The sequence below is a fragment of the Pan troglodytes genome, chromosome 3 (genome assembly GCF_028858775.2).
Source record: "Pan troglodytes isolate AG18354 chromosome 3, NHGRI_mPanTro3-v2.0_pri, whole genome shotgun sequence".
NCBI classification, from domain to species: domain Eukaryota; kingdom Metazoa; phylum Chordata; class Mammalia; order Primates; family Hominidae; genus Pan; species Pan troglodytes.
In genome coordinates, this window is record NC_072401.2 from 65,032,004 (window position 1) to 65,104,092 (window position 72,089).

A 72,089-nucleotide genomic window follows, 5' to 3' on the forward strand; every position below is an offset into this window, starting at 1 on the left:
TAGCTGTATTCATTTGTCAAAACTTATATTAAATGGTGCAATTAATATTGATGCATTTCATTGTATGTAAATTTTACCCTAAAATAATTTTAGACAAATTGTAAAACCTAGTTAAAGACATATATGCTGATATTTTCAGGGTTACCTCTCTTGATGTCTGCAACTTACTTTGAAATGCTTCAAAAGGAAAATAGGATAATGGATGGAAATAGGGAGAGAGAAATGGATTGATGTGTAAATAAAACAAATCTATCTAAATGTTAAAGCTTAATTGTAGATGATGAATATAGGAGTGTTGAATGTTAAATTCTTTCAACTTTTATGTTGAAAAATCATCACAAAAATATTTGAAAAATGTATACATTGAAATATTACAGCAAGTATACTATTTTTACTGTGATTTTGGAACTGAAGTTACTATTAGTAATAGTATACTGAAGTATACTATTTTTACTGTGATTTTGAAACTCAAGATAATTTCCTGAAGAAAGTTTTTTGACAATTTTACTTTTGAAAATTCCCATTGATCTGTTAGTTATCTTCAAAACATCTGGAGAAAAGTCAGGATACATATATAACAGCAAATGGGCAATTTCTACTGTTTTCATTACTTTGGTTTTAGAATTGCCACTACTGCTTGCTTAATATTTAAAATTTGCTGGTCTTAAAGCAACAGTCTATTTTCCAATCTTGGGGAAGATTATGGTCGTATAATATACCAGATGGATGCATTAGTACTGTTAAAAAAAAAAGACTAGTTGCCTATATGATTGCAAACTTAATAAAGAAAATGAACTAGGAAGAATGAAATAAAAAGTTCTATTAGGTTTATTATAGTCTACAATGTTCTCACTGTCCAGAAATAGTCTACTGGAATTTGGAGATATTTCATGATTATGCCCTTATATTGTCCCTATTCCTTCTGTTTAAATTTTTATAATAGCTCTTTAAAATACGTTAGTTGTTACCACCTTTTAATCTATCTCTATTTCATGCAAGCAATAAGATAAATGACTAAATGAGCTCAATTTGACAACATTGTAGGCATATTCTCACACTTTATCTTATAGATCATCTTAACACACTCATTGCACTTCACTGAAATACCATGCCTAGTTCTTAATATCATTTCTAAACTTAATAAGGAACAAGTCAAAACCGTAACAGAATAAAATAGTCTTCAATAAATCTTTTCAATGTTTTTGCTAACTTTATAAATAACTGTCTAAAGTATGAACTTTTATTATTTTTTTCACGTAATATTATAATTTTACAAGTGCAACTGAGACCCTCCCATATTCCTTCCTATATTCAATTCCTTTCTTCTTTCTCCATTTGATAGCATTCATCCTGCATGTAACATCCTTGTTGCTACAACATTTAAAAAATAACCAATGTAAAGTTTTCAAAACAGAATTATTTGTACTCCTCTATTTTATTAGTTTATACCTATTTGTATAATATAATAATAGAAGGACTTTGTGATTGCAGGTGGTTGGCATCACTCTAACTTTATGCAATGCGTTTCACTAATGTGTTGGCTGTGAATAACACCACCCTTATCTCCCAGGATGGGCCCTAATTTGCATAATGCATTCAGAACCATCTAAATACTCCGGTGACTGTAATTGCTGTGATGGTAACATCTTAATGCTTGAAGAGACATTTCAGGTCACAGTATGAGGTGTAGTGATAATCAGGTTAAATTTGGTGTTTTTCTGAATGTAGGGCTTGAAGGTGAGGAAGCAAGGAGGCCATATTTTTCAGCGTGCACAGGACAGTGTAGAAAAGAGCAGGCAAATTGCAGCTCAAGACATTTTTAATTCAAGGCATGGGAGAAAAAAAATTTCTAGGGCATCTGAAGTCTCATGTCTACATGCCAAACTTTCAACAGTTTGGAGTGTAGATGTGAGACTTCAGCTGCCCTAGAAATTTTGCTACCAAAAAGCAAGCTATCCTTAGGATTGAGTGAAGATACAACAGAAGGGAGAGGTACACAAATCACAAGAAATATAAACAAAAATATGATCAAACCATGCTTTCAAAGTAAACTTTTTCAAGATATGTTTAATGATATAAAGCAATACATTCCAGTATGGTTAAAATTAATTTGAGTTGAGTTTTAAGTCTTTTATAGCTAATATTATCCTAACTGAAGCATGTACTTATAACATTGCATGGTTACTTCTTGTATGACTTTCTCTCTACTCAATCAAGAGCTCCTGAGAGGGAAAGCCATTCCTTCATCCCATATCTGTAAAATTTAGCATAGAGTCTGACTCATATAATAAATCAGTAAATAGTTACTTAAAAATGAGTGGTAGTCATGGTCATATACATTTTTAAAAATTAAACATCCATTTTTTTTGGTCAAATCAAGATGCACATATGCTTGATTCTCATTATTTGTGGATTCCATGTGTGTGAATTCACCTACTCACTGTTATTCTTAACCCCCAAGTCCATGCTCACTGAGCTTTTGCAGTCATTCTCTCAGTTAACGGAAACAGGTGAGTGGCCAGATGTGCTGCTTCCATAAGGGTGGATGCTCTGCCTTCTTGTTTTAACTCTCACACAGTGATGATAAGAGGATGGTAGGGGGCAGTGCATCCTAATCCAAGAAGCTTCACTCTGGAGTCAGTTGAAAGGCCAGATAGAAATTTGTCATCTGGTAGTTGGGTAGTCTCAGGTAAGTCATCTAACACTTCTGAATTTACTTTTCTCTTCTGTAAGATAAATAAAATAGAAGCTATTAGGATGACCTGGTTTTTGGGATTTAAGATTATAATCTATGTGACATATATGTGTACACATACACATTTCTCCTAGAAACAGTGTTTCAGTGTCTGCTAATTCAGGATTTGCGGATGAATTTGTAAAACATTAGTGTAATGAATAATTAACTGTATCTGCAAAATCATACTTAAATAAGTGCATGAATATATTTGTTTGGGTAAGGCTATAATAAGATATATTAGAATAAGTCATCTTGACAGAGTTCTTGCAACTTGTGGCAATGTCTGCAATAGCTGAACTTTAAGGTCCCTGTAATAAGGGAAGAGTAAACAGAGAAGGCATACTGGACATTAACTACATTTAAAGTTATGTGAATCACTTTGCTTCAAACTTTATTGATTATACTCATAATGGCCAAACCTAGTAGAAGAAGGAACTAGGGAATTTAGAAGAGCACACTGATATTTGTTAAACCTACACATTTGCAGCCACAATGTATATACTATTTGATTGTATAAATTACATTTTCCAAAATAAACTATGCAAGTTCTTACATAAAAATTCTCAGGAAATGTTCTAAAATTTAAATGTGTAGTCAGATAATAATAATGTTATGCTCCTATTGGAGTCTGTAAATATTTTAAAAATAAAACTAGAGAATTGGATAGCTCCCACAGTCAATGGTAACAGTAGAGTCAGTTTTCTATCAATAACTTCAATAGCATTGTTTATAAATATCACTATGAGTTTCAAAATATTAGTACACATGGTATCTGAAAAGCAAATAAAATAGGAAAAATTTATTTTAAAACATTATATTATCTACATTTTATAATAATATACCTAATATGCCTTTCTTTAATCTCCAGATACATTTTCAGTAAAAGCACTTCTAAGTATAAAGCAACAGTTTCAGTTATTAATGTAAACAACACTTTTAGTAGATGCAGAAACTCAGAATATTGTGCACTTACTGTTTTTGTTTAAGATTAGCAATTTCTTTTTTTGTAATTTAAAAGTACCTCACCTGAAAAAGTGTCTTGAAGTCAAAGTAAAACATTTGAAAAAAATATAGCTGAAGGGGAATTAGAATAGAGATCAAACAAAAATGATTAAGAATCTGAAAAGACATATCTTTTTTTTAGAATATTAAATTTATTCCTTTCAAAAAAGAAAGTACCAGGCCCAAATGGTTTCACTTGTGAATTCTTCCAAGGATATAATTATGGATGAAATGATGCAAATTCTTCAAATTTTTTTAAGAAACTAGAAAGAGTAACAGAAAGAAAACTTCCTAACTTATTCTGTGATTCCAGAATTATCCTAATACCAAAAACAGATCAATACATCACAAGAAAGAAAAGCTACAGAGAAATATCTTTCATAAGCATAGAGGTAAAAATCTGCAACAAAATATTAGCAAATTAAATCCAACAATGCACACACAAAAATTAAACACTGTGACCATGTGGAATTTATTCCAGGAATGAAGGGATGGTTCATTATCTGAAAATCTATCAGGATAATCCACCACATTAGCAGGCTACAGAAGAAAAATTATGTGAGTATAACAAGTAATACAGGAAGAAAAAGCATTAAAAAAATACAACACCATTCATGATTAAGAACTCTCAGAAAAGTAGGGATAGAGGAAAACTTTATCAACATGATAAAGGAAAGCTACAAAAACAAATAAACAAAATCAGCTAACATCATTGATACGGTTCGGCTCTGTATCCTTGCCCAAATCTCACTTTGAACTGTAATAATTCCCACATGTCCTGGGAGGGATCCAGTGGGAGGTAATTGAATCACGGGGGCAGATTTTTCCTGTGCTGTTCTCATGATAGTGAATAAGTCTCACGGGATCTGATGGTTTTATAAAGGGTAGTTCCTCTGCACATGCCCTCTTGCTTGGCACCATGTAAGACATGCCTTTGCACCTCCTTTGCCTTCTGCAATTATGGTGAGTCTTCCTCAGCCATGTGAAAGTGTGAGTCAATTAAACCTCTTTTACTTTATAAATTACCCAGTCTTGTATATGTCTTTATTAGCAGCATGAGAACAGACTGATACAGTCATATTTAATGGCGAGAAACTAGCCTTAATATTAGGAAGAAGGCAAATATGTTCACTCTCACCATGCATATTTAACATAGTACTGGAAGTATGTGCTAGTTGAGTATGACAAGAAAAGGTAATAAAATGTATACAGATTGGGAAGGAAGAAATAAAATTGTCTTTATTCAGCATGATTATCAATATAGAAAGTCCAACAAATCTACAAACACACACATGCACACACACTCACACACATACACACGCAAATCTCCTGTAACTAAGTAGCAAGTATAGCATTAGGCAATTGGAAGTTAAGAAAACAAGATATCAGTAAACATGAGTTAGGATGGATAAAAACCAAAAAAAAAAAAAAAATCTGTCAATACCAATTGCTGAAAAGAATGCATAGCAACAAGAACTCTCATTCATTGCAGTGAGAATGGCATTGTTAATTTGAAAACTACTTTGCCATTTTGTTAGTAAATTAAACATAGTATTACCATATAATCTGGCAATTATACATCTAGGCTTTTATCTGACTAATTTAAAAACTTACATCCACACACATACAAAAACGTTCACATAAATATGTATAACAACTTTGTTTATAGTGGCAAAACTGAAAGCAACAAAGATACCCTTCAATATATGAATGAATAAACAAAACATGGTACATGCATAAAATTGAATGCTGTTTAGTGATAAGAAATTAGCTATTAAGCCAAGAAAAGACATGAATGAATATTAAGTGTGTATTTCTAAGTGGAAGAAGCCAGTCTAAAAAGCTGCATATAGCATTATTCCAGTTGCATGATATTACTAAAAGGCAAAACTGTAGTGACGGTAAACATGTCAGTGGTTACTAGGGATTAAGGAGAAGGAAGGGTTGAATAGCTGAAGTACCAGGGATTTTTTTTAGGGCAGTGACATGATTCTGTATGATAATGCTGTGGTAGATACTTGATACTTGACACTCTGCATTTGTCAAAATCCCTTGAACTTTACAGCACAGAGTGAACCTTAATGTATTCTATTTTAAAAAATTACGAGGTTAGAAATTCCGGGATGGAATGCAGAATGCTACGAAATAAATCTAACTATATTACAAATGTATGAAATACCTCACTGAAGGGAGTGGTGAAAAAGCGTCCACCTACTTAATTTTGGAAATGAATAGAATCTGTTAGACTAAAGAAAAAATAAAAATGAAGCAAAAAACAAAAAATGACTTTACAAAAGCCCTGTATGCTAGTTAATAAAATTGTTGCTTACATTGATACTAGTTAAAAAATACAAACCACTATGCATGTATGTTATAGTTGAACAAATAAGTAAATTGATGGTGGGTGGTAGAAGCCAGTTTTCTGACTACTGGAGTTGAAAGTTGTAGATAGGCAAGGTAAGGAGGCTAGAATAAACCTTTCAGTAGTGAATTAGTGTTGGAGATGTCAGCAAGAGACCATGTTTATCTTAACATAGTTATGAATTGTTTACATATAAATATTTAGAGATCTGTATATAAACATGGATTAATATACACCCATGTATTTCCTTGTTCTGTCTGCTAAAAGGGCCTACAAGCAATGACACCCAGTAACAATGAGCACAACTAACAACTAGATCTTGGTTTTTAGTGCCATTATTAAATAAAAGGAAATAGGAGTCCCAGGAGAAATGGCTGCTTTTAGGATTGGGGCAGGAAATGTGCTAGATGAGCCTAGGGAATCTTTTAGTGCCAGAAACTAAGGATGAGCTGATAAATACATAAATAAACAACTACAGAGCTCATAATGATGCCAGTATGTCAAAGAGAGAGGGTAACCAATTTAAAGAGCTCCCAACGGCTAAAGCTATAATAATTTGGAAGCAAAATAAAGTAGTATTTGATTGAAACCTAAACTATAAAATGAATATCCACGAATAATACCGATATAAATAAATAATTGAACAAATAAATAAATTGGGGAGATGAGACAAATCTCCAGTATATAAAAATTCCGAATAAGGTATGTAGACTGCCATCATAAGAGTTCAGTCCTAAAGTGTGGGCTGGACATAGTTATTTCCTTTCAAAGAGTACAAGAACACAGTGGAGAAACCTGACAAATACTACCTGAGTCAGATGATCAAGGTCAACATCAATAATGGTAAGTCATGTTGACAGTGTGTATCCTTGATATGATGGGATAAAATGGCACTTTACCTTTGTAGATTTTCTTTCAAAAATCCATAACACAATGAATTATGAGAAAACTATCAGATGAATCCCAATTGAGGGGCATGCTACACAATCCATGAGCAGTACTCTTCAAAACTATCAAGGTCATCAAATACAAGAAAGGTCTACAGAACTGTCACAGTCAAGAGGAGCCTTGTCTTACAGAAATAATAACTAAATGAGGTATGAAATCCTAAATGGGATCCTTGACAAGAAAAAGGATATTAGGTAAAAATTAAGAAAATGTGAGTAAAGTATACTTTTTAGCGAATAATAATGTATCAATATTTGTTCATAAATTGTTAACAAATATACCATAATATGAGATGTTAATAATAGGAGAAACTTGATTCAAGGTACATGGGAACTCTTTGTTCTAATTTTGGATATTTTCTGTGAATCTGAAACTATTTCAACCTAAAATTCTTATTTAAAAAAGACAACAGTGAGAAAATAGGTAGTCAAACTACAGATTGTGATGAATAATAAAATATTGATCAGATAGAATACTTACATTTAGCTTATATAAAAATTACTAGAACTAAATAAAAAGACAAAAATTTAAAAATAGGAGAAAAGTTATTTTCAGTAGTTACTTTTAAGTGAATTATTCCAATTGATATTTTTTTCTGGCTGAATATTTTGGTGGGAATTTCAAAATAGTCACTCTACTCTTTAATTGATACTTTAATATATTAAAAGAAGCTCAACTCTAATCAGAGAGTCTCAAAGTGATTTCATCTTGGAATACGAAGTGAATCATTGCTCTGTGAAATGATGTGGCTTTGCTTTATAGATTGTATATTTGTGTGGGTGAAATAGAGGGAGAAAGAGGGTAAAGCCATAACTCATGAGGCTCAGCTAAGAATTTAAATTGCATAGTCTGCCTTCAATGAGAAAGTAAATTGCATAATCTGTAAATACCCCAGTATTAAGGCATTTGTCAATGTCTTTTATTGATTAAGCTTTTTCTTAAATCAAAGTGTATATTTCTTAACTACTCAAACTCAGAGACTATATTATTTATATAAATTTATTCTACTATATTTATTCTTTACTTTGGGAGAACATTTGTATGTTTCACTAATAAGCATTCCCTTTTTTAATGTTACTGGTTTGTGTAATAGGTGGAAATAAGTAGTAAGAATTGAATAGAAATTTCCCCTAAAAGAACATATCAGTACAAAATAAAAAAGTAAGATTTGAGGGTTGTGGACAGAGTGTTTTGTTTCAGATATAAATTACTATATTTTAAGTTCACAGTAGGAGCCTCTTCATTTAAAAGTTAAATGGAATGAAGCAGATACTGTAGTTGTTGCTTACTTCAAAATTAGTCATTCAATTAATGAGCGATGTTGGCAAGGGTTAAGGATCAAGGACTCTGCATTATTCATTCATGTATTTATTATGTATTTCATGCCACAGTACATTACCCTGATTCCATGTCTTATAAATAAGAATTGGGAACCTTGTAACACACTGAATACAAATGTATCTTAGCTGTGTAGAAATGTATTGCAACCACATGCATTAAAATTATAGCATATTAGATCTAAGACCTTATAGGTCATTTAGTACAATTTTATCATTTTTCAAATGATATGGGGTAGGCATAAGAGTTGTTTTGCAGAAATGAAAGAAAGGATAGGTTAAATAGCTTCTCAAAAGTCATATGCATGCTTAGTTTCTGAACTAGAGCAAGAATCCAGCCATCTTTATTTTCAATGTAACACACTCTTCACTTCATTAGGCTAATAATTTGAAAAATGTGACAAATAACATGATATCAACTTTATGTAAAAATGTATGAACTCTAGCAAAAAATAAATAGAATATAAACTGTATATATATTTTAAACAAATATTTTCTGATACTAGAAATTATGTTAAATACAATTTGTTATTTTACATTTTACTGTAGTTGAAAAGAAACTCTGTTTTAAAGTAATGACAATCAGATACTTAACATTTTGCATTTCAAGACTTTTAAGCTCTCTTCTTTTCCATCATTTTATATCTGTAGTTTAAGTATTTATTTTTTAAAAAATATTTAATTTGGATAGATAGTATCTGATTTAATTTTCTATATTGGATATGTGTAGTCTTACTCTTCCTAAATGTGGAAAGGTAGGTAATTCAATCCTGGAACTTTTCTATGTAAAATAAATTTTAATGAACTCTAAATATGTGCTAAATATTTTTAAAAAGCATAGAAAATGATCATAATACTTTATTTATGGCTAGCTGATATTATCCCAAAGTGTTTCTGTTCTTCTGAATCTTCTGTTTCTCTTACTAATAGCTTAAATAATCTACAGTTAAGCTGAGGATTCAAAGCAGCTTCACAGAGTAGAAAGAAAAATGAGTGGGAGGTTAAAAAGCATACATGACATCTAGCGTCATCACCGACCTGTTTTATTGAACAAATGATTTGTCTTCAGTTTCCTTAATCCTGTAAAAGAAAAGGGACAAATAACATCTTTGTAACTATTTTATCCACTTGCTAAATATCATAGTTATGAGCAAGTCTTATAGTTTACTTCACTGATCTAACATCATATAAACTGAAATTCAAAAATAATGACAATTTTAATTAAAATAGAACAGTATCCATTAAAAATGTTTAAAATGGAGACTGCTGGTATTTAAATAAATATAGACTACAAATGAACTATTTAGGTCACTACAAGTTAAAGACTATTGAAAGTACCATTTATGAATTGTCTAGCTCTTAAAAAGGTGTACAAATAGTTCAAGAGGTGAACAATTCATAAATGGTATTTTCAATAGTCTTTAATTAAATAGTAGTGACCTAAATAGTTGATTTGTAATCTATATTTAATTACGTACCAGCAAAGTGGTGAAAAATACATACATGGTACTTTTTCATGGTAAATAATACCATTTCCTTGAGTATTTTTAGAATCAGCCTTTCAAAACTCTAGCAGAGTTTCTGAAATAAAATTTGATTTTTGAAAGAAATATAAAAAACAAGTTGTTTCTTAACCAAATGCTCTAGATTAGGTTAAAATTATGAAAGTTTAAGAAGATTCTAGTTAATTAATAATTATAGATCAGGGAACCAATTGGGTTTGAGAGTTTTTAAAAACTATATACCATGTACTTGTTTTTGTATTCCATTTAACTGTAGAGGATCAATATAGAAGCTTCTATTTCTGGCAGCGCAGCAGATCCTATAACCTGAATCACCTTTGAAATCGATATTTGAGCTCCCAGGAAAATAAGTAAAATTCTTATTAGCCAAAGAAGAAAGAATTGAGAATTTAAACAAAAAGAACATAACCTGACTTTATGGTCTTCTTAGGTGATGCTGGTGGCTTCCAGGCTCAGTAATCACAGTCCTTTCATTTTCATGCCCAGACATAGAAATAAAGGATGAGACTTGGGCCCTATGAAGTGAGAGGTTATAACTGTTTCCTCCATAAAATGCCAAGGACTATAATAGGCTATACTGTCAGTGAAAAGGTAGCAGAAAAATAAAATAAATACTAGAGAATAAATCTTATATTTACTTTTAAAAAAGCCTTCAAATGCTATAACTTTAAAATCATGTTACATTAGTGCCTGTTTCATGAAAAGCACTTTCTGAAAATATATTCATTTATTTGCAGATATCTGTCAAAATATACCAGGTCACCCAGTCCCAAATATTATTTGATAAAGGAAAATTGTAAGAGTGTACACAAAGCAGAGTTTGTCTGAAAAAAGGAAAGGCTAAATATGAGATTGCAAATCTTTTTGTATATTTATGGCATTTTTCATATAATAATTATACATGCAGAGTAGCCATTTAGAATGTTTTTATAATCAACGGTGCGAGGAATCTCTTTTTACATATGATGAGAATAAGCCATATTTTTGATTGAAAGAATAGATATTGTACATAATGCATCTGGAGCTTTTCACTTAGAAGTCAGATGTTTCATTCATGAATATCACAGTCAGTGAATGTTAAAAGAAGGCTAAATGATTCTAGATTGGTAAGGCTGTACTAGCGTCCTATTTTGTAGGGCATCTGTAATAGCTCTATAATTACAGGAGAATTACATGTTCCCACAAATTACTTGATAATTATACTTGATATTACCAAGTAATTCAAAGATTAGTTACTACATAACTTGCAATTTTGATATCTCATTGAAACATATTTCTTGCCTTATTTTAAGGGTTTGCTGATGCTCTAAATAGTGGACATCCAGAATGCATTTCTAATTATTTTTAGGTTACTTTTCTGCATAATTTTTTTTGAAAAAGCAAATATCACAAAGGGCAAATAAATGAAGGTATATGAGTCATTTATCTTGATATCTAATTTCTGTTCATCATACATTTCATCATTACATTTTCTTTAATCGAGATGGCTCTCTGGAAACAGTCATAGGATTCTAATAAAAGTGACTTTTAAACCAAAATAGTTAACTGTGTAAGTTAATATAGAGTACATTGATATAATGAAAATATTTATTTTGCACATGCACTTATAACTATATTTGGATTGAGAGCAAACCTTAAAGGTCAAATGGCAAGTCAGTTAGGTTACACCAGAGACTCAACAACATTTGCATAACATTAATTTACATAAAGAAATTATACGATTTTAGAACCAATGAAGCTAATATGAGTGCAACTATGGAGCAACTGAAAGGTGTTTGAGTATTTGCGTGTTTTAACAAAAACTGAGAAAAAAATATGGAATGCTTCCTTGATATCCTATACCAGTTGATTGTCAATTAACATTTTATGTTGTGATTATGGGATGCATAGATCTTTGCTAGCAAGGAGACAACTCAATGAGGAAGTAAGAGTTGTGGCTGGTACTATGTCTCCCTTTAAACATGTTACAAGGATCATTTAGTTCAAAGAACATGAGGAATTCAAGCAGATTGGCAAATTTCTAATGAAAACTAAAGTATTAGGCCTCTCAAATAAAAATTTGTACCCTCTTAAAAAATATTAGGAATTTAAAGACAGTAACAAACAGCTGAGCATTAAATAAAACATGAAGTTTTTCTGAGGATGGAGTCTTTGCAGCTACACAAGTTGCATGCCTATGTAGCTGGCCCTGGGAGCAAGATGTAGTATATTTACTTCTGTGGCCCACATTGGCCATGGCACAACAAGAGGGAATCCAGAATGGATAATGCTTACAATTCCAAGCTAGCAACTTAAAATTTAGAAATAAAAAATATAAAATTCAAATGGTCAACTATGTAGAAAATAATAAAATTATTTCACTGTAAAGTGCTGAAACACTTCTAAATTTTCTCCCCCCAGATTTTTTACCATATAAACTTTATTATTAAAAATGAAAAGACTAAAAATAAATGACTGAAATATTTATCTTAAGAAATCAAAGAATAAACCACATATGAAAATATAAGATCTTACCATCACTTTGTCGAAGAACTATTTTAACTAATAAGACAAATTAAGAGTCATGTGTCTTCACATGGCAAAAGCTATATATACAATAGGTTAGCTATTTTTTCAATCAGAAGTATGGCTAATTATCAACATATGTAAAAAGAGATTTGTCCCACATGGAGTTTAAATACATTCTAAAGGGCTACTCTACATGTATAATTATTATATGAAAAGTGTCATAAATATACAAAAAGGTTTGCAATCTCATATTTAGTCTTGCATTTTTCAAATGCTGCAAGGCAAGGGAGCTCCGTGGAGTCTCTTTTATAAGGGCACTAATTCCATTTTATGAGGGCTCCCATCACATGACCTAATCATCTCCCAAATGTCCCAATGCCAAATAACATCACATTGGTGATTAAGTTTCAACAGATGAATTTTAAGGAAACACAGCCATTTGGTCTATAGCAGCGTGTGAATGAAACTCACAAGATGTAGTGGTGTTTAATTATCCATTAGTACTTTACAGATAATTTCCACTCTTCTTTATTTGTAATTTTTGTGGGTACATATTAGGTGTACATATTACGGGATAAAGAAAATATTGTAATACAGGCATACAATGTGTAATAGTCACAGTAGGCCAAATGGGGCATCCATCACCTCAAGCACTTGTCTTTTGTGTTACAAACAATCCAATTAAATTCTTTGGTTATTTTAAAATGTACACTTAAATTATTATTGACTATAGCCACCCTGTTGTGCTGTCATATTGTATCTTATTCATTTTTTTAATTTTTTTTTTGGTACTCATTAAACCATCCCCACTTTCCTGCCTCCAGGCCTTCACTACCATTACCAGCCTCTGGTAACTATTATTCCACTCTCTATCTCCATGATTTCAGTTGTTTTAATTTTTAGCTCCCATAAATGAGTGAGAACACATGAAGTTTATCTTTTTCTGCCTGGCATATTCCACTTAACATAATGTCCTCCAGTTCTAACCATGTTGTTACAAACGACAGAATCTCATTCTTTTCACTGTTCATTATAAAATTTAGGAGAGAAATGTATCAAAGAAATAATTGTCCAGTTTCACGGGAAATTTAGAGAAACTATTTCTACCCTGGGACTTTCCAGATTGGAAAGCAATTTTTTTTCTCCTTTCTAGCTTCTCTAGCTGGCAAAATGTTCTCAAAGTAAGCAATTGCCTCAAGGCAGAGAAGAAATTGAGGATAAAGCTACAAGACTCTGTTAATATAGCAGAAAGATATATGCCAATGCTTTTTAGGCCCTGTTTTCTAAACCAAAGAACTTCTGAAAAAAATCGTACAGATCTTGATGTCCAGCAACTGGACTGAAGTCTAGGCAAGGTAGAGAGCAGCATGACTTGAGGTCAGCTGTGTGTTCGGCTTTTGTCTAATTAAGCGAATCTCAGTAAGATTCGTGAAAAATCATCTGAGTTTTGAAGAGTTTTGTGTGTCATCAAGAGCACCACAATATTGGAATTAAAAATGAAAGATGTTAAAATGGAAATAATCTTCAGTGTTCCTAAACTTCTATGGGCAGAAAGCACTCTAAGAATGCTACTCACCTGCAAACATAAGCCACTTCTTAAGGATAAGAAAAAATGACTCAGAGGTGGGGCCAAGTGCTCAGAAAATAGAGCAGAGAATGTTAAGAATGCCAACTCTTGGAGCAAAACTGGTCTTACTTACATGCAATTTATGCTTCTGAATAGATGGAGTTAGTCATATATGCCTGGCAGTCTCTCAGAAATGCTATAGTGCAATGCTTGCTATGTGTTTATCATTTTTCCCTTTTGGAACTACTATGATTACTACAGCAGCATGACTGTGACTACTATTTCTATTACTGTATAACAGCTACTTTCCTTGAAGGTCTTTTTTTTTTTTTTTCAGATTTAGAACCCTAATTCTTTTAAGGTCTATGCAAACACCGCATGTTCTCACTCATAGGTGGGAATTGAACAATGAGAACACATGGACACAGGAAGGGAAATATCACACTCCGGGGACTGTTGTGGGGTGGGGGGAGGGGGGAGGGATAGCATTTGGAGATATACCTAATGCTAAATGATGAGTTAATGGGTGCAGCACACCAACATGGCACATGTATACATATGTAACAAACCTGCACATTGTGCACATGTACCCTAAAACTTAAAGTATAATAATAATAAAATTAAATTAAATTAAAAAATAAAAAAATTAATAAAAATAACTTTAATGAGAAAAAAATAAAGCAGTTTATTGCTCAAATATTCTAGACAGCTAATTATCACAGTTTTGAAAATGTGGCTCATTTGGTAGGTCTTTGAGATCTTGTGATATCATTCAATTAATAAAAATAATTAGTGAATCAATTTTGAAAGAAATTGGGTTATATTGTTTGGGTAAAGTGGGGTTAATGTGTGGCCTAAACACAATTCTCAAAATTGCATTATAAGGGGAGATTATCTACTTTTCTATATCCATCCATTCATGAAAAATTAAATTGTCATGCTGAGCACTTCAAAATGACCATAAGATCTCTGGTCAAAGTCAACAGTGTGAAATTACCTTCCCCAGATACTTCTAGATAGTTGAGATGTTTTTTTGTCCCTGGGAGTTAAATGTTAACATTTCTGTCTTTATGTATGGAAAAATTCTGATGTAGTTACACAGCTGTAAATTAGGTAGACTTTCCACAGTTCAAGAGAAAGAAAGTGAACAAAACAAGGAAACTGAAAAAACACTAGTTGCATTAAAAATTTTTAGTCTTGGGGACTATGTTATTAGAAATATAATTTCTAGAGACAGAGAACAGAGCCTTCAAAAATGGGTTATTTCACTGTAGTAATATTTTAATTTAAATGATATATATTGGTAAGATATATTTTAAACTTAATCCATTCTGCATGTTATCTAATCTACATAAATTGTACAGACTCCTACCTAGAAATACAGTATGCCAAACGAATCATTGTCGAAATCCAAAAACATTGTTTAAACCTAAACTCACTTTGGCACATTAAAATGTAGTGAGCCTTTTAATGAAAAATACATTAAACTTATTATTTTTATGCCCTGAAATGACACAACTTTATATTATAAGTGCTATTCAATCATTTTCTTCTGTTTCACCTATATTTTTGCAATAGGAATTTCAGGAGTTTTAAAAATTTGTATGCATTTTTGAAACTAAATTTTCTTACAGCAAATCTTAAGGCAACTTTACAGGGAAAAGAACGTTGTTAAAATAAATTTTCCTTCAGTTTGGAGTAGACCAAATATTTGTAATTCAAAAGAGCAAATAGCTACACGTTCTGTAATAGCACCTATGACAATTTGCATAGATTTCTAACCTTATGTTAAAGGTTTTTGTTGTAAACCGATTTTTAAGTAGGTTCACCTGTTTCTCCTCTGTGCTCAAGTAGAAACGATTGAAATTCTTTTTAAAACACTGAAAAAATGCCTCATAGACATTCAGCTACTGTCAAGGAGAGGGAATATATATAGCTAGGCACCATCATCTAACATCCTTCTAAAGACTTGTCAAATCTGTACGTAACGGAGAGATCATTTCTGCATTATAGGCATGAAAATGGTTGTAATTAACTTCTCAAATCCAACAGCATGGTGAGAGAGATAATTATAAAAGAATTCAAACCAATCTCGGTTTAATTATTCTGCACAGAGATGGGGAGGGGGCATTTCCAATAGCCTCCTGTTGTGCTATTGAAACCAAAGCAAGCTTGATTAGGACAGATTATGTCAAGTTTCTCTTCATCCAAATAGTTATATTTACTCTCAAAGTAAAATGCAAGTGGTAACCTTTCTCAACTTACAGAACTACTGCATAAAACTTAGTTTAAAAGTCTTTCAAAGAGAAGGTGGGTAATGAATTAGGTTGAGGTTATACACCTTGGAGAAGAAAGTTTCTCAGTCAAGGATTCAAATCTGATTTGACAACAATGGCAACAAATTAAAACATGTCATTGTTTTTGACAGGTTTAAAGGCCCCTCTTATTTGATTTGTGCCATTATAATCTTCAGTGTGAAGGGAAGGAGAATACTACAATTTCTAATAACAGAGGAACTATACAAGTGATATTATTATTGTTATTATTAACCTGAATATCTGCATATTTCTGTTCTTTAGATTTTTAATTTGTATATCTTTGAAAATTAGTAAAAAAATTCTGTCTTCCTTCTTTTAAATAGAAGGAATATTGAATTATATCACTGTTATTGTGTTGAGGTGTTCAAATGATTACAATAATGAATGAAGGACACAGAATGAAGTGAGTAGGTATTGAGGAGAAAGCTACTAAAGCCTAATTAATATTATTATATGAGTACTTCTCATGAAGTGCCCAGTCCTGATCAACTAAGGGACATTGCTTATGTGCCTTCTGTAAACATCATTTGTTTTTGTATTATGTCATAAAATAAAACATACACTCAAAAATATTAAAACAAGAATTTAAAAATATACCATGCAGAAGAGACTGGGGATTAAAATAAGCAACATGACCTTTGTTTGCTAACATATAAGAGATGGCAAGTATTTGTGAAATATAAAGCTAAGAAGACATTGTTATGTGCATTATTAAGCAATCTAGTCTTATATCAACTTTTGTTTAGAGAGTAAGGGCATGAACATTAATTATTATTTCATGTAACCATTGTTCCGTCAGTCATAAAATATATCTGGGAATCTAATGTTATATAGACCAATAAATAATTGTAATATATTTTATTTATTCTTATTTTATGCTTATATTCAGGTTTAAGTTTTAATTTCCAATCCCATTTTTATATTTTTACTTCATTTGCTGTTTATTCTAGTAGTACTAATGAAATAAAATGTACACTAAAAAATATACTACATGATAGTCTAAAAATATTTTGAAGAAAATGAGAATCAATTATCTCATGATTGTATAGGTATAAGAAGTATGTGGAATGTTTTAAATGATAAAGCTTGATTAAGTCAAGTTAAGCCACCCTGACTTATTTTTCAAGTCTATCCCTATTAAAGACCAGTTTCTATGACTGCTCAGCACATGTAGAAAACTACAGAAGATTAGCTCTTTACAAAGTTATTTCAAGTGCTGGTAAGTAAGTGATTATTCTTAGTTATCTTTTCCCACTTTTGATTTTTTGCCTTGCCTTTCAATGAGTACTCTAAATTATTTTACCCGAAAATGTGTTAATAATTAGTTCCAGAAAAATAAGCCATAGAAGCAGAATTCGCAATGTTAGTTCTGAAAATGTTGATGGCAGCAAGTGATCAGGTGATCACATCTTTTTTTTTTTTTTTTTCCCGAGATGGGGTTTCACTCTTATTGCCCAGGTTGAAGTGCAATGGCGTGATCTTGGCTCACTGCAACCTCTGCCTCCTGGGTTCAACCAATTCTCCTGCTTCAGCCTCCCGAGTAGCTGGGATTACAGGCACCTGTCACCACGCCCAGCTAATTTTTTGTATTTTTAGTAGAGACAGGGTTTCATCACGTTGGCCAGGCTGGTCTAGAACTCCTGACCTCAGATGATCCACCAGCCTCGGCCTCCCAAAGTTGGGATTACAGGCATGAGCCACCGTGCCTGGCCATGATGATAAGGGCAATGACTAATATTTTGGTGAAAAAATACAGGAACTAAACATTGGGTAGGCTCAGATACAGGGAAAAAGGAAATTTACTTCAAATAATATTTTATTAGCAAAAAAAAATCAACATCATTTTTTTAACCCCCAAATTGCTACAAATTATCAAGGGGTGATCATTTACATTACTAAGTTCACTTGCTGCCAATCCCATCACAGGCACATCTTTAGAATCTCTAAATAAAATTGATGTTAACAAAACTATTACCAATCTTATAAATACTTGGACTTAAAGAATCCTAAACTTATAAAACAGCTTATAAATATTTTGTCCAAATTATCTACCAATTTAGAGATTCCTTCTGCCAACCCTGACAAGTTGAAAGCTTCCAGAAAAAGAGTAGTTTACACTTTTTAGGAAAAAAGAAAGTTCTGGAATGCAACAAACCCAAGTGATATTTTGCAAATATAATTGTTCTTAAAAGTTTTATAAAGCAGTAGATTGACTTAAGTGATAAGTGGCTGTGTGTGTGTGTTTGTGTGCATGCATGCATTTTTATGTTCATATGTGTGATCACATATGAATGTATTTATGTATATTTTATTAACATTGATGAATTTGATGACAAGGCAGGTTTCAAATTTCTATCTTTTGACAGAACCACCCCTGTTTTTTCACTGTAGTAAGTTTAAGTGTTGCTTTATAATGATAATTCAATCAAATGGTATGCATATTACCTGATTTAGTTTAGAGGGTTCTCTGGACATGGAATGTTTCCCTGCTTTATTTGGGAGTGACCTTTGAACACTGTTTTTCTATCCTACTTGTCAATGAACAAGGCTTCTGCCGTTGAGAGTCACTGGCAAGAGATTGGACAGTGCAGGGTTGAGGGAGAAAGCTGAGCAGTTGTGTCTCTTTCTTTCTGCTTAGTGGCATCTTGTACAGTGCTTCTGCTTCATCTGTAGTCCCTGCTTCCACCTTCCACCAGCAGATTCACTGGGGTTTCTTCTACTGAATGTATCCAAATCATGGGCTCTGGTCCTCTTGTTTTCTTCCTTTGTCTTTCCATCCCTCGGAATGGTAGGTGATTCTTGCTTTTGCTAATCTTGGAATTTCCTTACTACCCACTGTTTGAGCATTCTAGGCATGTTTGTACTTAAATCCTTTTCTTAAATTCCTTTTATTGAATTATGCAACATTCTTTTAGATTCCCTGCTGGAACCTGACTTAAACCGCTGCCATTAGTTGATAATGGACATGTAAGTGATAATCTAGAGGACAAAATACATCACATTAATATTATATATTCCAACAAGTTATGCAAAAATTTTAAAAAGAGATAAACAAGAATAGTCAAAATCTGTCAACAATGCCCCTAGATATTACTTTAGGGTTACTGTTGAGACTGAGAGACCTGAGCTGATACAGTCACAGTTTTCTTCAATGATAATATGAAATTTGAAAAAAAAAAATTACAATAAAAATTTAGTTTGGGCCGGGTGCAGTGGCTCATGCCTGTATTCCCAGCACATTGGGAGGCTGCGGTGGGTGGATCACCTGAGGTCAGGAGTTCGAGACCAGCCCGACCAACATGGTGAAACCCCATCTTTACTAAAATTACCAAAAAAATTAGTCAAGCATGGTGGCACACGCCTGTAGTCCCAGTTACTTGGATGACTGAGGCAGGAGAATTGCTTGAACCTGGGAGGAGGATGTTGCAGTGAGCCAAGATCACGCCACTGCACTCCAGCCTGGGCAACAGAGCAAGACTCTGTCTCAAAAACAAACAAATAAAAACAAAAATTAGTTTGTAACTAGTTTTTTAAATGTAATCATATTTCATATTTTACAAATAAGTAGTAAAATGTAAAGTACATATTTAGTTTAGTTAGAATTTGTTGGAATTCCTCAAAAAATGTTCAATAATACCCATTCATTATTAAACATTCGTAAGCTTACTTGAACCAAATATGTACTATTACATTGTATAAGGAAATAAATGTGACATACCTTCAGCTTTGTCTGCCATTGATATGAATCTCTTGGTCCTTTCTGATATAAATATCTAGAACATTTTTCTTTGTTATGAAATGCAATTTCCTGCAAATAGCAGATTTTGGCATTTTGATTTCATGGGATGTCTCCATTAAATAGTAATTTGTAAAAAATGAAACAGGTAATACTGCTTTTTAAGGTGTTTTATTTTTGAATCTATTTTATCTCACAGTAGTTTTATTTTTTTTTTTTACTTTGTGGCAAGAAAAAGTAAGATAAAATATTTTCTTTCCCTGTATTTGTGTTACCTAGAAGTGGTTCATATTTAAAGTTTATTCTTTTCACCTTGGACAATCTGACAAGGACAAAAGGTTCATATATCAGGAAATACCCTGAACTGGGAGGTAAGGCTCTCTCACACATTGTGTACACAGTGTCCTACAGAGGTGACTATAATGACTGTAATACATCATCTGGAAACGGGGCTGCAGAAGCAGGGTGAATCCACGTCCCAGGAACAAAGGTTATTTATTTCTACTGTTTTGATAGGAGCTGCTAGAAGCATTTTTCTAATGGTCCTAATGAGTCTCGGAAGACCTTGCTTCTTGTCTTGTTTCTTACAGTACCTAAAAATAGAAGTCAGTATTTGGCAGCAATAAAACTAGAAAAATAGATTCAAAAGCATTCAACAAACCGCTTTAAAACATTTATTTATTTTTTTTCTCCTGGATGGACTGTAGAAGAGTTTAAGCTTGTATCCTATGGTTGTCTTTAATCTCTTTAGGCAACACCAACAGTTGATATAAAATATATGTAATATATGCTGAAAGACTGTCTCAAATCCTTTGGATCTTAAAAGTATGGCACTTCCTAATCATGTACAGAATCATTCAAATCTATTTGAATTCTGTTCTCTGATTATATGTTTAATATGTTTACTACCATGATCTCCAAATATCAAATATACAAACTTCTCTTTGAGAAACAGCTTTGTTTACTACAAGAGTAATGCTTAAAAGTACTCTTGGTAATTTTACAATTTCTGAGTTACACAAAAATACTTTAGCTGCACAGTTTTCAGAATGCTGACAGCTGGACATTGCCCTCTATATATTTTTAAATATTAGGAATAAGGGGGTCTTGGGATAATGCAGGCAGTTACACTGGATTAATCTTGACCTTATCAATATGATAACCTGGTGGCTAACCAGGCATCCCAGAACAGTCATTCATTGTCATAGGCCCGACACTAGAATAGACCATCCCAAAAGGGATCAGACTCAGAAAAATTTGTTCAAATCTGTAAATTTAAACAAACATAATTTTGAACAGAGAAAATATAAGAAAGATTTTTGAGGAAATAAATTACTAAAATAATGTTACATTTACATTTAACAACTAGTTCACTTTATGTAATAGAAAAAAATGTATATGCACTTATATGAACTTTAACTTTGGCCCAGTAACTTTGTCAAGTCACTTGGCATTTCATATGTTCTTTTTCACTTTCTGAAAAGATATCACTATTCACTCTTCCTCCTTCCTTTGTCATTTTATACATCCAATTGCTTACTTTTTCCCCTTCTTTCTTTGACTTTCACTGCCAGAAAAATTGTTTCACTTTCTATTAAAATGACAAATTAAGATTCCTATTTAAACTTGATTATTAGTAATATTGTAAAAACAAATGTGTAAATGTTAACTGAGTTCCTTGAATACATAAAAAAAAAAACTTAAGTCTCTCAGTATAAAATAAACAGTGCACACAATGGGGGAGTGCTTTTATTTCCTTCTCCTACTGACAAGAGTAGAAGTCTGTTTTTCGCATAAACTACGTAAAATGCATTTATGTATTTTAAAAATATACTATAGGTTTTAGTTTATGTTAGTTTAATACTGACAAAATATTTTAAGTGAGATAAATATGGTGTATGTTCAAAGTAACAAAAGAAAAATTGAAATTATGTTGAAACCCGTCTTGAAAAATACAGACGTTTTACCCCAAAAATGTAGAACTAAGAGAGTATGGCACTTCTTAACTCTGTATGCAGTTGCCTATTTTAAAATTTGTTTTAGCAGTTCAGTCTAGATGTTCTATTAATAATTTGACCCCCGCCTAAAGTCATTAAAATTTATAAAAATACATAGAAAGTAGAAGACTCTTGAACAAGAAAATGCTATATAGATAGATATTAAAAAGGAACAAAGATTGTCTGAACTCTAAATTAATGAAATGACTGGATCTGGTCTTAAAAAGTCAGAATGACATCCCATGGAAATTTTAAAATAAAAAGATAGAGGAAAGTGTTTATCTGCAGAAGATTTAGCAACTCCTATGTTTTAAGTTAATTACTCTTGAATTTGTCCCTTGGGTACTTAAACTGAGAATAGGAATTACATGTGAGTTTTTTAAATTTATTTAAAATTTATCTATCTGAAATATATTGAAACTCTCTAAGCTGATTTCCTGTGAGAAGTCTTATTATAATACATCGCTTCTATGGCCTCATTTTGGTGAGCAACATCATTTATTTTACTTAACATGGGTGAGTAGTTTATTCTCATGAACTATATTATCTTAAATAAGTTCATCTTGCAAAAATAACAATGATTACTATTCTTATTGCTTATTACGATATACATAATGTGTAGCTAGGTCATAACTTTTCCATTTAGAAACAGTTCTCTATAAAATAGGCATAAGGATATTTTGTTACAAGAATTTTAAAATATGCTTGTTTCCAAGCCCCAGAAATCTATTAACTCTCCTAATAAATTTGCAATAATGGCAAAAATATTTTTCTTTTATTGCATTTCATTTATAGTAATAATGCTTTCCTTTCATTATCTATCATCTATAGAGACCTAATCTTTTTTCTTCAGTCAAAAATCTAAATGATACTGTACATGACTGACTACTTTATTGTTTTATAATACAAAATCAGATGTATGCTCATTTGAATGACACAAGAAATCAATGTACATACTTATTTAAAATGTTTTAGTATATTTAAAATGAATGAATAAAAATAATAGGTTTACACTTAGAGAACAAGTGAACATTGTGATGAAGGAGAAACATAGAATCCAAAAATAAATTGTAATGATAAGATTTTGGGGAGTGGAAAATCTAATAGAAGTGATATATTTAAAAGTCACAGAAAAAGAAAGTTTTAATATACATTTAAAGCTGATTAATTAAAGGTGCAGATATAATGCAAATGCTAGGTTCTTGTGTGGGTTTTTATTTATTTATTTTTTAAAGCCTTCCTTTGCCTCCTTTTGGAAAAGCATGATTCATGGAATAATGAATAGCTGTATTTTGCTTCACCACTAAGCAAGACCATAGCCTTTTTCAGAAATGCAAATGAAACCATCCTTGGAGTTCTTTTAGGATGGTAGCCAGGAAATTTGCTGTATTGAATGGATAAGGAAAATGAATTGTTTAGGGTGATCCAAGGGTGTATAAGTAGAAGTAATGGCATGAAACGAAGTGAAAAGAAAACCTGGGCTGATCTTCAAATTGATGTCCTGAGTGAAGTTTATTAGGCTACATAATTGTCTCCCAAGGGAAATAGTGAAAGCACCATTATTTTAGTCACTTAAAATTAACCAGGCAGAATATTCCAGGACACAATGTAAAAAATAATCCTGTATTGCCAGAATCAGATGGAAGAGATGATCTAACAGGTCTTTCCCATCATTAATTTCCAGTCTATGAATAACATTGTAGCTCCAATTAGCTCTGTTTAAGTGAAAGAGCAATTCTAGTACTACTCCTAGCTTCCCCGGAGCTAAAAAGTCTGGACCTAATTCAAAGTAAAAACAAGAAGAGGAGTGCTGGAGCCAAACACAATTACAATAAGTATATCTAGAAGGGTCAAAAGAAGGAAATTCTAATGTTCTCAGTGCTACTATACACAACTGTTCAGTCTGTTTTTTTTTTCTTTATTCTAAAATAAACTTTGGTGGCTATCCCAGTATTATTCCTTTTCACTCATGCTTTATCTTGATTCATTGATTTATTCTCAAGCTCAGGAATAATGAGTGGTTGGAGAATTTAAGACTTGGCTCTCTAGGTAGCCACTTAAAATTTGTTCTTGTCTTTATTCTCCCCATTTGCATGTTATTTTATCAAGTAAATTCTAAAAATTCAAAACATGCAAATCACTCCCCAGTGATTCTGTAAAATGAGACTGACCAGAGCCATCAATTCCTGGATATTTAACTCACTCAATACCCTTAGTAGCTCTCCATGTAATAATTTTTTAAAATTATGTAACTTTTCTTCAGATGTCTGTGAATGATTTATTCTTTTTTGTTAGGTAAAAAAATTAGAGAAATGTAAATAAGCAGCTCTGTGTTTTTGTCTCTGATTTTAAATCACAACATAACGTTAAGAATTTGAATGAGAAGACAATTTGACTATCACGCTTTTTAGCAGTAAACAGGCAAAAAGGCAAAATGAACACAAAATTGCAGAAGACTTTTCCCAGTGAAAGGAAAACTATTATTATGTCAGTAATTGTGATCACAAAAGTTTATCCAGCGTTTGTGGGAAAAAGAGTTTAGCTGATTGTACCTACAATATACTGGTGATAGTTGTCCTACTTATTCAAAAGAAATAACTCATGTTTTTTAACTCTACAGTCATTGACAAGCCACAGTCTCTACCTTCAAAAAGTCCACATATTTATTATTCCTGGGTGGTTCAAGGAGAGAATCACAGTTTGCTATTCCATATATGTGTGTGTATATAGCGAAGATATGAAAAGGCATTTCTGGACTTTAGAACTTTAGGGCAGAATGAAAAATAACACACAAATTATAAGTATGTAGTCTGAGGAATAACAGTTTTATATGGCCAAAAGAAGAGCATTTAGCAAATAGTGTTAAGAAAAAGCTAGGAACAGTAGAACAAGGAATAGTAGAACAGCCTGTGGCAGAATTGAGGCCTTGCAAATGATCACCATGAAGATCCCAATACTAGAATTTGGTGTTTGGACTCCTTTCCAGACACAGCTCTGCCCGCCATCATGGCTGGTCCCATCAGGCTGTGTCCATGGGACCCCTTACTCCCTGGGGAGCTGGACGTCTGGCCTCCTGCTATAGCCTCTGTTACAATGCTGGGCAAAGACCAGGTGCTTACAAATAGCCGCAGTTTCAATTATTTTAGGAAGGAAGAAGAAAGTGAATGGCATTTGGGGGTGCTTTTATGTAAGCCTCACCCCACCACACTGGGGCCTTCCATTCTTCCAAGGACATCCATCCATGCCATTGCTGGGTTCTTTCACCTCCCTGCTCAAGAAAGATTATCCCGTTTTGCAGATCCTCTTCACCACTGCTCACTAAGGGACAGTTCTGCAGCAGGCATCCCATGTAGGAAGCTCAAGGAGGCCGTTGTCACTGGAGAGAGAACCAGAAGGGACCTTAGAAGTCAGCTCACTCAACCCTCCTGCCTCCAGCCCCACTGTACAGATGATGAAACTCAAGCCCAAAAGGGCAGGGTTGCCCCAGGTTCCACTGTGTATAACAAGGATTCTGAATACAGGTTTGCCTCATTTTATTTATTTTCCCTTTTTTTTTTTTTTTTTTACAAATTTAAGATTTGTGGCAACTGTGCGTTCAGCAATTCTATTTGCGCCATTTTCCCAACAGCATGTGCTCACTTTACGTGTCCGTGTTGCATTTTGGTAATACTCACATTATTTCAAACTTTTTTTTTGTTATTGTTATATCTGTTGTGGTGATCTGCCATTAGTAATTTTTGACTTTAAAATTACAATTGTTCTGGAGTATCACAAGCCACACCTGTGTAAAATGGAAAATTTTCGACAAATACTGTGTGTATTCTGACAGCTCTACTGACAGGCCACACCCTCATTGCTCTTTCCTTTTCAGACATCCCTATTCTCTGAAGGAAGTCATTATTCCCACAATGATATTAAAATTAGGCCAATTCATAACCTTAAAATGACCTGTTAAGTGTTCAAGTGAAAGGAAGTGTCACGTCTCTCATTTTAAATCGAAAGCTAGAAATGATTAAGCTTACTGAGGAAAGTATATCTAAAGCTGAGATAGGTTGGAAGCTATACCTCTTGTGCCAAAAAATCAGCTAAGTTGTAAATCCAAGGAAGGGCTCTTGAAGGAAATTAAAAATGCTCCTCCAGTGAACACATAAATGGAAAGAAAGTAGAACACCCTTATTGTTGATATGAAGAAAGCTTTCATTGTCTGGAAGGAAGATCAAAGTAGCCACAACATTCACTTAAGCTAAAGCATAATCCAGAGCAATGCCCTGACTTTCTTCAATTCTGTGAAGGGTGTGAGAGGTGAAGAATCTGCTGAAGAAAAATTTGAAGCTAGCAGAGGCTGGTACATAAGGCTTAAGGAAAAAAGGCCGATGTCTAGCATGAAAATGCAGGGCACAGCAGCAAGTGCTGAAGTAGAATTACAGCAAATTATCCAGAAGACCTAGCTAGGATGATTACTGAAGGTGGCTACACTAAAAAGCAGATTTTCAGTATAGATGGCACAGCCCTCTATCAGAAGAAAATGCCATCTAACATTTACATAGCTAGAGAGTAGAAGTCAATGGCTGGCTTCAAAGCATCAAAGCACAGGCTGACTCTTTTGTTAGGGACTAATGTAGCTGGTGACTTGAAGTTGAAGCTTATGCTCATTTACAATTTTCAAAAACCTAGCGTTTTTAAAAATTATGCTAAATTTACTCTGCCTGTGCTCCATAAATAAAACAACAAGGCCTGGATGAAAGTATATCATCATGGTTTACTGAATATTTTAAGTCCACTACTAGGATCTACTGATCAGGAAAAATATATATTTCTTGCAAAATATTGTTGCACATTCAAAATGTACCTGGTTACCCAAGAGCTCTAATGGAGATGAACAAGGAAATTAATGTTGTTTACATGCTTGCTAAAACAATATTTATCCCGGAGTACATGGTTTGAGAATTTTAACTTTCAGGTCCAATCATTTAAGAAAGATGTTTCCGACGGCTATGTCTGCCACAGACAGTAATTTCTATGATAGATCTGGGCAAGGTAAATTAAAACTTCCTGGAAAGAATTCACCATTCTAGATGCCATTCAGAACTTTTGTGACTCATAGAAGGAGGTTAAAATATCAACATTAACAGGAATTAGAAAGAAGTTGATTTTAATTCTTGTGGATGATTTTGAGGAGTTCAAGACATTAGTAGAGGGATTAACTCGACATGTGACAGAAATAGCAAGAGAGCTAGAATTGGAAGTGGAGCCTGAAGATGTGACTGAATTGCTGCAACATCATGATAACACTTGAATGAATGAAAAATTGCTTCTTGTGGATGAACAAACAAAGTGGTTTCTTGAGATGGAATCTGCTCCTGGAGAGTGTGCAGTAAATAATGTTGAAATGACAACAATGAATTTAGAACATCTCACAAGCTTTGTTGGTAGAGCAGCAGGGTTTGAAAGATTGACTTCAATTTTAAAAGTTCTATTGTAAGTAAAATGCTATCTAACAGCCTTCCATGCTACAGATAGATCTTTTACGCAAGGAAGAGTCCATTGAGGTGGCAAACCTCATTGTTTTCTCATTTTAAGAAATTGCCACATTTATCGCAACCTTCACTAACCACCACCCTGAGTAGTCAGAAGCCATCAACATCAATGCAGGGCCCATAACCAGCAAAAAGATTGCAACTTGCTGGATGCTCAGATCATTAGCAATTTTTAGCAATAGTTTTAAATAAAGTTATATATGTCGTTTTTTAGGCATTATGCAAGTGCACATTTAATTGACTACAGTATAATGTAAAGATAGCTTTTATATGCACTGAGAAATCAAAAATTTTCCATGACTCACTTATTCTGATATTTGCTTTATTGCAGTTGTCTGAACCAAACCTGTAATGTCTTCAAGGTAGGCTTTTATTATGACCTCCATTAACTGGCCATAGAAAACCATTGAAATACTCTTTATTTGTTTGTTTGTTTGTTTGTTTGTTTAGCTGAGGACTATCCTGATCAAATATGCATACTTCAAAGATTGCTTCAATGGACTGAATGGAAGGAAGAGGTTGCTGATACCATGGAAATCAGTTAAAAGGCTCATGAAAGAATGCGAACAAAAAGTTTTTTCAACTGAATTTGTCCTGCTCTACACCTCTTCCTCCACCCCTCCAAAATAAAACAAGATAATACTGCCAAATCTTGGATAAGTATTATTCTTTCTATTATAATCCAGAGAAGATCAAACGCAGTTAAGCTAAAGAGATTTTTAAAAGTTTATCCATGTAATTTATGGCAAGATGAATAGCACAGTAACCTTGGCTGAATCAGTACGTAGAGCATCAAGCTGAATTTCGAAAGGTTAACAAATGGAAGCAGAAACCACCCTGTAATCGAAGCTACTAAGTTCAAAATTGGCCCGAGGAATTTCACCTGCTGTTGTGGACTTATTTAACAGGTAAGATTGGGAGTCAGTGCTATCACTCTCCTAATATTAGGTGAGAGAGTTAATAGAGTAGAGGCAAAGTTCCAAAGACCATACGAAGGAAGGGACTTTTAATCTCAACAGCATCACTCATTATCAAAAAGGAGCACCACAAAAAAATTACCATAAAGGTAGAATACGTATTTTTCTATGGCCACTTTTAGAAATTATTTTTCTTGGCCATATTTTCTTAGAAACATGGGCATGACAACTTGAACATTCACTTTATAAAGATCATGTCACTCTGCTACCTTTAATGGAATATTATTTTAATCACATTTAAAACAACCTCTATTATTGTTACCTAGATATAATTTTCTTTAGCAATTAATCTACACATTTTTTTATTTATTTTAAACTTTTCAACTCATCTTTATTATAAACACTGGAACTTTCCCAAAGCCTGTTACTACAGAATACACTTTACTATTGAAGAAGCTTAGACCTTATCATTGGAGATATTTTCACCCATCATATATTTCTATAGAAACAGCTTCTCTGTTTATCAGGTGAGCTCCAGTGTGTTTAAAGTCATAAGATGTTTTATGTAGCCTATCTCTGTATATCAGAAGGTGAACATACATTATCTTAAAAGCTTCTCTAGAAATGACTGGCTCCTCATTCACCATAGTGACCTTATATCCCAAGGTCATCAGAGAACAGAGAAAAGATAAAACACCAGAACCCTTACAGATTTCTCAGCACCTGCACATGAACTTCCTTGCCTCACAGTCCTCCTCCTCCTCTTTGTTCACTTGCATTAGAATAGATCTTCTAGGTGTATGTGGGAAGTATTAAATATCACAGGGTACATAGAGCTAAAATGGGAAGGATGAAGGGTGCTTCCAAGGATAAATGTGTTCAAATCATGGGGCAAAGTTGGTATCCTCCTTGTGTCTCACCTAACAATGTTCCTTGACTATCTTTCTTGACATGTGAAACTTTATCGTATGAAAGAAAACTGAATTTGGAACAAGATTGTCAAACATTATACTCAAAAAAGGTATTTTCTTAAGGCATTTATGTGTTGATCTAAAATGTGTCCAATTGAAATTTATCTGTCAAAACACAATGCCTTTCTGGTAATCTTGGGCTCTAAGAGGCAAATGAAATCTCCCAAGAGATGCAAATCATTATCTTCTTTATCAAGTTACCTCCACATATCTAGGGAGCTTGATTACTGAAGAACAGTACTAATACTAGCTTTCCTCTGCAGTATATGAACTGCTTTTCAATCATTTTATAGAAAAGAAAAGTGATCAGTAGGTATTAACAACCTATCTACGATAACAATCGTATTTTTCTGAATTCACAAAAGTTTTTCATAAACATTTTTAAAATCTACTTTTTTTCCTGCAAGTATTTGTATGCTTGGTTTTTGCTATGTGCTTTGCAAATATTTTCTCTACTTCTCCTGTAAAGTAGGCATGATTTTCTAATTTTTGCAGATATAAAAACAAAAGTTGAGTCCGGTTCTGGAAGTAAAGGGTGAGTCCAAGAAATCCCTGAATGGATCCACCATCTCTGGCCTAATCAATGTCACCATGAAGGGGACCTGCAGGCATTAGAGTGGGTCTTAGTCATCATCTCCATGACTGAGCGGTGAAGAAGGAACCCAGGTGCCACTCATTATTGGATCTCTCTCAATCTCAGAAAATAAGCTTTGCACCCGGGGCAGAGATGAGGAGCAGATAAAGTAGCAGCTCCCAGTAACCTCAAATCCACAGCATCTTTCAGTTACGTGTACTGTAAGAAATATTTAAGATATAATTAACTGAAACACACTAAGAAAGATAATATGTGCAGTAGATTGTTATAAAGAAGGTAAACCAGGAAGCAACTCTGTGGTTTATGAGGTGGAAAGGCTTGAGGTTTGATGTCGTTAAAGGGAATTAAGTACAGAGGCCACAAATGTTACAGGTGGTGCTGCAGTTGAAGGCAGAAAATATGCAGCGATCATAACTCTAATACATATTACCCACAACAGATTACCTCCAAAATGGTGACAGTCAGGCCACCTCCAAAATGATGAGTCAGGAAAAGATGAAGTTAGAGAGCTCTCCTTGAAAGCAACCCAGTAGCTTCTTTCTTATTAAATGAGAAAATACTATTACTCTCTATCACTATATGTTAAGCTTCCCTGAGCTGAGAACACTGACAGCCATGGCTAAGGTACAGGAGGTAGACCAATGAGAGAGAACATGCACTAGGAATGAAGATGAACACTGTGAAGAGGACCAGCTTACCAATGACAGCTTAGAGATACCATCAGTAAAGAGGGTAAGAAAAAATCAGACCACAAAACCCAGGAAAAACAGCTACCTCAATTTTGGTACTGCTATCCTTTTAATTACCTACCCAAACACAAGAAAATTGATAAAGAGGGGAAATCTAGCATATTACTCATCTGAAAACAAAATCCCTTATCACAGAAAATCTTAAACTCTTGCTACACAAAGTGTAATTCAGGGACAAGCGGCAGCGCCATCTCATAGAACCTTGTTAGACATACAGAAACTGAAACCCCACCTCAAATCTACTAAGTCAGAATCCTCACTTTTACAGTTTTCTCAGTTGTACACATTAGGGTTAAGTAGCACTCCCTTAAATCACAATAAGCCTGCTACAGACTGAATATTTGCATTCCTCCAAAATTTATATGTTGAAATCTAACTCCCAGTATGATGGTATTAAGAGGTGTAGCCTTTGGAAGGTACTGAGGTCATGAGGCAAAGTCCTCATGAATGGGATTAGTGCCCTTATCCAAGACATGAGAGTGCTTGTTTTTTCTCTATCTGCTCTCTGCCATATGAGGATACACTCAGAAATGTCCATGTGCAACAAGGCAGCTGGGCCCTACCAGACACCTGCTCTGCCTGCATCTTGATCCTGGACTTCTTAGCTTCCAGCACTGTGAGAAATAAATTTCTGTTGTTTGTAAGCCACCTAGTCTAGGGTGCTTTGTTGTAGTAGTCTGAACTAATTAAGATAAAGGCAAAGGGACACGAGCAGCAGATCAGCCAGATGGGCACAATACATCTGCTGCAAAGCTGTGCAAGGGAAAACTGATTTAATGCTGCCTTGGCAACTCTATATTCATCTAGTTTAGTTATTCAACGAGAAGTAATTGACATGAAATTACAGCAATAAGATTTGAACTAAAGGAGATAGAGCTCAGATGGTAGAAAATGTTTAAAATGTATGCATGTGTGAAGTTTACTGTCTTAAAATTGTTAATAGGTTTGAAATATCTTAAATAATTAGTAAAATAATAATCATAAATAAAATATGACAAAAATAAAAAAGAAATTACCTGTCAACAGAATAAAAAGGTCAGTGTATATGGGCAATCCTTTTGTTATATTTGTGTCTTAGTCCATTCAGGTTGCTATAAAAATACTTTAAACTCAGTAATTTATACACAACATAAATTTATTGCTCACAGATCTAAAAGCTGGAAAGTTCAAGATTAAGTCACCAGAAGATTCATTATCTGATGAGGGCTCTCTGCTTCACAAATGGCACCTTCTTGCTGTATCTTAGATGATAGAAGGGTAAGGAGAAAGGCAAGCTCACCTAAATCTCTTTTTTTTTTTTAAATAAGTGAACTAATCACATTCCTGAGAATATTAGTTTCAACACCTAGTCACTTTCTAAAGGCCCTGTCACTTAATACCAACATATTGTGGCTTAGATTTCCACATATTAATTTGGGGGGACACAAAATTCAGACCATAGCATTTGCCCCTGGCCACTCAAAATTAATGTCCTTCTCACATGCAAAGTACATTAATTTAATTCTAGTAGCCCCAATTTCTTAACTTTTTCAAGATAAACTTTAAAGTCTAAGTCCAGTCTCAACTAAATATAATCTAAATCACATAGAGGTGAAATTAAAGGTGTGATTTATCCTAAGGCAAATTTCTCTCCAGCTGTGAGCCTGCAAAATCAAGTAAGTTATGTGCGTCCAACATAAAATAGTGAAACATGCGTAGAATAAACTTTTTCGTTCCCAAAAAGGAGAAATCAGAAGAAAGCAAGGAGTAACAGGTCTCAAGTAAGTCTAAAACCCAAGGGGAAAAACAACATTCAATTTTAAGTCTTGAAAATAATTTTCTTTGACTCAGTATTACAACTTCCAGACACACTGGCTTGTGGAATGAACCTCCTCAATATTACAACTTCTAGACACACTGGCTTGTGGAATGAACCTCCAGGCTCTGGACAGTCCCTTTCCCATGGCTTAGCTGGGTGTAGCCCAATTCTAGGGATTGAGAAGTTGGAGATGAAGTTTGCAGCTGATTTGGTGTCTGGTAAAGGCCCTCTGCTTCATAAATGGTGCTTTCTTCAGGCATTCTCATATAGCAGGAGGGCAAAGGGGAAAACAAGCTCACTCAGACCCCTTTTATAATGGCACTAATCCCATTCTGAAGGGTTCTATTCTTATAATCTCCTTACCTCCCAAAGGTCCCACTGTTTGTTTGTTTTTTTTTTTTTTTTTTCTGGAGACGGAGTTTTGCTCTTGTTGCCCAGGCTGAAGTGCAATAGCGGATCTCGGCTCACCACAACCTCTGCCTCCCTGACCTCAGGTGTGCCGCCCGCCTCCGTTTCCCAAAATGCTAAGATTACAGGCGTGAGCCACCACGCCCGGCCTGGCCCCACTTCTTAATATCAACAAATTGGGGATTAGATTGCAACATACGAATTTCGGAGGCATGCAAACTTTCAAACTATAGCACCTTTGTCACTAAGTTTTTCAGGTAAGAGACAGGAGCTACAGATGTAGGATTTAACATATTAGGGTAAAAAAATCTGAAGTTCTAAGTTTGAATGGAAATATTTATTTGAACTAATGATTCATAGCTTTAAAATGTACAATTTATTCCATTTTCCCTTTCCTTCATCCTGCTCCTCTTCCTCCTCCTCCTTCTTACCCCTTCCTCTTTCTAAACTTTTGAAATATAAGGACTATAATTAGATTCAGGTTAGATCTTTTTCTTTTCTTTTCTTTTCTTTTTTTTAATGCAAGAATGCCTTATAGGTGGCTCGTGTTTTTTCATCTAGAGGTACAAATAAGCTTTTTGTCTTTGTTTTCGTCATACTAGTGGCTATTATTATTGCCTAAATCAAGAAATTTATTAGGAGTTTATAAAATGGGATTTGTATATAATTTCTTCTTTTTCTACCAACTACAATAATTCTAAAGAGAGACACATTTTCTTGAGAATTATTTGGTTATCTATGGTAAATTTAGAAATAAAAATCAAGATAAATATTTGATTGTTTTCTTTCATTTGTCATTTTTCAAACAAGTTATTTCTAGACATTTTCCAAAAGTACCAATGGTAATTAATCTACAATATTTTAGTGGCTTAATAAACTAATGGAATTTGACATACTATGTTTCAATCCATTGCAGTTACTCCTCTTGATGTATTTCCCACCATCGATCTATGGAAGCCTCCTCAAGGGAGTTTATTTTGCAACTCCAGCCGTCTTTGATAGCATTCTTGCTCTTGTGATGGCAATGTAATTTGTACCTTTTATGTCTCAGACTGGGAATGAATAATTGAAAGGCACCTTTAGAGTTTTTCACATGTCCTCATATACAGTCAATTTGAACAAGTTAAAATTTTTAGGGAAACTCATCTTTAATATAACGTTACAAACTGTTTTCCAGTAGTAACCAACTGTAAACCACTGCTAATGAAGAACTTAAATAACAACAAAACAATGGTGGAAATATAAGTAGGATAATCTTTGAGAGTATAATCATTGAACTGAATGAGAAAGGAGGAGCTTGGCCTTCAGAAATAAGATGTTTTATAAAGAGGTGAAGGGATTTTAGAAATATTATCAAAGAAGGTAAGGCTTGAATGCTCAATCCAGAATAAATGTAGGCCACTTAAAAATACTTGATTGCAATTTTACATAGAGAAAATTTACAAATGATAATTCTGTACTTCTATGAATTCTCACAAATGTGACCAGGACCCAGATAGCAGAAGATAAACTATACCCCAGAAGCTACCTTCGTTGTTCTGATTAAAGGAAGAACCAAGAATGAAAAATAAGTATCATGATGCTATTTTAGTATAGGAGGAAAAGATAAGCAGAGAAAAGAAAAGCAGAAAAAGATGGAAGAAAGAAGGAAGGAAAGGAGAGATAGAGGGAGGAGGGAAAAAGATTGAAAAGCATCCCAAAGGTTTAAAATCACTAGAAGGAAGAAAGTTCCTAAGAGAAAAAGAAATCACATTAGGGAAAAATATACACCAGATTCTGAATCAAGGATAATGAAACTCATAATAGGATATCTCCATCTCAGATTCCCCCTAACTCTAACAATTAGCTTCTTCTTCTTAGCTAAGGAGTGTCAAACATAGAATAATACATTTAGTAGGAGACTAAATTTTAATAGCATATTCCTTTCCATTCTTACATAGAATTTTGCCACCGAATGTATCAAAGTGAGAACAACAGGTTTTCCAAAAGGGAGAAATAATGATATAATTTACCTGATACTTTTGTTAACTCATCTTCAGGAATGAACTGCTAAATATTCTGAAAATTCTCTAAACGTTTCAGCATGTCAGACTCAGCACTCAAAACAATTCTGATGTTTCTACAATCTATCATATTTTGCTTAGTGAATGCATCTTTTGCACTCAAGAGTTTAAGTCCAGGTAGTACAATTCTGTTGCTTTCTAATGCTGAGCTATATTTCTAAAACAGTTCTTTTCCTAATACTTCTAAATCTTCACTGATCCAAATATACAAGCACATTCGTCAATAAAGGCAGACATATTTTAATTCACGTTTACTTCACAAATCTTGAATTGTTACAAGCTCATTTACAGTTCAGCAAGGCAACTGTGATTTAATAAAGAACAGATAACACCAAATTATTTTTTTCAAGGAAAGTACATAAAATAGGAGGATGAATACACTGGCAAAATGTTTTTATTTACTCAAAAAATAACCTTGAAGTAAACTAAAAATATGTACTGACAAAGTGATCTAAACTGAGAAAATGTCATTAGATCACTGTGATATTCAATCTCTTACTAATGACAATATGTGACAAATATTGTGAGTACCTACACAGCTGCTTAATACAACTAGAAGGAAAACTCAACTATTCTATTTCAAAGCTATTTCTCCAGAAGTCTATATTGGAACAATTTTTATTTCTAAAATACATATAATTTTCAGTAATAAGAAATCAGTCAAAACTCTTATTACAATAGAAAAATTTAACTCTCCAATTTTATGCCACTTTCTATGAGGTTAAATTTAACTTAATGTATCTTTCAACTAATCCTTTTAAATCTGAACATTCCTTTCCAACATCTATACAATGTCTTGTGCATGCACAGTACTCCATTTTCCTTGGAAATTACAGGTATTTCTCATTTTATTGTGCTTCATAAATACTTTTTTTTAACAAACCAAAGTTTTGTGGCAACCTTACATCAAGTAGGTTTTTTGACACCATTTTTTCCAATAGCATGGGCTCGCTTCATGTCTCTGTGTCACAATTTTGTAATTCTTAAAATATTTCAAGCTTTTAATTATTATTATGTCTGTTATTTTAATTATTATTTTGTCTGTAATGGTTATCTGTAATCAGTGATCTTAGATGTTACTATTCTAATTGTTTTGGGGCACCAAGAACTGAGCCCATATAAGATGACAAACTTAATTGATAAATATTAGGTGTGTTCTGACTACTCCACTGACCATCCATTCCCCACTCTTTCTTCCTCACCTCATTCACGCCTCAAACAAACCACAACATTCTCTTTACCCAAAGCCCAAACCAGAGCAAGGCCATAACACTTTTCTATTCTATAAAGGCTTAGAAAGGTGAAAAAGCTGCAGAAGGGAAGTTGGAAGCTGGCAGAGGTTGGTTCATGAAGTTGGCTTACAATCTCCATAACACCAGATGTCAAGGTGAAGCAGCAAGTGATGATGTAAGCTACAGTAAGTTATACAGAAAATCTAGCTAAGATAATTAATTGATAGAGGTGGTTACACTAAACAAATAATTTTCAGTGTAGATAGAACAGCCTTCTATTAGAAGATACCATCTAGGACTTTAACAGCTAGAAAGGAGGAGAAATCAATGCCCCACCTCAAAGCTTAAAAGGACAGGCTGACACTCTTGTTAGGGTTAATGCAGATGGTGACTTGAATTTGAAGCCAATGCTCATTTACCATACCAAACATCTGAGAGCACTTAAGGTTTATGCTAATTCTACTTTACCTGTATAAATGGAACAACAAAGTAATATAGTCAACACTATAAATTGAACAAACAGATGATGGCACATTTGTTTACAGTATGGTTTAGTGAATATTTTAAGTCCACTGTTGAGTCCTATTGCTCAGAAAAAAAGATTCCTTTCAAAATGTTACTGCCCATTGACAATGCACTTATTCATACAAGAGCTCTCTGATGGAGAGGTACAAACAATTTAATATTGTTTTCATGTTTGATAAAAACCACATATATTCTGCAGCCCATAGGTCAAGGCATCATTTCACTTTCAAGTCTTAATACTTAAGAAATACATTGCAAAAGGCTTTAGCACCATAAATAGTGATTCCTCTGATAGATGTAAGCAAAGTAAATTGAAAATATTTTGGAAATTATTCACTATCCTAGTTTTCATTCAGCACTTCATGATTCATGAAAGAAGGTCAAAAGCAAACATTGACAAGAGTTTGGAAGAAGTTTATTTCAACCCTCATCAATGACTTTGAGTGGTCAAAACATTAGTGGAGAAAGTAACTGCAGATTTGGTGGAAATAGCAAGAGAAGTAGAATTAGAATTAGAATCTGATGATGTGACTGAATTGCTGCAATCTCATGATGAAACTAGAAGGGATGAAGTGTTGCTTCTTATGAATGAGCAAAGAAAGTGGTCTCTTGAGAGGGAATCTATTCCTGGTAGAGATTCTGTGAACATCATTGAAATGACAACAAAGATTTGAGAACATTTTATGAACTTAGTTGACAAAGCAGTGGCAAGGACTGAGAGGATTGACTCCAATTTTGAAAAAAGGTTTACTTGATTAAAATTCTACCAAACAGCACCATCTGCTATAGAGAAAATTTTTGTGAAAGGAGGAGGCAATCCATGTGGCAGGCGTTATGTTTGTGTTATTTTTAAACATTGCCACATTCATCCCATTCAGCAACCACCATCTTGATCAGTTAGCAGCCATCAACACCCAAGACTCTCCACCAGCAAAAACGCTACAACTTACTGAAGTCTCCGATGCTTGTTAGCACTTTTTAGCAATAAAGTGTTTTTAATTAAGGTATATAAATTGTTTTTAGACAAAATTGTATTGTACATTTAACAGACTACAGTATAATGTAAACATAACTTATCTTGTATGCACTGAGAAACCAAAAAATTCATGTGACTTGTTTTATTATATTTGCTTTTTGCAGTAGTTTGAAACTGAATCCACAGTATCTTTGAGGTATACCTACATATAACAAAGTTTCTTTAGAATGTATTACTTTGTAATTAACCATAACAGAATGCTCTCAATAAAATAATACTTGTTTTGCTAGTTTAATTTATTTCTGTTAAGAGGTTGATTATCAAATATTTATGTTATTAGTTTCATATAAATACATGATTTTTTGAGATATATATTTTGAATACTTGAATATTTTTGATATATATATTTTGAATACACAGTTGGGGCAATATGTATCTTGATATTTTAAAACCTACCAACCGCAACTTCTACTTCTAGCCATAAGGGCATATTCCCCTGTATTTTACAAAGTTATTAGTTTGTAACATATTGGAAAAAGAAAACTGGTCCTTCATTCCAAGTCTTTTGAGAAGCAAATATCCATTCTACTGCAGCCTAGATTGGAAGAAAATTCAAAGGAACTCTGCTTTGTTCCTATGTTTTGGAGCTAAACTTTCCCTTTCCATACTATTATATAAAAAGAAGTCCAAGTTCTTTCAACCTCTATTCCATAGGCTTTGAAGATTGATTGAATTATTAATGCCCTAAAAATCTCCCAAACACAATGAGGCATTCATTAATCCAGGATGAGCAATCGGTAGGCAGTTGATTTGCTGCAGGCCAAAGGATGGTAACAAAATGTGCATATTGGCCCTGAATTAGTTTCCACAGGATTTCCAGTACTTGGACCTAACCACCTACATTTGGTCTTCTACCGACTTCTCTCACCAAAGATGAATAACTCCGTTTTTCTTCTGTGGTTCTTGAGAACTTGAGTTTCCAAGGCCCTGGTGTTCCTCCTCCTTCTTTCCTATTACTTCCTTAAATAAACATTAATCTAGTTTCTGCTGCCTGAAGAACTCTTTTTAAAAACATGAACATGAATCTTTTTGACCAGTGCAATATTCACAGCCTTTGTGCTAGCCTTGTAATAGAGGGCTCAAACAACTATGAGGGGTAGAAAAAGAGAAAGGGTATGCAGTAAAATTGATAGAAAATGGGATGAGAAAAGCACACAGATTAAAACTCTGATATATAATCCTACCAAGTTTTCATACATTTTAAATTTATTGCTGCAAAAGCTATTCATCCTTATATTATAGATTTTGAACTGAAGTTAAGTATTAACTTGTCAAGGGCAGAGCACAGTTAATGAGTAGTAGACCCAGCTGTCAACTCAGTTCTTTCTAACTCCAAAATTCTTATACTAGACTTATTGTATTTCAATCAGTTCAGTTTCACTCACAACATGATAACATATAAATAATTAATACTTTTTATAACTTTCATTTGTTCTCTTTGGCAACCTAACTGAGATGAGTGGAGTTGGTAAATGACATGTTCAGAACAATCCTACTACATTGAAAACAATGTACATTAGTTATCAAGACTAAGCCTAAATCTTGAAAAAAAAAACTCTCGAATAAATAAAACCTAAAAATAAATAAAAATATTGCATGGCCTACTCAAGGGAAAAAATTGTAAAAGACTTTAGGTTCGAAAGTAAAATTAGTCTGCAAGTGACATTTGTGTAAGTGGAGAAAGAATTCAGAACATTTGCAAAACAAGATTTAGGGTTTAGGATGTTTAGGTAATATAAATAGTATTTTTTTAGTATTAAAATAAAGTGAGTATGAAAATAATGATATGAATCAGAATATTACCTTAAGATGTTTATTTTTTCCCTATTTTCCACATTTACTCCTTTTTCTCCTTGCAATGAGAACTGTATTGGATGGAAAGAATAAGTTTTCATTCCACGTACTTTACCTTGGCCAAGTGCAAATGACTTAGGATGGTATTTATCTTATTAATCTAAATAGCATTAGGGAGAGGAGCAAAATGAACAGAAGTACAATTCTGATTTCTGAGTCTGCAAATGGAAATACTCACCAAAAAATATAGTCAAACGGTGTGATCCTCTGAATAGGAATAGGGAGACAATGTGCATGATTTGTTAACTATGTTTATTCTATGAAGTGTAATAATGTAATTGTCTGCTACATCAAACAAATAGAAGTATGCTGATTCACTCACTTATTTAGGTACACCTTGTGAAGTGTCCTAATTCTGTTTTATGTTATATATTTTGCTTTATTTTATTTTACCTTGATGAGCAGAGTACATATTCCAGAGGAAGAAAAGTGAAAAGGGAAAGTAATTTATTTTCTACAAATGCTTTAAAATTTTATTTTGGACCTTAACATTTTATTTATAGTAAAGCCAATTCCAATGAGTAACTATTTAATTGTTTCTAAGTGTGTGTCTATTCTCAACCATAGGACAAATAAACACTTTTCAATGCAATATTGTATTTTAGGGCCAGGTAAGTTAAAAGTTAAACAATACTATTTAACTTGTATTATGCTTCCAAATTCCCATCTTTTTGAGGTAGCATGGTGTAATGAGCCATGTGTAGCTGTGTAGGCAGAAGCATCCCTGTCTGGTTTACCACTGTTATCAAGGGAATAAAGTATCACTGCTGCCCAACAAGAGGTGTTCAGCACACAGTAAGTAAATAAATTAATTAGCTCTTTTCTTTTTGTTTTTGTTTTGAGATGAAGTTTCTCTCTTGTTGCCCAGGCTGGAGTGCAATGACATGATCCTGGCTCACTGCAACCTCTACCTCCTGGGTTCAAGCAATCCTCCTGCCTCAGCCTCCCAAGTAGTTGGGACTACAGGCACCAGCCACCATGCCCAGTTAAATTTTTGTACTTTTAGTAGAGATGGGGTTTTACCATGTTTGCCAGGCTGGTCTCAAACTCCTGACCTCGGGTGATTCACCTGCCTTGGCGTCCCAAAGTGCTGGGATTACAGGTGTGAGCCACTGCACCTGGCTGAATGAATTAATTAGCATTTAATACCAGTTTCTGCATGTGTAAAGTGAGAAAGTTTGACTAGTTTTAGACATTAATAAGCAGAATATAGAAAATATGTTTATTTTTCTTTTTGGCCAAATAAATGTGGAGAAAACCATATATTATATGTTTTTCCTGAAAATTCACAATGTTTATTGACATGTTAATGTCTCATAGAAGTCTTAAAACAAATAAACTAGCGAAAGCCCCTGTTAACTCCGTTCAAAGCAATAGTTCCAAAATTTAAATTAAAAACTTTCCTCCCTCTGACTGGGCATGTTGGCTCACGCCTGTAATCCCAGCACTTTGGGAGGCTGAGGTGGGCGGATCACGAGGTCAGGAGATGGAGAACATCCTGGCTAACACGGTGAAACCCCGTCTCTACTAAAAATACAAAAAAATTAGCTGGGCATGGTGGTGGGCACCTGTAGTCCCAGCTACTCGGGAGGCTGAGGCAGGAGACTGGTGTGAACCCGGCAGGCGGAGCTTGCAGTAGGCCGAGATCACTCCACTGCACTCCAGCCTGGGAGACAGAGCCAGACTTCTTCTCAAAAAAAAAACAAAAAACAAAAAACTTCCCTCCCTCTCCAACTCCTATAGTTCCAACAAACATTCCTTTTAATTTTCCAGTGGGCATTTCTCACATGAATTCTCTAGGTTTCCAAGACAAATTTAATCTTGTACACACCTTACAAACACTACCTCAGCCAGGTGATCAAGGTCAACATCAACAGTGTTAAGTTATGTCTGGTGTTTTGCAGGACACATAAAGAGACCTGTGCCACTGGAGCACATTGAGGGAGATTAGAGGACTGAGAGATACAATAGGAGGAAGGCGCATGATATCGAGAAAAGAGTGAGTTTCAAATTTCTGTTGTGCATGTAGTTATCAATGTATTTTACAAAATTTCCAAACAGGCTTACTTATTTTGTACCTCACATAAAAAGATTACTTCTCATTTGAATAATTTCCAGAATTTCTTTGAATAGAATGTCAGAAATTCTCTAAAAAGAAAAATATATTCATTAATATTATAAACTAATATTGCCCCCTGATTAAAACTGTGGGCGTTCATCACAGGCTGATTTATATGCAAACCTGTAGTTTTCACTTTTATATTGGGTGATTTAGGACAATTAAACCTTTCTAAGCAGCAATTTTATCATCTAAACATTAAAGATAGTAATAACACCTTCCTTGTAACTGTGGAGTGAATGAATGTACATATAAACAGTTAGTATTGTGCTAACACATTCTAGTGTTAGGATTAGAAGTTTAAAAGAGCCCATCAATGATGGACTGGATAAAGAAAATGTGGCACATATATACCATGGAATCCTATGCAGCCATAAAAAAGGATGAGTTCATGTCCTTTGCAGGGACATGGATGAAGCTGGAAACCATCATTCTCAGCAAACTAACACAAGAAAAGAAAACCAAACACCACATGTTCTCACTCATAACTGGGAGTTGAACAATGAGAACACATGGACACAGGGAGGGGAATATCACATACTGGGACCTGTCGGGGTTGTTGGGGCTAGGGGAAGAATAGCATTAGGGGAAATACCTAATGTAGATGATGGGTTAATGGGTTCAGCAAACCACCATGGCACGTGTACACCTATGTAACAAACCTGCACATTCTGCACATGTATCCCAGAACTTAAAGTATAAATAATAAAAAAAAAAGACACCATTAGTTTGAAAGGTAAAAATTTTTTTGGTTTTCTTCCAAAGCTCTACCTAGTACCTTACAGAAATCTGTTAATAATTGAAAGGAGGGAGATCTCCATCCATGCTGTGCCTAATGGTATATGGTTAAGATTTGAAATAGAGCAGATAGCCGCTTTTATCTACCAGATATTTTTCTAAGTATTTTACAATACTATGGAAGTACAAGAAGAGCTGGAATAAAATAACAATTATTGTGAGTAGTAAAGTGTAGTTTCACCCATGCTGCATGGTAATTAAAACAAATCAAATGTAAGCAAGGTCACATTATTACATGCCTTTAGGGACTGCTAAGGTTTGACCCAAATCCTGGTCTGTAATTTAAGATTTATTCTATTCAAATATAAAGTTACCAATTGTGTAGAATGTAGCGTTGGAAACTCCATATAAATGGGGCTATGCATTGAACTGTGGATTGTCTTTCTGTCTTATTGTTTTGTCAATTAAGAACCCGAGTCTTTGAAGTAATCCCCTCTGACAACTCGTTTTGACACAGAGCTGCCAGGAATCATCCATTCCAATAAGAAGTGACAGTACTAAGATTAAACTATCATTTCTTTATGAAGGCTGTGAAGGTGCGTTTACTTATAATTAGTATGCATGCTTTGACAGACCAGACATTTTTAGCATTCTTTCAAATAAAATGACTAATTAACTACAAATTAATATTTATAAGACAATCTAGTGCCTGAAGTTGACTGTATGTATAGGAAGAAGATTTCAAGAAGAAAAACAATAAACTAGCATTATCTGTTTTTCAGGGGGTCAGGAAAAAGATACTTTAAAATAAGACCTGAGCTGTTATATGTTTTCCTGGTTTGAAGTATTTTATTTTAGGCTTCTAAATCTTTATTTAGGAAATGCTTTTTAGAACAGCAGATTTTTCTGTGTAGACAAATGGCTAAATTGGCTGATACTTCATGTCCTAGTTAAAAAGGATTGTCCACTGTGGAGTGCTTCCCATTTATAAAGGGAAGTTGTATTTGAAATTTCTGCAGCTTTAACATAGATAGGTAGGTAGATTGACACATATAGAAAGATAATACAAAACATCATTTAGAAGGCCCCTCCAAATCTAGGTGAAACCTAAAAAAGGTATAGTAAAATCTAAGGAATGAATAATGGTTTTATTGATGTTGGAGTAGAGAGTAGCTTTACATGTTCTACCTTTTCTTTGTTATTTTTTACATACAAACATGCAGTATTTGAAATTGAAATTACAATCTAATAAAATATCTTTTCAATCTTAACAGGTCCAACCATAATAACTCTATTTGGTGTAACAAACTCGCTTGCCTAATATCAGTCCTCCAGAAGTTCCCTACACCACAAACGATTTTTTTTTCCCAAAGCACTGCTAGAAATATAATATACAAATTACTATTTTTTTTGTTTCTTGTTTATTGATTGTCTCCTTCACTAGACTCAAAACACCTCAAGAAAGGAGTCTTTTTGTAACGCTTTTCCTAGTACATGATCAGTGCTAAACAAATATTTCTTAAATAAATTGAGTGAATTTGAATACAGTCTTAAGGTTTGTTTTCTGCTTTTCATTTCTTCTGAAGTGTACAGCAGACAACATTTCTGTCATTTTCTTGGAAAAAAGGCATGAAGAAAGAATGTATTTAAAAATCAAACATGGTTACGATAATTCTTAATTTCCTCTTGGAAAATCTTTCTAAATGAAAAATTAAATATCAAGTTATAATCTAATTTTAGGAAAGAACTTCAACTCTCTTAAGTTATAAAAAAGGTACATCTTCTAAATTATATCTCTTAGTCATTGTCTTGTATGGGTAGCATATTAGAGAAAGTAGGAAAAAAGAGTTTTCCTTGTATCAGAATATTGCATGATTCAGAATAGAACATCAGAATTAAATAAAGTGCGTACAAGCCACGAATATGTTTATGGTGGTATTGCCAATGGCTGGATGTGAAGGAGATACAGGGACAATGGGTCAGAATAAAGATAATGGTCATGATGATAAATAAACGTGAATGGTCACAATATGCCAGCTCTGGAGAGGTTGGAAAAGGTGAATCTGCAATCTCATTTCAGAGATTTTTAAGCCAATCATTTACTATCTGTGTTTGGCAGAACCCAGGTAATACCTGTGGGAAGGCAAATTAGAAGCCCTATGATACCTGTTTCAACCCTTCTGACCTTTCTGAGTAGCTCCAATGTATTGGCTTACCATGGCATATCATGTAATGACATTATAGACATTTTGAAAATTCAGCTTCTCTCTCTCTATATATATATGTGTATGTATATATACATACATATATGTATATGTATATGTATATATACATGCACATATATATGTATATGTATATATACATGCACACATATATGTATATATGTATGTACACACATGGATATTTACACATGTATACACATATGTATACATATACATATGTGTATACATATATGTATACATATACATATGTGTATACATATATGTATACATATACATATGTGTATACATATATGTATACATATACATATGTGTATACATATATGTATACATATACATATGTGTATACATATATGTATACATATACATATGTGTATACATATATGTATACATATACATATGTGTATACATATATGTATACATATACATATGTGTATACATATATGTATACATATACATATGTGTATACATATATGTATACATATACATATGTGTATACATATATGTATACATATACATATGTGTATACATATATGTATACATATACATATGTGTATACATATATGTATACATATACATATGTGTATACATATATGTATATATGTATTTATAAACATACACATATATACAGTATTTAAAATGTATATATTTTATATATACTTATATTTTTAAATAAATACATTTATGTTTAAATATATTATGAACCCACACACACAGACACACACATATATATGTATAATATAAGCCATACAAGCCAATATATGTATGCCAGCTTGGACATTTGGACATAGAGTAAAACACCACCATAGAAATCTGGATATCCTCTGGAATTCCTCCAGATCATGAACTATTTTTACTGTAATATTTTCCCCAACCTTTCCCTCACTCTCTCCTCTAACCACTGGCTTCCTCGCTTTGACCCGATCCTCTGGGCTTTATAGTACAGTATTTGGAAACTATTCTAATAAATTGATAATTGAATATAACAATAGTAATAGTGCACAGCACTAACGATTAATAGGATATTTCAAGACGTTCAAATACACTTTTTTTTAAAATAAATCCTAATTTCCATCACAACTAAGAAGGAGCTTTCTTTTCAAAGCATTTTGTTCCTAATGGTACCTAATGGTTAATGCATGCAAGATGATGGTAGAGATAAAATGAGGGAGGATGATTTCTTCTACGCTGCAAAATCTTGAAAGCAGAGTAGACACTGACTTTTGCTCACAATTTTATTTCTTGCATATCACATACTGCCTTCACATGCATTCTGGATGATTTATCTAGCTCTATACATCAACTAGGTGACTGGTTTAAGTGTTCATCTGGATAGTATCACAAATGTAAAGTTACACCATGGTCCTTCAGGACTGCTCATGGATACCCCAAATCGTACACATCAAACCTGCAAGAGCCATGAACCTACTGCAGTTTACATATGTAACATATTCATATGTGTTAATATGTACATTTCAGCTTTATCTAGGACATGTACTGGTGCTACAATGGACTGAAATGAGCTGTCAAGAGAAAAGAAAAGAAACGAAGTGCAACAAACATTCCCTGATTTATATTTTCTTTCCAAACTCAGCTATTGAAAATAGGAATTTAACTTCACTAAACATGAGCATGAGTTCAAGTAACTGCCTTCAACAGCCTATTCAGCACTTTTACAGACACACCTTGGGGGGAAACCAACCCATCTTTAATTAATTTAATTAAAAACAATTTTGTCAATTAACCTAATAAAATGAAGCTACCTGTGGGCTGTCTGCTTCTGTGCTCAAGAGCCCTGCTGCCTGGTTCCTGCCTTTTGAAAAGCCAGCTGCTATTATTTGTCACACTTGTAAGCAGTGCTTTTGTTAAGGATACTGCATTTATTGAAGCTTTAACATGTTTTCAGCTGATTTTCTGCATTCTAGAATTTATGTCAAACTACATCTGTTGTATGTTGTAAGTAAGCCCTGCATACCTTCAATTACACATGTTCATGTGAAGTGTTTAACTTGGTATATTGTGCCTGAAATATTTTCTACGGATAATTAGAACCGGTAACTATCAGTCAGAAAGAAATTATCCCTCTGCTCATGTACACAAGACACGGGCTCACAGCATGTGCTGCAACGGTCATATCATTTGATATCACTGCGTGTAAAAAACTTGGCTATATTTTTCCTATTCTACTTTATATACCTGGTAAATTATTTAAAATACAAATATTTAACCATTGACAAAAGAAACAAGACCCAGTTTTTGTACAAATTATTTACCTAGCAAGATCAAGAGGAGCAATAGAAAGAAATCAAATCTCTTCATCAGCAAAGGCACCAATTTAGCCTTTGTATTTCTGTCATTGGCAACTACCTGAATATGTATTTATTGGCTGGAGGCAAGAGATGGCGTGGACCAATAAGAATGACCTAGCTGATTAAAAAAATTTTTAAAATTTAAAAAAATACAGAAGATTCCAAAGCATTTCTCTCTAGAACACACTATGTTTAAGTTAACTGAACTTTATAAACATAAGCTATATGTGTAGAAAAGCAAAATTTCAATTACATACATTTATTTTTTCTAATAGTCCTCAAAGTCCTTGGTACAGAAGGAATATGTATTATATCCGCCTCACAAAATCCCTCATAATGTTTTTAATATTAAATTATAAAATAGAGAGTTGAGGATCATAAAGAATTTGATATTGCAGAATTCCTAGCAACACAGTCAAAATTCCATGACACCTTTCTAAAATTTTGGATGCCAACAATTGATTAACTTGCCCTTGATTTTTATTTTATTACATATACTTACATATAACTATATTACATATATGTACACATACTGGCAATTGAATCCTGATAATTTCTGGAAGAAAAAAACACCAGTCTAATTCCAATAGGAACAGTACTTGGGAGTGTTTTTAAAAGAGTCATTTTAGGATACAAGATAAAGATACTGAGGCATGACAAGCGAGGGATAAGATAGAAATGGAAGGAATACGAAGGAAAAAGGAAGGAGGAAAGCAAAAGACTGAGACAGCTGTTATACCAGATGCTTCAAACAAAAGTGATGGAGATTGACAGAATAGGAGAACAGCTTTTCAATGACATTATGCAAAACGGGCAAATTGAACCAAAAGCTTTTATGTTGACAAAAATAAGTTCTTTGATTTTTTTAAGTCTAAAAGCCTAATGTGCTCAAGATTCCAAAAGCAGACAACACATGAGCAACTAATAACAAAAAAGAATATGGAAAACATTGCCAAAAACATGATCACATGAAAAAGCAGCTATGGATTCCTCACTTTTATCAATTATTGTTGATTCTTAGAAATGATTTATAAACTTATCATTGTATAACAAAATCACAGAGAATCATTTAGGGAAATAAAAGAAACAATGAAATGATGAAAATTACTGAGCCTAATGTAAAAGAACATTTAAATGCATACTTAAAGATCTTGCCAACCAATAATGATGGAATCTTGACATCCATATTAAATATGTTTATGCCGAGTACTCTCCATCATAGAATCAAAGAAGTCTATGATTAGAAACAAGTAATCGAAAAGTTCAATTGTACCACAGCCAAAAAAATTATAAGCAGTGAGCTGTTAAAACCATTCCACTAAAGTTAGGGCACTTTCCAAAGACGTTTCTGCCTATATTTATTATAATTGTTTTGCTTGAAATAAGTGTATTTGAGGGAAATAATTGCTTTTAACTAAAAGAGCCCACTAGCTTTACTTCTTAATTTTAATTAACAACTTTCAAGGGTCAGTATTTATATTTTTCTTAGTTGCTATTTTTTAGAACTATATAATAATCATAAAACCCCATGCAAATCTCTTAAATTTCTTTTCTTACAATAGTTCCCCAATCTACAAAGTTTAGAACATGAGTTCTCACGTGTTATAAACTTGGAGCTGCTAAAAATATAATTTTCTTACCCCACCTATTGATTCAACAAGTCCGGAGGCCCAATAACATGAAATATTAAAAATCTTCTAGGATATTATATGAATATTTTCCACAAACCTAACTCTGTTAAGACTATGATTTAGACTACCCAATCCCTATCTTAGAATCCTGGCCTTTGAAATCACCTTGACCAAAAAACCTCATTTCCTAGTTTCAAATAGAATGAAAGCTTCACTTTATGGGTTTCCATTCACTTATTCCTTTCATTTGCCTTCCTATTTTTACCATCCTAAAATTAAAAAAAAAATAAAAAGCGTGTATGTGGTCACTTTGAGTAAATACTTTCTTTTCATTTAAGACTGGACTGCACTTTGCAGGAGGCTCTAACCTATTACTGGGGGAAAAAAAATTAGACAAAAGGCCTCCAGGACACTTGTTGGTCCAATTACCATTATGAATTTATTTCACTTTTGTTTTTATATAGCAGTTGACCAAGACAGCCTTAAAGTTGCTTTCAACTTCTCTAAACTTTAAATAGGATCCTTGCTGACTAGACTCCTGACCTCCCTTGTCTTAGAGCATTTACATTAGAAAACTTGTAATTGTACATTCTTTCTCTGCCCCTCTGAAATGTAAGTTTTTAAAAAAGCATCTTGCCAGTTTTACAACCCAAGAATGTTTTTCTCAAGAACCCGGGAGCCATCTCTTTTCTTTGAAACAGGAACATCGGGGAAGATAATGCCCCTATCTCTGTTTCCATGGGAAGTGAGGAGACTAACTTCCCCTGCAAAAGGTGTAAAACTACCTCCTGTCATTAAGGTAAGAGAAAACCTACCTTACCTTTGCGTGAAGCAAATTAGCAAACACAGGTGGCCTATGATCCCCCACTCGGGCTTTTAAAAATTCTTCAGACCTTTGTTTCACTGGAGCTGTGCTCAGGCATAGGTCTGGCCTCTCTCTTCTATTGCATTGGCCTTGAATAACTGTTTTTTGCCTGTTTAAATTTGCTAGATGCAATTTTTACTCCGACACAGACCTGATTCCTTTTTTGTACTAGTTCTCCTGACTATGTAACTTTGTACTTATTCCATCTTGAGTAAATCGAGTGTCCCTTAGCAGTGCCTTCTCTCCTCTCTTCTCTCCTGGTGCATGTTTTTCATTTTGTAGTGATGTTCTGACTCTCGTGCAGCAGACCTGTTGATTTATAGTGAGAAAACAAGACACATTGAAATTTCACAAAGGTTAATCCTTGGAAAGGCATAATTTTTTTTATATCTCTTGATGTGATCCCAATGTTTTTCATTAATTAGAGAACAGAGACAAAAAGAAGATGATTAAAATGAAAGACTGACAATCTTAAATGCTGGAAATTAAGTGAAAACTCTCATATACTGATGAGGGGAGTGTGAAATGACACAATCACTTTGAAAAATGATTTAGAAGTTACTTAAAATGTTAAACATACTTTTTTTTTTTGCTATGACTCAGCAATTCCACTCCTTAATGCTTTCCTAAGAGAAAAGAAAGCATATGAACAAAGAAAGACTACCTGGTTCAAGAGTGATCATAGTAGCTCTATTTCTAAAAGCTTTCTTTCTAAAATTTCTAAAGTTTTTACTTATACATATATATATAGACAGACATCCATATATACACATATATATGTCCAAGTAAAAGCAACAAATTACAGATAAAGTACATCAAGAATAGACCTCAAAAACTTTACACTTACTGTATAATTTCACTTATATAAAATCCTCAGACAAAATTAACTATGGTTAGTAGAGGTTTGGGGAAAGAGACTAGGAAGAGACATAGAAAATTCGAAACTCCCTCAGGTGACAGAAATGTTGTTTTTTGATAGTGATATATTTATATGTGTGTATGTAGTTACTTAAGAAATGCAATGCTATATATATTATTTGAGTTTTTCACTCCTTTAAAAAGGAGTGGGGAACTGAAGTTCTATATGAGACCAACTTAAGATATCTTATCATTTAAAACTTACCTCTCTCTCCCTGTCCTAATTTAGTTAACATAAAATTCCTAAATTGTGTCTCTTAGAACCCTCTGACACTTAATTTAATAAAATATTTTATGTATAGATGCTTAAATGTTTGAGGTGATTATCTATAAATACAGCTTTAATCAAAACTAGGAATAAAAAATTAGATTCAATAAGATCATTTTAAAAATGGTTATTTTTGTGAGAGATGCAGCGAAATCCATAAAGCTAACATTCTCTTGAACTGGTTCACATCATCTAACATTACACATGTAAGGACTTTCTTAATGTCTTCAATTATTATCAACATTTTACCTCTATTTTTCTAACACAATTATCTTCCATGAAAAAGATGGCATTCGATGCTCAGCTGTCATTAAAATATCTGAAACAATCCTTTAGTTATGCCCTGGGTAAGATTTTTCAGCAGCATTTCCTTATAGGGATATTGAGAATCAGAGCTTTGCAACATTATTTAGACTCAAATATAATTGTGAAGTTATAATTTCTTATACATTTTTACTTGTTGAAAAAAGTATAAAATGTAGTAGAAAAGTCGCAAGATAAGAAAATTGAAGGTTTAAAAAAATTATATAATGAGCTGGAAGCAATCTTCAAGCTCTTGATTAAGCGCCTCATTTAATCAATCAGGAATTTAAAACTTAAATACAGTGTGTGGAAGTGAGAAAATTAATATTTCAAAATCAGATCTTTAGAATTCCTTGTGTTTTGTCTAATCTTTCATGCTATTACTTAAAACTAAAAGTGGATTTTTTGGTGTCAAATATAATTTCTACAGTATCTTTATTATATTGCCAATGATACATTTCTAAGATTAGAACTCTTAGTCAAGTGCCTTGATGCATGATACAGCATTTATAGAGTATTGAATACCTAATGATTTATTTGTTAAAACTAATAGAATCATTAATTTACAAAGTGTTATAATACATGTTTTGCTAACTGTATTATTCTGTTCTTATGCTGCTATGAGGAAATATACCTGAGACTGGGTAATTTATAAAGAAAAGAGGTTTAATTGACTCACAGTTCCACATGGCTGGGGAGGCCTCGGGAAACTTACAATCATGGCAGAAGGCACCTCTTCACAGGGCAGCAGGAGAGAGAATGAGTGCAAGCAGAGGAAATGCCAGATGCTTACAAAACCATCAGGTCTCATGAGAACTCACTCACTATCACAAGATGAGCATTGGGAAAACCACCCCCATGATTCAATTACCCCTGACCTAGTCCCTTCCATGACACATGAGGCTTATGGGGATTACAATTCAAGATGAGATTTCAGTGAGGACACAGCCAAACCATATCAATAATTATTTTTAAAATGAAGAAAAATATATATCACACCTGTAATCCCAGCACTTTGGGAGGCCGAGGTGGGCAGATCACAAGGTCAGGAGTTCGAAACTAGCCTGACCAGCATGGTGAAACCCTGTCTCTACTAAAAATACAAAAATTAGCCGGGCGTGGTGGTGAGCACCTGTAGTCCCAGCTACTCAGGAGGCTGAGGAAGGAGAATTGCTCGAACCCGGGAGGCGGAGGTTGAAGTGAGCTGAGATTGCACCATTGCCCTCCAGCCTGGGCAACAGAGTGAGACTCCATCTCAGAAAAAAAAAAAAAGAAAGAAAGAAAAAGCCATTCATAATCCAAACTCCTACCACCAGCTATATTATCTTATGATAACCACTATATGAATGTAATCAGGACTTTTGTACTAAAAATTCCTTTATCACTTAAAAATATATTTTAGATATGCCCATGTCAATATAAATAATTATACTTTATTGCTACAGATTCACTGTTTTAGTCTTCCCTAAATTTATATATTGAAATCTTAACTCCCAAGATGATGGTATTAGGAGATGGAGACTGTGGGAGGAGATTAGGTCATTAGGGTAGAGTCCACATGAGTGGGATTAGTGGTCTTATAAAAGAGGCCTGAGAGAGACCCCTTGCCCCTTCCACCATGTTAGGCAGGAACTTGTAAAAAAAAAGTGGGGCTTTTCCAGACACTGAATCTGCCAGCACCTTGATCTTAGATTTCTGGCCTCCAGAGCAGTGAGAAATTAATGTTTGTTGTAAATAAGCCACCCAGTTTATGATATTTTGTTATAGAAGCCCAAATGGACTAAGATATGTATTCTTTTTAATGCTTCATACCACTCCACTTTATGGATATCACATTAATTATTTCATCTGCCATTTTTGGGGGTAATTTATTTAATCTCTTATTACTTTTCTCTCTATAAATACAATGTCACAAATAACATTACTTATAAATTTTTAAATTCATAATCATATTTATTGAATATATTCTAAAAATGTAAATAGTATCAAACATGTTTTTTGCTAAAAATTGCAAATTATTATATCAAAATAAAATCTAATCTTCCTTGTGTGAACTTGTTTTTATATGCTTGGAACCTGAATAAATGGCATCATTTAATCTTTGATTTTGCCAATTTGATAGATGAAAACATGTGATGCCCTTTTTTAAAAAAAATGTGTATTTTTTCAGTTACAAAAAATAATTATATACCACGCAAATATATTTGTAATTATTTTGTGTTATACACATTCATAATCTTTGCCAAAACTCTGAGGTACTCGTCTTTTTCTTATGAATTTTAAATATTGTTTATATCAGGGCATTAGTTTTTTAGTATATTTTGTGGAGTAAAACACTATCAGAAAGTTAAAAACAAAGGTTCTGTGAACCTGAAATCCTTAGATTTTGCCAACATGTAGAAAAAAGGGGCTAAAGTTTGAAAGTAAATTTTATAAAAAGGAATATGAAGACTTAAATGATCATGCCACAAATTTACCTTGAACCGACTAAAGTCAAATTTCTGAAAGGTGTTGCATTGTATAAGGAGGGCTTTTCCCCAGTTTCTCTTTTCACTAGAGGTGAGAGCAGTACTCTCAGTTTTCTTTCAATGACAGATAAGTGAACATACTTAACGTCCATAGGAGCCAAGGATGGCTCTTTGTACCCCTAAATATCCAGCGGAATTCTATGAGAAATCTCAATTTCAGATAGCTCAGACTGTTACCTGGAATGGAAACTATTTCATTTTTCTCTTCTTATTTTTGCTCTAATTTAGGGTTTTCATATGTATGCCACTATTATTTTCTTATTCTTTACTTCAATATAACCTTCCTACAAATCATAGCATTATTAATTGATATTTAACACCATTGCATTTTAAATATATTACTTTACAGCTAATTAGAATTGGTAATAGTAGCAGTAATTCCTACTAGTATGTGTTAGGCAGTATTCTAGGCACTTTATATTTCAATTACTTTCAGCTTCACAGTAAATCCCTGTGGTGGTGCAGAAGCTGGTAATTTACATACTTATGGTGAGGTGGGCTACTATAACAGAATATTATGAACAGGGTGGCTTAAACAAGAGAAATCTGTTTTTCACAGTTCTGGACCCTGAAAGTCGAGATCAGAGAGTCAGCATAGGCAGGTTCTTGGTGAGGGTCGCCTTCCAGGGTATGTCCTCACATGTCCATCCTTGCTCAGAAATAGAGAAAAAGACCTCCTCTCTCTTCCTCTTTTTATTTTTTTTTCTAATTATACTTTAAGTTCTGGGATACATGTGCAGAACGTGCAGGTTTGTTACATAGGTATATGTGTGCCATGGTGGTTGCTGCACCCATCAACCTATCATCCACATTAGGTATTTCTCCAAATGCTGTCCCTCCCCTAGCCCCCTACCCCATGACAGGACCCAGTGTGTGATGTCCCCCTCCTTGTGTCCATGTGTACTCATTGTTCCGCTCCTACTTATGAGTGAGAGCATGTGGTGTTTGGTTTTCTATTTCTCTGTTAGTTTGCTGAGAATGATGGTTTCCAGCTTCATCCATGTCCCTGCAAATGACATGAACTCATCCTTTTTTATGGCTGCATAGTATTCCATCATGTATTTGTGTCACATTTTCTGTATCCAGTCTATCATTGGTGGGCATTTGGGTTGGTTCTAAGTCTTTGCTATTGTGAACAGTGCTGCAATAAACATACATGTGCATATGTCTTTATAGTAGAATGATTTATGACCCCTTGGGTATATACCCAGTAATTGGATTGCTTATAAGGGTGTTAATCCCTTCAGGGGGATACAACCCTCATGATCTCATACAAACTTAATTACCTCCTAAAGGCCTCACCTACAAATATCATCACATTGGGGATAAAGACTTCAAAATAATAATTTTGTGGAAGACATAAATTTAGTTTATAGTGCTGACCAATTCCTTGGCCAAGAATTAAGACTTATTCTCAGACTTCAATTAAATACCAACTTTTATTAACTTATCATTAGTGCCCAAATATTAGATATCTTACTATAAAATCCTTAGTCTGTAGACACATGACATTAATGAACTCAATTATATGTCTTTAGATAAGAAACACAGTAGTCCACTATAAATTTATTTGTATTAGATGTACACACAGAGACTAACATACATAATAGGGAAAATGTGTTTCACTGCTTTTACTAGCGATATTCCAACTAGGCAATCTTGGTCAGATGCAGGAGCCCTTCCAAACACTCAAAATCTCTCTAGGTTTATAGGTCCTAACCTTTAATTCTCAGATGCTTGCAATTGTCTTGGATTATCTATCCAAACTGTGACCCCCAAAAAAGCTAATGACCAGGTAACACACTGGCTGCTGTTGATTGCTGGACCTTAATCTACAAAGACAATGAATAATGCCTCTGGTTTCAGGGAATTTTCTGGTGCTGGCAAAAGACTGCATTGATTTTGAGGAGTCTTGTGTTTTCTTGAGCCTATTCTGCTCCTGATGTGTGGTCCTTCATTTCTTACTCTCCTAGAGTAGAGTGGAAAAAGTGTTAATCTATTATGCGTACAAATCTTTAAATCCAGTACTTACGCGCCCATCTTTTAAATTGTTATTATCAAGAAATACTTTCCCTTTTCCTATTTCATAATTGTCTTTTCCCCCAAAACAGTGGATAAGTTATGTCTGGCAATTTAGTCTAGAAAATAGGGTTGGAGAATCTTTTTGTGCTCAAGTGAAGGCATTTGAAGACTGTAAGGATGGAAGATAATATCATTGTTAATATTTTGAAATACTTTGTTATTACAAATATAATAAAATGGATAATTATTTTTTACTGAAGTTACAGCCAAATGTACACAAAAAGAATTTAAAAATCAAGAAAAGATTCACATATATGGTGCCAATTGAATACAATGGATTCAGGACAAAGATTCTCTTATATGTATTGACAATGGAAGTGAAAACTGACACATTTTATAGCCTGAGAGTTGGCAATAACAGAAGTAAAATGTGTTCCTCATTTCAGGGCCATTAATTCTGTAATTAGCTGATAATTTTCCCAGATTTCTTTTTAGTCTTCGGGAGACTGATATTACACTAAATATTTTTAAAATACATTTTTAGTAATGAGTTTATAAATCTTTTAAACCCTCATCAGAGACAAAGTACTTGTTCATTTTTGTCTAGTATAGGATACATTTATAATATAGTATAAGCATTTTAAAAGGTCCATTAATTTTAGGATGCAACATTTTATCTTTCAGTTACCTATAAACAAATCTTGGTTTACATAAATACAACATAATTCAATCATATCATTTATACAAGGAAACATTCTGTACTTGATAAATTTTTGACTACCTTGTCTATGTTGACTTCTGGTGATTAGAAAATTGTCCAGAGCACAATTTTGTTATATTCTATATGTATTAATTTGCATATAATGACATGTAATTTTCTATAAAAAGGTTTATGGAAGTCTGTTTTGATTTTTAATATTAATTTTTATGTTACATTGCTTTGTCATATAATCACCTCATTTTTATTTTAAAATTGACTATGCCTGAAATTAGTGTTGCCTGCTTTATATTTGTTTCTATTTGCATGATATATTTTTGCTCATCCACTATGCAGCACAGATATATATGTATGATTGTGAGTCACATATTAGTAGGATTTATTTTTTGTGTTAAATGAAACTATTTTTCTTTAAGAGAAGGCTAGCTAATTTATACTTGTCAAATACTTATGATTTTTAAAAATATTTTTATTTGCTTATTTTTCAAAAAGTACTTCAGAGTTTAATATTTTATCAATAGTATTGTTTTCCTGAGGAAGCAAAAATGAAAATTCTAAAGAGATTCAAGCTAATTTGTCTTTAGGAGGCAGTTGCCCAAGGTAATTTCCTTGTTGTACTCTTACCTAAATGTTGGAGAGTGCCTTCTGTCTGGTTCATAGTGTGTATGTTCTTAGCCTCATGCCTATAGGATTCTGTACTCCAAGGTGGAAAATATAAAAATCTCATAAACGTATTTTTAGAAAGACATAGTAGCAGATGCTAAAAGTTCATGTCTTACTCCTTCCTCTTAACTTAAATGTCAATTTAAGAAATGACTTTTCTCCTACTTAGAATTTATCTCTTAACCTAGAAATTATAATTTTTGTCACCCTGTGAACATATGTCAATGTCTGAAGACATTTTTGTCATGACAGGTGAGGAGCACTATTGGTATCTAGCAAGTTGGAACCAGGGATCTGGCAAACATGCTATATTGCATGGGAAAGCCCACACAACATAGAATTATTTGGTGAAAATATCTGTTGTGCTGAGGTTGGAAATCCCTGCCTTAACCTAAAATAGAATCTCTAACATTAAAAATGTTCTGCTATTAAAGATAGATTAAAGAGAGCTTTGTACGTCAGAAGTTTGGAATACCCATAGCAGTAGCCTGCTACACAATTGTGTTTTCCTGGATCAATTACTGAGTAAGGAATGTAAAGTCGGCAAAAAATAAAATGAAAATCCTCCACAGGTTCTTCCCTTTTGTTGTGGGTTTAATTGTCTATCCCCAAATATAGTAAGTTAAAGTTCTAGTCGTTAGGACCTCAGAATGTGACTATATTTGGAGAAAAGGCCTTTATAAAAGTGAATAAGGTAAAATGCAGTCATTTGTTTGGGTTCTAAGCGAAGATGACTTGTGTCCTTATAAGAACACAGACACAAACAAAAGGAATACAATGCCAGCACACTGGAAGAAAACAGCCATCTACAGGCCAAGGTGAAAGGCTTTCAGAAGAAACCAGCCCTGCTTGTAACTGAACTCAAGTCTGGCTGAATATACAAGAGATAAGTTGTGGGGAAGGGAAAGCAGCTTTATTTATCAAATGTCAGCAGTTGAGGACATGGCTGGGCTAAGGCCTCCAAGAAACCATCTCAAATTTTAGGCTGAGTGAGGGGATTTAAGAAGGGAAACTTGGTGTGGGAAACATGCAGGAGCGGGGCAGGGTACAGGTCTGCATGTCTTGTTCCCATGACTATCTTGAATTGCAGGCTGGCACTATCTCCACAATGGCCAGGTGGTAGATTAGACACCTTGAAATAACATTTAGAATGGGGAGAATTCCACATTTGGGTCTCCATGCCTGATTTATTTCCAGATTAGCCCCTGGAATTTCTAAGCAACCACATAATTAGATGAGCGAGCACAGTGCAAGACAGTACCTGACGGGAAGGGAGGGAAACTAAGAGTATCAAATTATACTTCAAGGCTAAAATGAGAGAAAAGAAAAACAATTTCAAAATGCATATTGAAGCTAAGCTACTCGGTACAGTAACATGCTGACACCTTGATTTTGGATTTCTGGAATCCAGAACTGTGAGGAAATAAATTTATGCTGTTTAATCCAGGGGTCCCCAGTACTGGTCTGTGGCCTTTTACGAACTGGGCTGCACAGCAGGAGGTGAGCAGAGGGCCAGCAAACATTACCACCTGAGCTCCACCTCCTGTCAAATCAGCAGTGACATTAGATTGTCATAGGAACATGAACCTTATTGTGAATTGCGCATGCAAGTTATCTAGGTTGCGTGCTCCTTGTGAGAATCTAATGCCTGGTAATCTGAGGAAGAGCAGTTGCATCCCCAAACCCAAACCATCCGCCCCGCCTCCCCACCACACACCACCCCCACCTGTTCATGGAAAAATCATCTTCCATGAAACCAGACCCTGGTGCCCAAAAGTTGGGGACCGCTGGTTTAAGCCGTTTAGTCTGTGGTATTTTGTTATAGTGGCCCTAGCAAACTAATACATCCTCCCTGTAACCAGGTCCCCTGGCTGTGCAACTTGAAGTGCCTTCCAGTGACTTGTTTGGCTAAAGGCATATTAGCAAGCATGATACAAATAGAGACTGAATAAAACCTTGTGTATGAGGCTCATCTTTTCTTGATGCCCTTGAAAACCCTGTAACCATCTGCACGTGAACAACCCTTGGGCTAGTTTTCTGGATATTGAGAGACACGCGGCCCAGTAATGCTCACCTTGACACCCCCTTCAGCCCCATTCCCTGAACCGACAGTCACCCATCCTTCAGAGACAGAGGCACTTGGATGAATAGGATAATTGCTCAGCTGAGTACAGTTGAAATAGCTCACTCAAGGAAACTTGAGTTAAATAAATAGCTATTTTGTCAAACTAAAATGATTTGGGTAGTTTGTTATGGCAAAAAAAACTAACTGCCAGTAATCAACAAAACATTTACAAGTCAATTGCATTAGAATTTTAGAGTTTCTGCAACTAAAGTTATATTCATTTTCTAGTATCCTAACTAGGAAAAGTCTGCCTGTTGCAATTGCCATCAACTGGACTGCACACTTTTCTTAGTCCTTTATTATAAAGCAGATAATTTTTTGAGACCACAGGATTCAGCAAATATAGGCCACCAGTCAAAAGCTATTAGACTGTGGATATTATCACGGGGAAAACAAAATGCCTCAACGACTCAGGTAAGTGCTAAGGTTAAACTTAAAAGACTGACTATAACAAAAATTTTGGGAGTATATTTTTATACCATTTATTATATTGCACTGTTTGACACCATGTAGTATATTGCACCTATAAATCAGTCACAACAAATTATTTAATGATGCATTAACTGTAGAATTTCACATATATTACTGTTCCTTACCCAATGTTGAGTGCTTTTTCAATAGCTTAATCCATCCCTGAAGTACTGGAACAAATATAGTCATCCATCATTTTAGACCACAATTTGAACTGCAGTTTTCTTATACTATTTTATTTTATCCAAAAATAACCCTACCGATAATAGTTCAAATTCTAAATGAGAACAAAAGTTCACCAAATATACAATTATATGCACAGATTAGCATCCTTCATCCTTCTTTAAACTTGTTTTCTTGTTTGTTAATTGAGATGTTTTTTCTTTCCCTTCTCCTCTCTCTATTTTACGTCACTAGTACAAATTAAAATAAAAATTAAAGTAAGAGATACATTTTAAAAAGATGACTTGAAAAATGACTTCAAACATTATTATATCTTTAGATAGAAATAATTAAAATAACTTGAATAAAACCCAATATTATCTTGTTTCTTGGGAATTTTGTATCATTAATTTTGTTGTTTAATCTAATTGAATAAACTGAATAAATGCCATATACATCCCAAGTAGATAGCATATAGAAACTGAATTAATGAAGCTTTCATTAAACAGAGAAGACTGAACAAGCTTATTTACTTCTACTCCCTTCTGAAATTTAACTGAAATGATGGTAATTAAATATGAAAGTTACTAATCCACAAGGAACCTTCAAAATTAAGTCTGGGATTAGAGTTTTAATTTTGAAAGACTGCATGGATATTGCATTTCTTCAAATGCTCACTTCCAAAACTTGAATTTATCCTTAACTACTCTTTTTCTCAATCCCCACCTAAAATCCACCAGCAAATCTTACCTCCAGCTTCAAATTATATCTGACTTCTCATCATACCCACCAAGGTCGAAAACCCTATCATCTTTAATCTAGATTATTAAAATAAAACCTTCTTACTTGTTTCCCTTCTCATACCCTTACTCCTTTCCATAAAGACAAATGTGAATCTAAAATGAAAGTCAGATTATATAAGTCATCCGCTCAAAAATCTTCAATGTGAAGAAATTCCACTGGGCAAAGAAGCACTAGTGTTAGGTGTCCGACAAGGCCTCTTATAGTCGAATACGCTTCTATCTGAACTTCTCTCCTGACTCTATTCTTCTGGTTTACTTTACTCCAGTCCCTAAAACACACCAAGTGAGTAAGGTTCTGCCTTAAGATCTTTGAATTTATTCTTCCCTCTCTCTGAAACATCCCTTTCTTAGTGTGATTCATTCTTCTTTGTTTTCAAGTGTTTTCAAATTATCACTATGCTAGCAAGGCCTTCTATGTTTACTCAATAAATCGTACCTCCCACTCTACTCTAACTCCTTAACTCTTAGTCAAACAGTATTTTTCTCTATATACATATCTCAGATATGTTATGATCAACAAATAAGTACTATATTTCCATGTTAACTTCTGTCATGCTCCCTTAATGATGGTCAGGCCTGAGAAATTCCTACTCTCTGCTTTCTCTGATTCTATTGTCAACCTTCTGGTTATTGCTACGAAATTTCACAAAACTGTACTATGCACTATTGTTTGGCAAAATCAACTCATTGATTCTCTTCTTCTGACTCTTACTTACTTTCGCATATGAAATGACCTTATCACAAATTGTAGCTATAGAGGCCATCATTGACATGATGGAAAACCCTGGTATTACAGTAAGGGAATTAGAGATAGCTCAGACTATGAAAGACTATTAAAAACAAATGAGAATTATTGCTTATTTTATTCTAATTTGGGGTGTCTAGTCCATGAATTCTAGCCCTGTCCTGATCATTTTTATTACAGTTTTAGAAAATGGACCTGGCTGGGCACGGTGGCTCACGCCTGTAGTCCCAGCACTTTGGGACGCCAAGGTGGGTGGATCACGAGGTCAGGAGATCGAGACCATCCTGGCCAACATAGTGAAACCTCAACTCTACTAAAAATACGAAAATTAGGTGGAAGTGGTGGCACATGCCTGTAGTCTCAGCTACTTGGGAGGCTGTGGTAGAAGAATGGCTTGAACCCGGGAGGCGGAGCTTGCAGTGAGCCGAGATCTCGCCACTGCACTCTAGCCTGGCAACAGAGCAAGACTCCATCTCAAAAAAAAAGAAAAAAGAAAAAAGAAAAGAAAAAGAATAAAATGGACCTTGGACCTTTATCATGTTCCCTAATGTTTGAGTATTTTTTTCCAGAACTGTGGGAACAAATTTCTCTCTACTTTATTACAGTATTCCATTGACTAAATAATGTCACGAATTTTAGTTTCAGTTATTAGGTCTTTATCACCTCCTGCTAAACCTATTCAGTGCCAAATATAAGCATTCATTATCCTCTGATCAATGCTCAATTAAATATCTCTCTGACTCTTGATTGTGTTCCTGGCATCTTGGGCATTTGTTGTCTGATCGTCAGGGCCCTTTTATTTCAGGAAAGACCAGTCTGTACACAATCCTGTTTAATGTCTTGTTAGCTTCCAATTGTAATCTTTTATCTAAGTTATTTATTTCAACTTCTCTTTCATTTTCCTCTTCTTTCTCTTCAGCAATGTCTCTCCACCTCTAAAAGGTAATCTCACCTAACATCAAATTTCTATTATTTCATTATTTCTCCAGAAAATTACTTTCCTCTTCTTTCTCTCCCTTTCTGATCTTACTTCTTTCTCCTCTGTGAATAAAACCATACCTACTTCTTGTCTCTAAAGGGCATTGAAAATAATTTCTCTGAATTAAATATCTACTATGAACTACACAATTAATTTTGTGTTTATATAATTGACAAACTCTCTGAAAGGACAGTATATTGTCCTTATTTCTACTTTATTCTCAAGTATTTACCCATTCAGTCCTTAATACATCGCAAAAGCCATTGTCACCACCCCATTCCATATACTAACGTACATATTTCAGTAATTAGTATCCTCATTATTTCCAGATTATCAATAATTATTTTTAGTTCTTAGGTTTTTCTACACTATTTAAACTATCTTTTATTTTTGATATTATTTCATTATTTGACTTTAATAGTCTACATGCTTTTAGTTTTCTTACCTTGAATTTACTTTTTTCTTATTTGCCTCTTTGAAATCTCTTCCTCCTTGATACAGCATTCTTTCTGTGATCCAATATGTGTTCTCTAGGCTTTTGTTTTAAGTCATTATTCTTCTCTTTATACTTTCTGTCAGATATCTCATCAAAATATTCGTATAAATATAATAGTTAAAGATAGCTAGCAAATGTATATATCTCAATCTGTTTCTCAAGTTCTATGAGTGGATTTAATAGACTGCTGAAGGAAATGACCCAAATATACAATGACATGTCACAGTTATAATCATGTTAAAATTCAACATTTTCCTACAAGTGAGATATTTATCCTGACTTCACAGTTAGGGATACTGGCATCTCTCTTATTACAATCACCCAGAATTAATATTTAGAAATCATATTTTACTTTTTAAAAGTGGTCATCTCATAGATCCTAATAGTTGCCAAAATCTGTAAGTATGCTTTATACTATCTTGTCATTACCCTGATATAAATTATTGTTACCTTTTTATGGGGTTCTTTCAGAAGTTTCTTAAATGCTAGTAAGACCTCCAAATTTTTTTAACACAATGCACAAATAAATACTCCCAAATAATTGCTTAATTATTCCCACTGTTTCTAGTTCTAAACTTGATCCTTCTTTTTAATCTTTAGGCTCTTAACAAAGTATATTAAAAGTCTTTTCAACCAGTTCCATGAGTATTTTGTCTTACTCACTTATACATCAATCAAACTTACCAGTCCGTCGTATCTTTGTACTTTCTTATGTTTTCTTGTAACATTTATTTATAATGAAACACTTTGCCAATAATTTATATTTAATATCAATCTCTCAAAACCTCTACATTGCTTAAAACTTAGCTCTAATGTTCCTTTATCAAATGATCCCTAATTTATTTCATTTTGATACTTTCATTTTTCCCTAAATTCTCATGGCATTATTGCTCTCTTTGGAAGCATTTGTTAAATCGTCTTTTCTTAAAGTTCATGCATTCTTTGACAAATATTTATCATGCACATCACTTCCTTCTCAATGAGGCATACCCTACTCACTCATTTAATGTTCAAGTCTTTCACAATTTCCATTATGGTCAATTTCCATAGCAATCATCACCTGCTAAAATACTACACATTTATATGCTTATTAGGTTATTTTATATTATCTTTCTTTGTGAACTACGAAGAAAGCTTCATGACTACAGGAATCATTGCCTATTTTGTTTACTGATATATTCCCAGTACTGAAAAGTATGCCTGTCTAAAGGTCACATTCAACAAAATTTTTTAATGAATGAATGAGCACTGACTTTCTTCCAGGTACAGTGTGAACTGCAGTAAACAAAACAGGCACATATTATAGTCATATTATTTAGAGGATTCCTGTTTAAGAGTGAAAATAGACGTTAAACCCAAAATTAACCAATAATTACGAAGGCTGAAAAGGAAAAAAATAACATAGCCTGTTCAAAAGATATTTAAACTGTCTTGGAAGATATATAGGTGTTACTCTGTAATGAGCTTTTCAGTTGAAAAAATAGCATATGTGAAAGCTCAAAGCTCAGAAAGAAGTTTTCAAGAAGCTTAAGTGATGTGAGTAAAATATGCACCATGAGCAAAGCCCAGGTCATATCATGTAGGATTTTAAGAGCATTGAGCAGGCATTACAGAATTTTTAAACAAGAACCTGCAGTGATTAGACTCATATTTTTGAAAATATCACTGTTGCTGTTCCACAAAAAAAATGAATTGAACATGAACTGGATTGATGTAAATAAATACATTGCGGTCGGGCGCCATGGCTCACGCCTGTAATCCCAGCACTTTGGGAGGCCAAGGCGGGTGGATCACGAGGTCAGGAGATCGAGACCATCCTGGCTAACACAGTGAAACCTCGTCTCTACTAAAAATAGAAAAAATTAGCCGGGCGTTGTGGCGGGCTCCTGTAGTCCCAGCTGTTGTGGAGGCTGAGGCAGGAGAATGGCGTGAACCAGGGAGGCGGAGATTGCAGTGAGCCGAGATCGCGCCGCTGCACTCCAGCCTGGGCGACAGAACAAGACTCCATCTCAATAAATAATTAAGTAAATAAATAAATACTAGATAGATTGATAGATAAATAGCTTAGTAGCAGATTAGAACAGTTTATGTACAGTAAATGGTGGCTTGATTTAGGATGGTAGTATTATAATATAGAGAAAAATTAAACAGTTACTTTTTTACACAGATGAGTTTCATAAAGCAATTGCAAATGCCTTGAGAGCAAGGAAATACATTTTGACTTTTATTTGGGGTGGCCCTTCAAATGGAGGAAACCACATTAGCTTTGGATTCAGATATACAGAAATTGTAGTTCACTTCAACTCTGTTTAAACAATGTAATTTTACTAATTACTAAACTCTTTGAGCTTCCGTTTTTCCCCTGTATATGGCAAATATTAGCATATCACTTATGGAGCTGTAGTAAAGACTAAATAAAACTGTGCATGCCAATATCCTAACAGAGATCTGGATGTGCCTGATAGCAGGCTCTCAATAAATACGCTCCCCTAGTAGATAGTCCAGTTCCTATGAATGCCACTGCACTCCAGCCTTGGCAACAGAGCAAAACTCCATCTTAAAAACAAACAAACCAAAAAAATTCATGAGTTGTTTGTTGTTTGTTTGTTTTCGAGATGGAGTTTTGCTTTGTTACCAAGGCTGGAGTGCAGTGGCATGACCTCCAGTCACTGCAACCTCCGCCTCCTGGGCTCAAGCAATCTTCCCACCTCAGCCTCCTGAGTAGCTCGGACTACAGGCGTGCACTACCACCCCCGGCTAATTTTTTTGTATTTTTGGTAGAGATGGGGTTTCGCCATGTTGTCCAGGATGGTCTGGAACTCCTGAGCTCAAGGGATCCACCCTCCTCGGCTTCCCAAAGTGCTAGGATTACAGGCATGAGCCATTGCGACTGGCCAGACATGTTTTTTATACACCAATGTTTAATTGAACAATTTTAAGTATCGGCACGAGATGTTATGGGGAGCCCTGATTTCTTTTTGAAAAATGTAAGCAAATAAACCTTTAAGTTGTATTACAAATGACCTTAGAACTTTTTTGAATATTACAGACATTCAAAACCACTGAGTGGAATATTAAGAGATCTAAAATAAATGACTTATCCTCTAACATTTAACTTATGTGTACTTTAAATATGATACTTTTTAGTTTGAGGATTACCATTCTTTCCACAATTTATTGAGTTTTATCAACTGATTTTTCATTTTAATATAACTTCTGGGTCAAAAGCAGTACAGATAATCACTTAAAGACATATATAGGAGGCCGGGCGCTGTGGCTCACGCCTATAATCCCAGCACTTTGGGAGGCCGAGGCGGGTGGATCACCTGAGGTCTGTTCAGTTCAAGACCAGCCTGGCCAACATGGTGAAACCCCGTCTCCACTACAAATACAAAAATTAGCAGAGCATGATGGTGGGTGCCTGTAATCTCACCTACCCGGAAGGCTGAAGCGAGAGTCGCTTGAACTCGGGAGGCGGAGGTTGCAGTGAGCCGAGATCGCGCAGCTGCACTCCATCCTTGGCGACAGACTGAGACTCTGTCGAAAAAAAAAAAAAAAAAAAAAAGACATATAGAAAATGTATGAAATGGATTTAAGAAAATTGACTTACCAGCTGTTTACTAGAAAATGTAAAATTACCATTATTTTTCTACTACCATTTTCTTCATGTATTTTCTAGAAGTATGGTATATACATCTATATCTGTATATCACATATAGATATCTATTCTAGAAGTGCTTCATATACAGGATAATTGAATAATTATGTTTTCATTTTATAAGTGAGAAAATTCAGTTCTAGCATGATTAATTGGTATGCTCAATATTACAAAGTTATTTGATGTCGAATTTTCTTTAGTTTTTTCTTTCCAGGTTAGTACATATTTTAGTTATACCGACTATTTCTTTTCTTACATATATCTTCTTCTAGTAGCATTATACTCCTGACAACCCAGAAAGTTTCAATGGAAGCAAAGAGAGAGAGGAGAACAAGAAGAAAGAGGTGGAAGAGGAGATGTAGTGATGGAGGTTGGGGAGATTTCGAGCCCTAATAAAATTCCACACAAACACCTGATGTTTATCAAGTGCATCTTCAAAGTTCAAGAAAATTGTATTTCTAATGCTTAGCATACAGTTTAGCAATAAAACTAGTTATGAAAAAATAATTGATTTAAAGATGAAATAAATATAGGAAAAATAGAGAAAATGGATTTACAATAACAATAATAAGAGCAGCTTAGAATGCTGTAGCCTTACAAAATATTTTTATTTACCTTGGATGTGTTTTTTGTTTTTTTCATCCTATGACATATGGTGGTATTATCCATTGTTTTCTAGGAAGGAAACATACTCATATGTAAGATAAGTGACTTGTTAATATCATAATATGTTGGTCAAACAAAATAAATTCCCAATCTTGGGTCACAGTCCTATGTTCTTTTTAAGATATGACACTAGAATAATTCATTAAAAGTAGTAAGTGTCCTTAGAAAATTAATAAAACACTTGCAATTACTATTGCATTTTAGAATAGTTCTGCTGTTGAAATTATCATGCTAATAATGAGCTTATAAATACCTGCTGGGGTCAGGTTATACAATTATTATAAAAATAATAAAAATTATGTAATTCTTGGTTCTTCTTAGTATTTATAGTTTGTAGTTATTTGTAGCAAATATAGAATATATTAATCTTTCCAGGCCCCTACTCTCTTGTGCACCTTGTGTCCTATGTTTACACATGTGAAGAAAATTATTAGGAAAGTTTGTTTTATAATTTCTTGTTATCTTGGTTTAAACATGCATAAGAAAAAATTATTTTTATTTTATTTATTTATACTTTATTTATTTATTTATTTGGAGAAATAATTTTAATGCAAAGGAATGTAAGAGTTCTTAAAGTGTTCCTCAGGTCATAACTCAAGATGTAGAAAAGTAAAAAAGCTAGGAGTGTAGCTTTATACATACTATTATTTTTTATCTTATTTTTTTATTTCCGTAGGTTTTTGGGGAACACGTGGTGTTTGGTTAGATGAATAAGTTCATTAGTGGATATTTCTGACATTTTGATGCACCCATCACCCAAGCAGTGTACACTGAACCCAACTTGTAATTTCTTATCCTTCACCTCCTTGCTACCCTTGCTCCTGAGTCCCCCAAGTCCATTGTATCATTCTTATGCATTTGAATCCTCATAACTTAGCTCCCATTTATGATTGAGAACAAACAATATTTGGTTTTTCATTCCTAAGTTACCTCACTTTGAATAATGGTCTCCAATTCCATCCAGGTCACTGTGAATGCCATTATTTCATTGCATTTTATGGCTAAATTGTATTCCATGGTGTATTCCACGGTGTATGTGTGTGGGTGTGTGTATATATATATATGTGTATATATATGTATATATGTGTATATATGTATATATATGTGTATATATGTGTATATATATAAACATATGTAGATATATGTAGATATATATGTGTATATATATATACATATACACACACACATATATATCTACATATACGTATATATAAAGTTTTTATCTACTGGTTGATTGATGGGCATTTGGGCTGGTGCATATTTTTGCAATTGCAGTTGTGCTGCTCTAAACATGCATGTACAAGTATCTTTTTCATATAATGACTTCTTTTCCTCTGGATAGATACTTAGTAGTGGGATTGCTGGATCAAATGGTAATTCTACTTTTAGTTCTTTAAGGAATCCCCACACTGTTTGCCATAGTGGTCATGCTAGTTTACATTCCCACCAGCAATGTAAAAATGTTTTCTTTTTACCACATCCCCACCAACATCTACTACATTTTGATTTTTTTATTATGGCCATTCTTGAAGGAGTAAGGTGATATTGGATTGTGGTTTTGATTGCATTTCCTTGATCATTAGTGATGTTCAGCATTTTCTTGTATGTTTGTAGGCCATATTTATATATTTATATTTATATTATATCTTCTTTTGAGAATTTTCTATTCATGCCCTTAGCCCACTTTTTGATGGGGTTGTTTGCTTTTTTCTTGCTAATTTGTTTGCGTTCCTTGTAGATTCTGGATATTAGTCTTCTGTTGTATCCACAGACTGTGAAGATTTTCTCCTACTCTGTAGGTTGTCTGTTTACTCTGCTGATGATTGTTTCTTTTGCTGTGCAGAAGCTTTTTAGTTTAATTAAGTCCTATCTATTTATCTTCATTTTTGTTGTATTTGCTTTTGGGTTCTCGGTCGTAAGTTCACACCTCAAGGAGCTAGAGAAATAAGAACAAACTAAACTCAAACCCAGAAGAAGAAAAGAAATAACCAAGATCAGAGCATAACTAAATAAAATTTTAACAAAAACATACAAACAACAAATGAAACAAAAAGCTGGTTCTTTGAAAGATAAATAAACTTCATAGACCATTAGCAAGATTAACGAAGAAAAGAAGGGAGAAGATCCAAATAACCTCACTAAGAAACGAAACAGGAGATATTACAATCAATACCACAGAAATGCAAAAGGTCATTCAAGGCTATTATGATCACCTTTATGCACATAAACTAGAAAACCTAGAGAAGATAGATAAATTCCTGAAATACACAATCCTTCTAGATTAAATCAGGAAGAAATAGAAACTCTGAACAGACCAATAACAAGCAGCAAGATTGAAATGGTAATTGAAAAGTTACCACCAAAAAATGTCCAGGAACAGATAGATTCACAGCTGAATTCTATCAGACATTTGAAGAAGAATTGGTACCAATCCTACTGACACTATTCCAAAAGATAAAGAAAGAAGTAATTCACTGAATCATTCTATGAAGCCAGTATCAGCCTCATACTAAAACCAGGAAAGGGCATAACAACAACAACAAAAACTACAGACCAATATCCCTGATGATCATGGATGCAAAAATACTCAACAAAATACCAGCTAACCTAATCCAACAGCATATCAAAAAGATAATCTACCATGATCAAGTGGGTTTCATACCACGGATGCAGAGATGGCTTAACATATGCAAGTCAAAAAAATGTGATACAACACATAAACAGAATTAAAAACAAAAACCACATGATCATCTCAATAGATGCAGAAAAAAGATTGGACGAAATCCAGCATTCCTTTATGATTAAACCCTCTACAAAATCGGCATGAAAGGGACATACCTTAATGTAATAAAAGCCATCTATGATAAACCCACAGCCAACATAATACTGAATGGGGAAAGGTTGAAACCATTCCCCCTGAGAACTGGAACAAGACAAGGATGCTCAATCTTACCACTTCTATTCAATGTAGTACTGGAAGTCCTAGCTAGATCAGTTAGGCAAGAGAAAGAGAAAGAAAGAAAGAAAGAAAGAAAGAAAGAAAGAAAGAAAGAAAGAAAGAGAGAGAGAGAGAGAGAAAGGAAGGAAGGAAGGAAGGAAAGAAAGAAGGAAAGAAGGAAAGAAAGAAAAGAAAGAAAAAGAAAATCGGTAAAGAGGAAGTCAAACTGTTGCTGTTTGCTAATGATATGATCATATACCTAGAAAACCCCATAGACTCATCTAAAAAGCTCCTAGATCTGGTAAATGAATTAAGCAAAGCTTTATAAATATTATTATTAAATTTTCATGACTCTACAAGTTAGGTATTGTTACTCTGCTCCAAATTAACACATCTAGTAAGTGACCATTTTAAAATTTCAATTTAAACCAGTGTTTTCCAGTACTGACATAATTTACTGTGATAATACCTGGCCACTCTGTTTCCAGCTTTTATATTCAATTCCTGATATATTTAGTGTGTGGGGACCTATATCTATGAGTGGTCTGTATAGCATAGTTGCTGTCACTACACGTCTCACCAAGATTCCTTCCATGACAAGGAAGCCCAGGAGAGAAAATGTTAAAATGTTCAACAGTGAAAGGACTTGGAAACTATTGAGTAAGCAAGGAACATCTCAGAACTATATGATTAATAATTTCTACAAAATATGCTACCTTACAGAACTTGTATTACTGAAATGAGACTTTGTATGCAACACCAGCACTTCAAAATACAGGGGCTAAAGCTGGAAAACTTTCTAGAAGCTGCTAATGTTGGAGTCCATTGCTTGGGGAGACCAACTGCCTGCAGATAATATGGAGAAATAGCAGCTACTCCAGGGCACTGCTGCCAGTGGAAATAATGTTGTCAATTCACTCTGCTAACAGGGTCATTGTAACACAAGATATACTCAGAAAAATCTAGACTCTAATCCTTGCTCCGACACCATAAAATCTTAAAAAAAAAAATCAGTTCACTTCCCTGAGATTCAATTTCCTCCCAGATTAAATGGAAATTATAATTCTCATTTTGCTAAACATTAGTAAGGATTAGACATTATGATTAAAATAATTCAAAAACAAGTCTCTCTGTGTTATTATTATAGTCATGGTCATTGTTATGGCTTAAATTGTGTCCCCCTAAAAGATATGTTGAAGTTCTAACCCCTGGTACCTCTGAAAGTAACTTTACTTGGAAATAATAGGGTATTTTCAGATATAATAAAATTAAAGTCATTGCAGTGGATCCTAAATCAATATAACCTGTGTCCATTTAAAAAGAGGAGAAGAAAGAGACCCAGGATAGAAAGCCATGTGAAGATAGAGGCAGAGACTGAAGTTATGTGATTACTGCTATGGAATGCCAAGTTTGAGCCTCCAGGAGCCAGGAAAAAGGCAAGAAGTGTTTTTCCCTAGAGTTATGGGAGAGAACCTGGCTCTTCTGACATTTTGATTTTGAACTTCTGGCCTTAAGAATTGTGAAACGATACATTTCTGTTGTTTTAATATACCCAGTTCGTGGCAGTTTGTTACAGCAGACCTGGAAAACTTATACAGTTATTATCATCATCATCTCCTGAGTGGTTGTGTGGCTGAGTTTGTAAATGGCTATTATTTCAACTGCTTCCAAAGGCTCTCCTATGGGCAAACAGCATGTCAGATTTAAAGAACACCAGTGGTTCCAGAATAGCTTGATCTTTTTTTTCACAAGAATATAAAGGAAGGATAATTTGTTCAGGAACATGTATATTTGAAGGCCTCGAAACTCAGTATGGAAGTTTAAGTGAGCTGTGGATCTTTGATGGGTCTTTTGATTTTCAAAAAAACCATCTGGCTTTGGAAAAAAGGAAAGAAATTCCTCAACTAATTACCAGGATCAAAAAGTACTGTTTCAGTTATCAAGTAGGCCACATGGAGATGAAAAAAAAAAAAAAGCCACAAATTAAGATATTAGACTATTAAGTCATTGGGTATGTTATTTTTC

General features: G+C 33.9%; 2 long non-coding RNA genes across 2 annotated transcripts; one reads left to right on the forward strand and one right to left on the reverse strand.

Annotated features, from left to right (window-relative positions):
• Positions 1 to 23,169: 23,169 nt before the first annotated feature.
• LOC129143737 (uncharacterized) lies at positions 23,170 to 51,838 on the reverse strand. The gene is made up of 3 exons (XR_008547533.1): positions 51,770 to 51,838; positions 49,557 to 49,910; positions 23,170 to 25,411 (listed from the first exon to the last, which is right to left on the reverse strand). It is a non-coding gene; the product is annotated as an uncharacterized LOC129143737 (long non-coding RNA).
• Positions 25,380 to 33,685, forward strand: LOC104006094 (uncharacterized). The gene is made up of 3 exons (XR_679662.4): positions 25,380 to 25,556; positions 28,023 to 28,480; positions 29,956 to 33,685. It is a non-coding gene; the product is annotated as an uncharacterized LOC104006094 (long non-coding RNA).
• Positions 51,839 to 72,089: the final 20,251 nt, after the last annotated feature.